The sequence below is a fragment of the Lathyrus oleraceus genome, chromosome 7, assembly GCF_024323335.1.
Source record: "Lathyrus oleraceus cultivar Zhongwan6 chromosome 7, CAAS_Psat_ZW6_1.0, whole genome shotgun sequence".
Taxonomy (NCBI): domain Eukaryota; kingdom Viridiplantae; phylum Streptophyta; class Magnoliopsida; order Fabales; family Fabaceae; genus Lathyrus; species Lathyrus oleraceus.
In genome coordinates, this window is record NC_066585.1 from 497,276,163 (window position 1) to 497,348,251 (window position 72,089).

At 37.7% G+C, this 72,089-nt stretch overlaps 1 protein-coding gene across 1 annotated transcript; it reads right to left on the bottom strand.

Annotated features, from left to right (window-relative positions):
* Positions 1-18,147: 18,147 nt before the first annotated feature.
* Positions 18,148-19,062, bottom strand: LOC127104558 (uncharacterized). Its single transcript, XM_051041740.1, has one exon. The coding sequence runs from the start codon at positions 19,060-19,062 to the stop codon at positions 18,148-18,150; it is 915 nt and encodes a 304-aa protein (XP_050897697.1).
* Between the last annotated feature and the right edge of the window lie 53,027 nt (positions 19,063-72,089).

A 72,089-nucleotide genomic window follows, 5' to 3' on the forward strand; every position in this document is an offset into this window, starting at 1 on the left:
AATTTTGGATTTGTGAGTGTGACGACCGTCACAAGGCACGTGACGACCGTCACGTCCAGCTTGTTACGATCGTTACAAGCTTGTCACGAGCGTCACGGCCAAAATAACAGAACTTTGAAATAGTCTACAAACCTGTTCCAAAAAGCCCTAAATTCACAACTCCTTGACGGCACAACCCTTGCGCCGTCACCAACCCTAACGCGCCAATTTCAGACCGTCAAACACACCTCGATTGTTGATTCAGTATGATTGATCAACAGGTCATAGCTTCACCATACTAATGTCAGATTCCGAAGCAAATGACCATTGATCGCTCAAAGGAAAACAATCATTTAGTGTTTGAATGAACGAAACAGAAACAATATATCACATATACCGTACTTTGCATTAGGATTACTTATATCATATATAAGTTGATCGGTATCAATTGCGTAACCTATGGACGATCGATGTATCGCTGCTTCACCATACTTATGTCGGTTCCGAAGCATAGTCAACATCAATCATCCAACTCGTACACTCATGATGCCAAATTTAATTACTCGTTTAATTAATTGATTCATTCTGTCTTTTAATCATATTAATACAGAAAATAAACAGCTATTCGAGTCATGGTTTCGTAAGTGGCTCTGATACCACTGAAGGAGAATTGCGATCCAAAACGCAGCGGAAATTAAAATTTTCTCCTTTAGAGATCCTTACGAATGATCATGATCAGTGATAGAATATTTACCTCTTGTGACGATTGAAACCTTTGGTGCAGATCTCTTGTGACAATCAAAGCCTTTGATGCAGATCCACGGAGCGATCACGAATGTTGAACGATGACAACGTCTCTACTCAGTCCACACAAACGGATTCCTTCAATCTCAGTGCTAGCTGGTACGAATGAAGGCTTTGAGTGTGAGAGAGAGAGAGAGAGAGAGAGAGAGAGAGAGAGAGAGAAAACGAAAATAATGCAACCGCGCTCAATGCTTCTGCACAAGGGTTCTATTTATAGAACCACTTGTGTGGGCTTCAAACTAAAAGCCCACTTAAGTGTATTTTGACCCATATCTTATAATATGCCCAAAATCACTTAAGCCCATGGTACCTTACCATATTTCTTATTCTACTCAAGTACACCGTACCTTACGATGTTCTATAATTCACTTAAGGGCACCGTACCTTACGGTATTCCTTAGTTACTCTATCTCTCATCAATCCGTCCTTTGTGTGTGACCCTGTAGGTTTTCGTGACGTTGGCAATTATATTAAATCACGCATTTAACATAATAAACAGTAAGCGGTATCTAGCAACACATCACTGCTACCCAAGACACGAAAATGTCATGTGATCTGACAAAATCTTATGTGATAATACTTATGTGTATAATTACCCTTTTGCCCTTATGTCTATATTGAACACAAGGCATAGACCGTGTCATCCTTGTCCAGTTCAATATTGGGCCCATAGACATTTATCCTGTTATGCAGAATGGGCAAATTCCATCTAGGTCACTCATGTCCCTCAGCATGCTTCGTGGAGTACCCATCAACTGTCTTTATGGTTATCCAGTTACGGACAACGTTGGATCAATAATAAAGCACTCGACTCTACATCTAGGATCCATAGTGGTTTCAGGTCGAAGAGTGGAATACACTATTATCACCATGAGAATAACTTATGACACTTTGCATAACTTTCTATATAGTATTCTCATAGCGGGTCAATCCGGTATAAATATTACTCCTAATATTCATACCTATGTTTAAGACTTGATAACTCTTTATCCATGATCCATGAGATGTGATCATCAGTCTACAAACATAATAGTCTTAATGCTTTAATGTTATCCCACTTCATACTAAAGCTCGACTACGGATACTTTAAGAATAGTGTCCTTATGTTTAATGTGTTCTCATGATTAAGTCACACTTAATACATTAAACGGACTATCTATTCCAGGGAATTTATTAATCAACCATAATAAAGAAAATGCCTTTGATTATTGATAAATAATTCGATACAAGTACCAAAAGTATTGGCCTCTAGGGCTTACACCAACAAAAATCTGTGGAGAATGTCAGATTGGAAAACAAACAAGGATGTCACACCAGAAGCTCAGGCATGACACAACTACCAAAGTCCTAGAACTACTTCATATGGACTTAATGGGACCCATGCAGGTATAAAGCCTTGGTGGTAAGAAATATGCATATGTGGTGGTGGATGATTTCTCCAGATACACCTGGATCAATTTTATAAGAGAAAAATCTGATGTGTTTGAAGTCTTTAAGGAGCTGTGTCTGAAACTTCAAAGGGAAAAAGAAAGCCCTGTTATCAAAATTAGAAGTGATCATGGAAAGGAGTTTGAAAACAGCAAATTTGCTGAATTTTGCTCTTCAGAAGGAATTCATCATGAATTCTCATCTCCCATCACTCCCCAGCAAAATGGTGTGGTGGAAAGAAAAAATAGGACTCTGCAAGAATCAACCAGAGCTATGATTCATGCTAAGAAGTTACCCTATCATTTTTGGGCCGAAGCCATGAACACAGCCTGCTATATCCACAACAGAGTGACATTAAAGAAAGGGATTCCCACAACTCTCTATGAAGTCTGGAAAGGAAGAAAACCTACAGTAAAATACTTCCATGTTTTTGGTAGCAAATGCTATATCTTAGCTGACCGTGAGCAAAGAAGGAAGATGGATCCCTAAAGTGATGAAGGAATATTTTTGGGCTATTCGACAAACAGCAGAGCCTACAGGGTCTTCAACTCCAGAACTAATGTGTTGATGGAATCCATTAATGTAGTGGTTGATGATCAACAGACTGATGTCACAGACGATGTCGAGACATCTCTGAATGATTCTCCAGCTGACTCCTCAGATAAGAATAAGGAAGAAGAACCACCACAAGCTGAACCTGAAGATGACAAAATCAACAAGGGACCCTCTATCAGAATTCAGAAGGATCATCCTAAAGACCTTATCATAGGAGACCCAGATAAAGGAGTCACTACTAGATCAAGAGAAGTTATCTCACATGGCTGCTTTGTGTCAAAGATTGAACCCAGAAATATCAAGGAAGCCTTGACTGATGAGTTCTGGATCAGTGCCATGCAAGAAGAACTAGGTCAATTCAAAAGGAATGAAGTATGGGAATTGGTTCCTAGACCTGAAGGAGTAAATGTCATAGGTACAAAGTGGGTATACAAGAATAAATCTGATGAACAAGGGGTTGTTACTAAAAACAAAGCTAGATTGGTAGCCCAAGGATATACTCAAGTTGAAGGAGTTGACTTTGATGAAACTTTTGCTCCTGTAGCTCGCCTTGAGTCCATTAGATTACTGCTTGGAGTGGCATGTATTCTAAAATTCAAACTGTTTCAGATGGATGTGAAAAGTGCCTTTCTAAATGGCTACCTAAATGAAGAAGTATATGTTGAACAACCTAAAGGCTTCACAGATCCTAACCTTCCTAAACATGTGTACAGATTGAAGAAAGCCCTCTATGGGTTAAGACAAGCTCCCAGGGCTTGGTATGAGAGGCTCACAGTGTTCCTCACTAACAATGGATACAGGAAAGAAGGTATTGACAAAACTCTGTTTATGAAGAATGAAGGAGGGAAGCTCATGGTGGCACAAATATATGTATATGACATAGTATTTGTTGGAGTTTCAGAACATATGGTTGAACACTTTGTTAGACAAATGCAATCTGAGTTTGAAATGAGCCTTGTTGGAGAACTAGCTTACTTTCTTAGGCTACAAGTCAAACAGATGGAAGACTCTATCTTTTTTTATCTCAAATCAAGTATGCCAAGAACATTGTGAAGAAGTTTGGCATGGAGAATGCAAGCCATAAAAGAACTCCTGCTCCTACACATGTAAAAATCTCCAAAGATGAAAATGGTGTCAGTGTAGATCAAAGTCTATACAGAAGCATGATAGGAAGTCTGCTATATCTCACAGCAAGCAGACCTGACATTGCATTTGCTGTTGGTGTGTGTGCTAGATATCAAGCTGAACCAAAAGTCAGTCACATAAACCAAGTGAAGAGAATACTTAAATATGTCAATGGCACCAGTGACTATGGGATGTTATATACTCATGGATCTGGATCTATGTTTACTGGATACTGTGATGCAGACTGGGCTGGAAGTGCTGATGATAGGAAGAGCACATCAGGAGGATGCTTTTTCTTAGGGAACAATCTGATTATATGGTTCAATAAGAAACAGAACTGTGTATCTCTATCCACTGCTGAAGCTGAGTACATAGCAGCGGGAAGTAGTTGTTCTCAACTGGTCTAGATGAAACAAATATTGTCTGAATACAATGTCACACAAGAAGTCATGACATTATACTGTGATAACCTGAGTGCTATAAATATTTCTAAGAATCCTATTCAGCACAGCAGGACAAAGCATATTGACATCAGGCATCACTTCATCAGAGAACTTGTGGAAGAGAAGATCATAGCACTGGAGCATGTTCCTACAGAAGGGAAATTAGCTGACATATTCACAAAAGCTTTGGATGCCAATCAATTTGAATGCTTAAGAGGAAAATTGGGGATTTGTGTGTATGAGAATTTATAGCAATCAAAGGGGTGTGTGGTTAGTTCTCACAAAAAGAGTTTGAAGATTTGTGAGGAATGGTATGGTGAAAGAGGTAAGGAGTGTAAAGATGCTATGAGATTTTCTCACCTTTGGTCAATTTTGACTAAAAAGGGGGAGAAGAGCTTGATGTGGAAGTTGGATGTGGCTGATCAGAAGGGCAGCTATTATTGACTGGTGCACAGGTGTTGATGTTGAAGCAGATGTCAGTATGACATTCTGGCTGGTGCACAGGTGTTGATGTTGAAGCAGATGTCAGTATGACATTCTGGCTGGTACAGGTACTGGTGTTCAGTAGCTGTTATGGTTATGCACAGATTTAGGGGGAGAAAAGTACCCTTGTGCATTTGTGTGTCTTACTAGTTGCATCCATAACTAGTCATTCTGTTGATTGTTGCACAGATTTAGGGGGAGGAGAAGTACCCTTGTGCATGTGTGTATTACTAGTAGCCATAGCTAGTAATTGTTTTGCTTTTGCTGTTGGTTAAACTACTGTTATGTGGTTTAACTGCTGATAGTTTACCTTGTGAACAAAAAGGACAGATATATATTTTAGCCAAAATTTGCCAAATGGGGAGTTTGTTGATTCTAAGAGTTGGCAGCAATTTTGGTAAAACAAAGAGTGTTCACAAGATGTCATGTGTGATGTCTTAACATGAGATATCCTATGTACCTGCTGGAGTTGAAGAACATATGCAAGCAGGATTGTTTCAGAATGCCACATACATTGACAAGGCTTCTGATATTGGCTGTACCTGCTGGAGCTTATATGGAAGACATATGCTGCAGGATTGTTTCAGTTGACATACTCATTGTCATGGTAACTGATATGGTTGTACCTGCTATAAAAGGAAACTAGATTATGCAGGATTTTTTCAGATGTCAGACCCGATGTCATGACATCCTGTACACATAACATTCAGTATGAACGTCTGGTGTTTTGTGATTGCACAATTAGTGGCAATCATTGGTTGATTGAAGATATGGCTAGCTGGCGCATTCTATCAAGAATATCAACCAGATTTGTTTATTTTCAAGGGGATCTTTACAGCTGATATGAAAAGATTTGATTGGAAAATATATCTAGGGTTTTCAAGGTGTCCAATACTTCTATAAAAAGGGACTTAGAAAACCTGATTGAACACACAACCAAGACTGAGCGAAATTTAGAGAGAGAGCTAGGGTTTGTGTCTGTAGGTCATTCAAGTCATCCATTGATGATTGAATTGGACTGATTTGTCTTCTTGATCAAAGCTTTAAAGCAAGATCAAGAGTGTGTCTTCTTGATTGAAACTGTGAAGTAAAATCAAGAATATTGTAATTGAAAAGTATTTTCTTTTCACAAGGGATTGTTGTTTAAAATCACGGGTGTGTGATTGTAAGGGAAGTGAGTGCGTTCTCATATCTAAGAGTGCTTAGGTAGAAATTGCACGGGTGGAGATTAGGTGAGAAAGACTGTAACTTGGTGAAGTGTACGGATATTCTTTGAACTAATTCTATTTTAGTGGATTTTCTTCCTGGCTTGGTAACCCCCAAACGTAGGTGAGTTGCCCCGAACTGGGTTAACAATTGCTCGTGTTATTTGCTTTACCATTCTGTTTTTGTTTATCCATTGTTTATAACCAGATATCAATGTCGTAACATTATCTTCGACATCTTATATCTGATACCAGAATTTCAAATAAGAATCCCTAACTTTAAATAAAACCATGAACTACCCTAAAATCATGAACAAAAAGGATAGAAATCAGCGCCCCGGTAACAAGTAAGGGCAAATGTGTAATTTCTATTTCAACAACTTTAAAGCTTCTCATGATCACGGGACTGCTAAATAAAACGCACAACAAACCCTCGCCTCTAAATGTAACCCTATTAATCCTAAACACACAACAATCGCAACGCAACCTGTGATTTCAGAGTCTTTTCATTTTCTCTATGAATATTGATTTTCTTTGAGATCGTTCTTTTCTAAGGTTCTCGTCTCGTTTTATCTGCGCTTTCCCTTCGCAGTTCGCCTCGTAATATGTAAGCCTTTTTTTCTTATTCTTTTGATTTTTTCTCTCAGATCGTTGCCCTAAACCCTAAACCCTAATTTTTTTTGAAAAGATGGTTATTTTCGTATTTTTTTTTAAAAACCTGGTTATTTAAAAAAAATCGAATAAAAAAGAATTAAAAGTAATCAATTTTAATAGTGTTACTTTTTGAATAGAGAAAATAGAATGATAATGACAAAATCATCCCTGCAGGAATTGTATTGTGATTTCAGAGTCTTTTCGTTTTCTCTATGAATATTGATTTTCTTTGAGATCGTTCTTTTCTAAGGTTCTCGTCTCGTTTTATATGCTCTTTCCCTTCGCAGTTCGCCTCGTAATATGTAAGCCTTTTTTTCTTATTCTTTTGATTTTTTCTCTCAGATCGTTGCCCTAAACCCTAAACCGTAAACCCTAAACCCTAAATTTTTTTGAAAAGATGGTTATTTTCGTATTTTTTATTGAAAAACCTAGTTATTTAAAAAAAATCGAATAAAAAAGAATTAAAAGTAATCAATTTTAATAGTGTTACTTTTTGAATAAAGAAAATAGAATGATAATGACAAAATCATCCCTGCAGGAATTGTATATGAATTTGATTTTGTGTTATCAACGACACAAATCGTGAGAAGCTAACACATATTAGTGAATAAATAAGAATCCATAACTTTAAATAAAACCATGACCCACCCTAAAATCATGAACAAAAAGGATAGAAATCAGCGTCCCGGTAACAAGTAAGGGCAAAGTCGTAATTTCAATTTCAACAACTTTAAAGCTTCTCATGATCACGGGACTGCTAAATAAAACGCACAACAAACCCTCGCCTCTCAATGTAACCCTATTAATCCTAAACACACAACAATCGAAGCGCAACCTGTGATTTCAGAGTCTTTTCATTTTCTCTATGAATATTGATTTTCTTTAGATCGTTCTTTTCTAAGGTTCTTGTCTCATTTTATCTGCGCTTTCCCTTCGCAGTTCGCCTCGTAATATGTAAGCCTTTTTTTCTTATTCTTTTGATTTTTTCTCTCAGATCGTTGCCCTAAACCCTAAACCGTAAACCCTAAACCCTAAATTTTTTTGAAAAGATGGTTATTTTCGTATTTTTTTTGAAAAACCTAGTTATTTAAAAAAAATCGAATTAAAAAGAATTAAAAGTAATCAATTTTAATAGTGTTACTTTTTGAATAGAGAAAATAGAATGATAATGACAAAATCATCCCTGCAGGAATTGTATATGAATTTGATTTTGTGTTATCAACGGCGCAACCTGTGATTTCAGAGTCTTTTCATTTTCTCTATGAATATTGATTTTCTTTGAGATCGTTCTTTTCTAAGGTTCTCGTCTCGTTTTACCTGCGCTTTCCCTTCGCAGTTCGCCTCGTAATATGTAAGCCTTTTTTTTTTCTTATTCTTTTGATTTTTTCTCTCAGATCGTTGCCCTAAACCCTAAACCCTAAATTTTTTTGAAAAGATGGTTATTTTCGTATTTTTTTTGAAAAACCTGGTTATTTTAAAAAAAAAATCGAATAAAAAAGAATTAAAAGTAATCAATTTTAATAGTGTTACTTTTTGAATAGAGAAAATAGAATGATAATGACAAAATCATCCCTGCAGGAATTGTATATGAATTTGATTTTGTGTTATCAACGACATAAATCGTGAGAAGCTAACACATATTAGTGAATAAATAAGAATCCCTAACTTTAAAGAAAACCATGACCCACCCTAAAATCATGAACAAAAAGGATAGAAATCAGCGTCCCGATAACAAGTAAGGATATTGAACCAGTTTTGATTTTTTCTCTCAGATCGTTGCCGACGGTCATTTGGATTTGAGATATGTTTTTGATTTTACTCTAATAAAGTTGATTTTAAACTGGTTCTCAAAACCCGATTAACTAGTTTGGTTCTCAAAACCAGTTATCCGATCTGATCTAGTTTTCAAATCCAATTAAAAGAACTGTTCTTTAGGTGTTTAAACTGGTTCTCAAATCCAGTTAACTGATCGAAACTTCATTTTAAACTAGTTCTCAAATCCAGTTAACTGGTCTAAACTGTTTCTTAAACTGGTTCTCAAATCCACTTAACTGAACTGTTTTTTAACTGGTTCTCAAATCCAATTATCTAAACTGTTTTTTAAACTGGTTCTCAAATCCAGTTATCTAAACTGTTTTACTAAATCCAGTTAACTGAATTGTTTCTTAAACTGGTTCTCAAATCCAGTTAACTGAACTGTTTTTTAATCTGGTTCTCAAATCCGGTTGACTGAACTGTTTATTAAACTGGCTCTCAAATCCGGTTGACTGAACTGTTTATTAAACTGGTTCATAAATCCAGTTATCTGAACTGTTTTTTTCAATTGTATAACTGAACTATTTTTTCAACTGGTTCTCAAATCTGGTTATCTGAACTGGTTTTTAAACTAGTTCTCAAATCTGGTTATTTTAAACTGGTTCTCAAATCCAGTTATCTGAACTGTTTTCTAAACTGGTTCTCAAATCCGGTTAACTTAAACTGGTTAGAAAATCCAGTTATCTGAACTGTTTTTTAATTGGTACTCAAATCCGGTTATGTTAAACTGGTTAATAAATCCAGTTATCTGAACTGTTTTTTAACTGGTTCTTAATTCCAAGTATCTGAACTATTTATTAAACTGGTTCTCAAATCCAGTTAATTGAACAGTTTTTTAAACTGGTTCTCAAATTCAGTTATCTGAACTGTTTTTAAATAGGTTCACAAATTTGGCTAATTGAGTTGGTTCTCTAATCCGGTTATCTGAACTTTTTTTAAGCAGGTTCTTAAATCTGGTTATTTGAACTGTTCTTTAAACTGGTTCTCAAATCCGGTTATTTAAATTGGTTACTGAATCCAGTTACCTGAACTGGTTTTTAACTGGTTCTCAAATCAAGTTATCTGAACTGTTTTTTAACTGGTTCTCAAATCCAGTTATTTAAATTGGTTACTGAATCCAGTTACCTGAACTGTTTTTTAACTGGTTCTCAAATCAAGTTATTTGAACTGTTTTTAAAATTGGTTCTCAAATCCAGTCAATTGAACTGTTTTTAAAACTGGTTTCCTTTATAAACCAAGATAACTGAACTATTTTTTTAACTGGTTAGCTTTTTAAATTCAGTTATCTGAACTCCAATTTTGTTTTCTTTATTGGTTATCTGAATTGCAATTGTACTAACGATCTACGTGAAATCCATTTCCTGAACGTTTTTAAAACTAGTCATCTTGAATTACAAATCCTTAAACCAGTTGATCTTAAAATTCAGATATGTAAACTGTACCCGGACTGCAATTCCCCAAACCCCTTAAATCCAGTTATTTAAATTGTTTTCTAATCAGTTTTGTTTTTAAAACTAGGTAACTGAACTGCAATATAAAACTAATATTATAGAAAAATTATGTTAATATAAAAATAATAAATAATAAAATTGGTCCATTGCAAATTTAGTAACAAGTGATTTTATTATTATACAATTTTTTAAATAAACACCTCACAAAAATGATTTTCACGAGAAATAATAAAAAAACAATTTTAAATTTTAATAGATTTTTAATATTAAAAATTTAACAATAACATATTTTAAACTTGAAAACAATATCTAATTAGTGCAATAATACTATATTTGTTTCTGTAATGTTGTATTTTAATAACCAATAAAAAATACTCCAATAAACCATAAGAATTAATTTTAGGAAAATAATCAAAGTTAATATTAAATTAAATGATTTATCTTTACATTTTTAAAATGATTTTAAAATGATTTTAGCCAAGCCACTTTAGCAAGAGCATTTGTATAGATGAATGAAATCATTCCATCCTTAATCATTTTTCTCACAAAGGAATGTCTAAATCCTATATGCATAGACTTTCCATTGTACACTTCGTTGATTCTATGATACTCTCAAATGGATTTATTCATAATTCTTGTGACAAGTGTTTATACACAAAAGTATTTATTTGCCTCTATGTTGATGACATGTTAATAATTAGCAATAATTTGAATGGAATTTTAGAGACAAAGAGGTTTCTAACTTCCATTTTAAAATGAAAAATCTTGGACTTGTACACAATTCTAGGGATCAAAGTTAAGCGAAACAGTGGGGTTCAAACACATATTGAGAAAATGCTTGATAAGTTCAAACACCTAAAATTTAAGGAAGTAACCATTCCATTTGATCATGTCGTCAAACTTCAAAAGAACAATGGAAGTGCAATAGGGTGTCTTATGTACTTAATGCAATGTACCAGACCTGATATATCATTTGTAGTTAGTAAAATGAGTAAATTTACTAGTAATCCAAGTAATGAACACTAGAAGGCAATCATGAGGATTTTTGGCTATCTACTGAAAACCCAAAACCTTGGCCTTCATTATGGTAGGTTTCCTACCATACTAGAAGGATATACCGATGCGAGTTGGATATCTAACGTTGGAGATCATAAATCTACAACTAGATGGATATTTACACTAGCTGGAGGAGCAATTTCTTGGAAGAGCAAGAAGCAAACATGTATTACTCTTTCGACCATGGAATCAGAGTTCGTGGCTCTCGCTTCCACTGGTCAAGAAGCAGAATGGTTGAGGGATCTTCAATTGAAAATTATAATTTTGTCGATCTATTTACTAAGCCACTTGCCCGAGACTTAGTAAAAACAACCTCGAGAGGCATGGGGTTGAAACTCCTTGAATAAGAGTTCCAACAGCGGCGACAACCCAATCTTATGTTAACAAAACATTAACTTCAAGATTCAATGGGTAACAAAAAGTTATTGATTTGGGTGTAAGTCAGACATTGGGTAATAATGTTGACTATTTTAAATAGAGGGTTGAGATTTTCAAAACATCTTAATGAAGTTCATAACCTAGGAAAAGCATCTCATGGGAAAATATACAAAATGAACTTCACCTATGTGAATTCCGAGATGGTGTCGCCTCAAAGTGAGAGTTGGAGTTTCTCTCATGAAAAATTCATGAAACAGGATGACACATAACTATAAATAAGTGCTAAGTGAGATATGTAGAGGAAGAACCTTTAAAGAGTGTGTGTAAGGTCACGTCGGTCTAATAATATGGATTAATGGTTTAAAAGCATTACTACCTAATATTCCGACTAAACTTTGCGTTATCCTCACTAAGGTTAAATTTTAAATCGAAAGATACCTAATTGTATTAACACTCTTTATATCTCATTTTCAGGAATTAGTTTTGTCATTCTTAGAACAAGTGGGGGATTGTTGGAAATTATGAACAATAATTGCCATGAGTATGTTCCAATATGACAAAAATTGGCAATTGAGTTAATTGCAATAAATGCATGGCAAGTAATCCCATAAAGAAAGTGGATCTAACATTAAAAATATTTATAAAGACCTTGAAACATTAAACTCACCAAAGGAGTCAAAGAGGATAAGGTGCCACATGGAGAAATGTGATGGTCCCAAGCATTATGTCACATAACAACCAATCGTCGGTGTAGTCACCGACGACACCGGCTGCGGCTCTGGGACCAGGTCCGAGGGCGTGTGCGTAGAGGCGTTAGTGGTGCCTTATAGGCGGCACTTGAGCACTTAGGCACGATGCATTGGAGCAAGCAGGCTATTCGCGACGTTAATGAGGTGGCGCTCCGGCGGTCGGCCTTTGGTCGGCCTACTGCAAATTAATTTTAAGTATTGCTCCATGATTTTGGTCGTTGCTTACAGTTTGAATTTTGAATTCAAAATATACAACACTTCATGAAGTGGTACATTGTATTATCATAGGTGAACCATTGCAAAATATGGTGAAAAAGTGTTGTTTCATCAAGACTTGCAAACTTATGAAACAACACATGCATGACCTATATATACATGATTCTGAATTCGAAAACATTAACTCAAAATTGTACATCCTCTTCCATATTCCATATTGTTAGCTCACAATTTCGAATCCCATTTTAGAATTACCAAAATGGAAATCCCAATGAAGATGTTTTCGATCGAATTTGGTATTAGGGAGATCCAGTCGAAAGTCCCTGGGTGAGAAGGGCCAACGTGCAGTTAGGACTTAGAAATATTTCTTCAAATGTTTTAAAGATGGTTTCGATTGAAGATTCAAATTCAAATAAAGAAGAGAACTTTGTTCTCATCTGAAACTGATGAAAGTACACGTGAAGAATAATGGACAGCTACATCCATGCAAAGGGCCATGTGTCTCGACATGATTGAATGGACGTTAGAAACAGTTAATTCGATTAAGTATAAAGAGAGGGTCTTAGTGTTAGGATCAGTGGTGTCAAAGTGTGTACAGAGTCTGTAAAATTTACAAGTACCCGTGTGAAGAGGAACCGTAAATTAAGAGATGTACGTTTGTTTACACCATTGTCAGTTATTTTGAAGCAACACAATTTATCTTTACTTTTCCAGAAATACTTCTTCATTTCAAACATTCTTAATACTTCTTTATTTCAAAAATTCTTCTTTGCTGGTAGTTATCATCATTTCTTTTACAATCTTTCTCTTTAATTCGTATTAGTTTTTTACTGTATGAGTTTTTAATCATCATTACCACAGACACTATCGAAGTGTTCATATTTACTAGAATTTACTTTAAAACAATTAACACATGTTCTAGGATCAATCTGATCGATCCTGTGAGTAACCGAATTTAGCAATTTGGAAGATCAACGGTTGTTTACCATTTCTCACGGTAAACAAATTGGCAGACCCAATGGGACAGTGTTGAAAAGTATATTTCCGGCAAATAATTTTTTATCATATCCACAGAGATTGGGTGATATTACCGCCGTTCAATAATCTCAATTGTTGTAAGTTTGAAAAGTAACCAAGTTGTTTTTGAATGAATTGTTATCTCTTAATTAAAATGACACTAAGACAATGAAATTAGTTTTAAATCAAATATAAAAGGCTTGCCAAGATTGGAGTTCACTATCCCAATTTCTTATGTTTCCCTAGTGACAACTATATGGACTCAAAATTATTGATAATATTCAACTATCCTCTCAATAACATTTATTTCTAAATGATATTCTGATAATCACTATATTAATCTTTAAACGATTTCTCCATCTAACTATTAATATAACAATCTTTAATGTTTGATACAAAAGAAAAGTAGTGTATAAATCTATTTCTACAATTTATTCACTACTTGAAAGCATACTTTAGGTCAAGATTTGAACAACCTTTATCAACAATAACTCAAATCTGAATATTTAAAATAGGGTGAAAGTATCAATCCATACATCAATAATCAATTGTCACATACAAGAGTTAATAAGAATACATAATCAATAAGGGATAGCTACTACCTCCAATCTTGCCAAAGTGGGGTTTAGCTCCTCATCACCTTGTTTGACAACAATGGAATGGATACAAAAAATGGCCTCTAGATTGCTCTTACAAAACTTGTGATAATCTCTCCTTTTCTCCCCATGTGTGGTTAAAAAGTTCATTGTTTCTCTAATAATCTCCTTTTGGTCTAAAACAGAAAAGTGGTCTCAAAAGGTTCTAAAAATGCCACACTTAAGTTGGGCTCCAAACATAACAAGTGGCCCAAACTAATTAAAAGGCTTGCTATCTTCGCAGGGTTCACGGTGCCAACATGGGTCGCGACACGAACTGAAGAAAATGCAACTTCTTTGCCTTGCAAGCTTCCTCAACACTTTTTCTTCCAAACTTTATTCTTCAAGTGTGTTTCCAAAATGCCCATCAAGCTCCTTCCAAATTTTTCTCATACAATCCAATGCTCTCTTGTCCACAATTTCTACAAAACTAACAAATAAGTGAAATATCTACTCAAAACATAATTAAAATAAACTTAATTGCATATTTACTAAATTGTGAGAATAAAAGTGTGTAAATTCGATAAGAAAATGGTAAAAGGGACCAATAATAATATATGAAAAGTAGTGATAATTGGTCCCTAACAACTCTCCCTAACTTATTATTTTGTTTGTCCCTAAACAAAAGTTTTTCACCAAAGTAACAAAAGTAATGAAACAAGAGAATGAAACAAGGATTAACCAAAGACACTTAAATGGTTCAAAAGTGTACAGCCCTTTCACAATCCACTTGCCTCAATGCTAGACAAAACATGAACAAGAATAATGGTTGGGTGCAAATACCAAGAAATTCAAAGCAATACATGTCGAAATTGAATCAAACTTATACACACATCATAGTAATGATGAATAAACATGATGGTTTTCTTTCACTCATCCGAACAATTAAATCAACATCAACTCGAATCATGCGGTCATCAAAGCAAACACTAAATCATGTGAAAAAAATGAGAATCAAGAGGTCTTTCAAAGGTTGTACTGTGGCTTGGGTTACAAAGAAAGGGTATGATTAAGGGAATTCAAACAAAAATGCCTATCCCAAGGGAGCATTCCCATAAATTCAAACTCAACAACAAATTCTATTTTTGATCCCAATTTTTCTTCTTTTCTTATTTTTCAACAACAACACAACCATGAACTCTCTTTTTATTTTTTCTTCTTCTTTTTACTAGCTCCATAATTTCAAAGGTGACTTATTGTTCTTGTTTCTTTTCACACTTTCACCTTTTCTAAAACACCACTTTTTCAAGTTTTTATCAACTCTTCTAAGTTACTCTCCCCAACTTTAGACTTCAAGACAAAATTTATGCAGTAATGCTCCCTACTTAGACATAGGCAAAAGACAAAAATTGCAAACAAAATCGGTTGAAGGTTCAATTGAAACAAAAGAAATTAGGATTCATTTATTCGCAATATTTTTAATGGAATTTGCACTTATCAATCAAATGAATCCTAATACAAGCTCAAAGGGGTTAAACTAAGGATCACTCCTCACAAGGTTAGTTGATTCAAAACTTTTTTTTTGGCCAAGTGGTTTTTCTCAATAACAAACAATGTCTCTATCACTTTCACAATTTTCACAAAAATAGACTAATGCATGATTTAGCATGATAAGAATGAATTGAAATAATATTCGGTCTCCCGCATTTAGTGCACAATGGAAGGCTACCTCACAATTGGTTAAGTTCTACTTTGATTCAAAATTGACATGTATCTCAAGGAATTTATGATAGGAAATTTGCAACACACCATCAAACTATTCATGTTAAGTCTAGAAAGCGGTAAAGTGTACCTTGAAATGCCGACAACCAATTCTTATCATCACCACTCAATGTGTCATACGCTTCCTTCCTTGCAAGCATTACTTGGTTCATTCAAGCTTAACTCAAGAACGAGAATAATTAAACAAAAAAGTGGGGCATACCAAAGTTCATAGAAACACACAATTAAACTTCACAATAAATATACATGCAATTAACAAAATAAAAGTTCACGGTGAAACGAGAGCCACCAAAAGTACAAAAAAAACGGGAAACACCAACATGTGATGCTTCCTAAAGTACAACCATAATTAAAAACACAAAAACAATAATAATAATAATAAAAACTAACAAATAAAAAAAATCTAATACTACCCAAACCAAGGTCTTCAATCCTCCTCATCAACACCACCGCCCACGGACCCAATGACATCTTCCATGTCTTCATCGTGACCCGCACCACTAGCTTGACCACTATCTCCTGCATCCCCCATGAATGTTGGCCTGCCCTCAGGCCAATTAGAATAAGATACGTACTCCACCTGAGTCGGAAAAGTGCGGGCTTCGGGTGCTAAGAATGTGTTCTGGAACTGCTGCTGCATGGCATCAAATAAGAATAATTGAGACCTCCTAGAAGCCTCAAAGTTTTCACAACAGTAAGTGGCAAACGCCATCTGATCAAAAACTGGTGCACAACGGGCGCGAGGCCTAGATGAAGAAGTGTCTGCTTCCTTAACTCTATCCATCTGACTTTGGCAGAACCTGTTCAAAAACGCATCATTAATCACACTGGTTATAGAAAGGTGCATCTCATCCGGAATAGGCACATTTGCACTTCGGTAAAGCCCCATAATCAGCCCTGGATACATGAGCACACCGGCTTTCCCTCCGAACTTTGTCCCGCTAGTTTCCACTTTTCTCATCTCCCCCGTGATGATAGACGCATCCACTGATTTCCCAATCATAATGTAATACAAAAGGAAACCGGCATCGAGTGGAATTGTGGTACTATGGCTCCGCGGCCGAATGTTGTTCAACAAAAGAACCAAATAAGCTCGGGCTTCCAAATTAAGGGTTTCCCTCTTCCAAGATTTTTCAAATCCTTGATCGTTCAAGTCATACGTCCTTCCCTCAAGGCAAAGGTGAGCACTAACAGCATCAAGATCCCTATCATTTGCGATCTCTTTAGCACAGTATTCACACCGCATGTTACCCGCCAAGGTGAGAGGATGACCCAAATAAGTATTGATTGCATCCCTATTGAAAGCGATGATCTTCCCCCTCACCCTAGTTTGATAGTGGTATGCTACACCTTCTTCCAATTGAAGAGCATTGGCGTAAAATTCACGCACAATGTCATAATTGATTTCCGCTTCCGGCTCACAAATTTTCCCCCAAAAATTCTCCACAATCTTCCTATAGTTGCCACCTGGTGACAAACGAATTAACCTCTCTGGCTGGATGGTTCTTTTGATCAGCTTTTCAAACCTCTCCTCATGCTCATTACTAATGAATTTCCACATGGACCTTGAGGGACCAGAGCTTACTATTTTTGTGCGCTTAGACATCTGCAAGAAAACCACAAAGCAGCCACACAACAGCCAAGAATTAAGTCAGCACACGTAACAAGAAAAAAATAAAGTGCTGAAATTCTTCCAGTTCGTGGCGCGAAAACCAGATCACGACGCGATCTCTGTGAAACCCAGAAAAACCAATAGCCATAGGGTTTTTCCTACTGCTCAAATCCTTTCAAAATTTATACCACAAACTCTTAACCTGTCCTAATTTGAAGAATCTCTACACATGCAAAGTGAATTTCAACAAACAAAAATTATCTTCTAACAATTACCCTAATTCACCTTGATGAGAGAGCAAAGAAGGAAAAAGGAAAAAGAGTAAGCATACCTTGATGAGAGAAAGAGATTGAAATGATTCTTGCAAAAAATGGGATTATTGAGATTGAGAGGGTTAAGATTGTTAGGTTTGAGTTTGGGAGTGAGAGAGTGTGTTGTGAAAGTGGTGAAGAGAGAGGGATAAAGTTATAAAATATAATAAGGAAACAAAAGTAAAACAAAAAACAGAAAATAAAAGGGGCCTGTTCCGCTCAGTTCGCGGGGTCAACTTGGTTTGCGGCGTGAACTGAAGGTTTCCTAACTTCCAGAATATCACACAAAAATAGGGGAATTAAATTTCCACTCAGTTCGCGGGGCGAACTGAAGGAATTTTCTAAAAATGTTGGAAATTGGACTGACCTCCATTATAATCTCGAAAACAAAGCAAAATACATTACACAAATGAAGTAACAAAAAAATGAAATGCATGCTTACAAAATTGGGTTGCCACCCAACAAGCGCTTTGTTTAACGTCGTTTGAGCTCGACGGTTCGGCGGTACTTCACGATTTGACGAGCGAAACTACATAGACGTCTCTGTTTACTTCTCCACCATGGTAGACTTTTAATCTCCGCCCATTCACAGTCCATCTCTCTTTTGACTTTGGGTCCTCAACCACAATGGCTCCATAATCTCGCACCTCTTTCATTACAAACGGTCCCGACCATTTGGACTTCAACTTACCCGGAAGCAACTTGAGTCTTGAATTAAAAAGGAGCACCATTTGTCCAACTCTGAACTCCTTGTGATGGACATTTCCATGATGGTATGCTTTCACCTTCTCCTTGTAAAGCTTGTTTGAGTGGTAAGCATTGTTCCTTAATTCCTCCAATTCATGGAGTTGTTCTTTTCTTTCCTCACCGGCTAGAGTGGAGTCAAAGTTCAAGAATTTAAGAGCCCAAAGTGCTCTATGTTCCATCTCTACCGGGAGATGAAAAGTCTTCCCATAAACCAACTGAAATGGGGTTAGTCCAATAGGAGCTTTGTAGGCGGTACGATATGCCCATAAAGCTTCATCCAATTTTGAAGACCACTCTTTTCTTGAGCTCGAAACAGTTTTTTCAAGTATCCTTTTTACTTCTCTATTTGACACTTCCGTTTGACCATTTTCTTGTGGATGGTAAGGAGTAGTCACTTTATGCTTTACACCATAATGTTCCAAGACTTTTTCCAAGGGTGTTCTGCAAAAATGTGATCCCTCATCGCTTACTAACACCATAGGCACACCAAAACGTGAAAATATGTTTTTCTTTAGAAATCTTATCACGGTTTTGGAGCCGGCCTTAGGTGAAGCAATTGCTTCCACCCACTTTGACACATAGTCAACGGCTACAAGAATATACTCATTATAGAAAGAAGAGGGAAATGGGTCAACAAAATCAGTGCCCCAACAATCAAAGACTTCCACTTCCAACATGTTGGTTAGGGGCATTTCATCTCGTTTGCCTATCCCTCCGCTTCTTTGGCATGTGTCACAATTCTTTGCATGTTCATGTGCGTCTTTAAACACGGGCGACCAATAAAATCCCGCTTGGAGGACTTTAGTGGTTGTTCGCAAACCGCTATAATGACCTCCATACGGAGAGTTATGACAATGCCAAAGGATATCTTTTGACTCTTCAAGTGTCACACACCTTCTTAAAATGTTGTCCACACCCGCTTTGAACAAATACGGGTCATCCCACACATAGTACTTTGCATCCGCTAAAAATTTCTTTCTTTGATTACTAGTGAGGTCTTTCGGTGTCAAACTGGTTGCCTTATAATTAGCAAAATCGGCAAACCAAGGCCTCACTTGAATCGCATAAAGCTTTTTGTCCGGAAATTCTTCCCTCACTTCTTCTTTATTTGTAATTTCCACATTAACCAATCAGGACAAATGATCCGCTACCAAGTTTTCGGAACCCTTTTTATCCCGGATTTCCAAATCAAGTTCTTGTAATAACAAAATCCAACGAATTAGTCTTTGTTTGGAATCTGGCTTGGTTAGAAGATACTTGATTGCCGAATGGTCGGTGTAAACTACAACTTTGGACCCGATCAAATAAGCTCTAAATTTTTCCAATGCATACACTATAGCTAGTAACTCCTTTTTGGTTGTCGCATAATTGACTTGCTTCTCATTTAAAACTTTACTAGCATAATGGATGGAATGAAATTTTTAGCTCTTCTTTGACCCAAAACCGCACCAACCGCATAATCGCTTGCATCACACATAAGTTCAAAATCAAGTGTCCAATCAGGTGCAACGATTATGGGTGCGGTGACTAACTTTTCTTTTAACTCATGGAATGCTTTTAGACACGACTCATCAAAAAGAAATTGCGTACCTTTGTTGAGCAAATTACTCAAGGGCTTTGCTATCTTTGAGAAGTCCTTGATAAATCTTCTATTGGTGTAAGCCCTATAGGCCAATACTTTTGGTACTTGTATCGAATTATTTAAAAGACATTTTCTTTATTATGGTTGATTAATAAAGTCCTTGGAATAGATAGTCCGTTTAATGTATTAAGTGTGACTTAATCATGAGAACACATTAAACATAAGGACACTATTCTTAAAGTATCCGTAGTCGAGCTTTAGTGTGAAGTGGGATAACATTAAAGCATTAAGACTATTATGTTTGTAGACTGATGATCACATCTCATGGATCATGGATAAAGAGTTATCAAGTCTTAAACATAGGTATGAATATTAGGAGTAATATTTATACCGGATTGACCCACTATGAGAATACTATATAGAAAGTTATGCAAAGTGTCATAAGTTATTCTCATGGTGATAATAGTGTATACCACTCTTCGACCTGAAACCACTATGGATCCTAGATATAGAGTCGAGTGCTTTGTTGCTGATCCAACGTTGTCCGTAACTGGATAACCATAAAGACAGTTGATGGGTACTCCACAAAGCATGCTGAGGGACATGAGTGTCCTAGATGGAATTTGCCAATCCTGCGTAACAGGATACATGTCTATGGGCCCGATATTGAACTGGACAAGGGTGACACGGTCTATACCTTGTGTTCAATATAGACATAAGGGCAAAGGGGTAATTATACACATAATTATTATCACAGGAGGTTTTGTCAGATCACATGACATTTTCGTAACTTGGGTAGCAGTGATGTGTTGCTAGATACCGCTCACTGTTTATTATGTTAAATGCGTGATTTAATATAATTGCCAACGTCGCGAAAACCTATAGGGTCACACACAAAGGACGGATTGATGAGAGATAGAATAATTAAGGAACATCGTAAGGTACGGTGTACTTAAGTAGAATACGAAATATGGTAATGTACCAAATACTTAAGTGATTTTGGCATATTATGAGATATGGGCCAAAATGCACTTAAGTGGGCTTTTTGGCTTGAAGCCCACACAAGTGGTTCTATAAATAGAACCCATTGGGTAGAAGCATTGTAACTCACTGAGACAGAAAACACAACTGAAGAGTTGGAATTTCGTATCTCTCTCTCACTCAAAGCCTTCATTCATAACAGCTAGCACTGCGATTGAAGGAATCCGTTCGTGTGGACTGAGTAGAGACGTTGTCATCGTTCAACATTCGTGATCGCCCCGTGGATCTGTAACAAAGGTTTTGATCATTATCAGAGATCTGCACCAAAGGTTCGAATCGCCACAAGAGGTAACGATTCTATCACTGATCATGCCCATTCGTAAGGATCACTAAATAGAGAAAATTTTAATTCCGCTGCGCCTTGGATGGCTATTCTCCTTCAGTGGTTTCAGAGCCACTTACGAAACCATGAATCTGATATTTGTTTTTGTTCTGTAATAATATGATTAAAGACAGGATGAATCAAAGGTTAAATTGAGATCGATCAAGTTACATATATGTGATATATGCAATCCGGATGCAAAATACATTATATATGATATAGTGTTCTCGTTTCGTTCATTCAAACCCTCAACGATTGTTTTCCTTTGAGCGATCAATGGTCGTTTGCTTCTTGATCTGACATTAGTATGGTGAAGCAATGACGTGTTGATCAATCATACTGAATTAACAATCGAGATGTGTTTGACGGTCTGAAATTGGTGCATCAGGGTTAGTGACGACACAAGGGTTGTGTTGTCAGAGAGTTATGCGATTGGGGTTTGACTGCATAAGAGTTGTGCGTTCTAAACACTTTTCCGAACAGTGTTAACCGGTTAACGCGTATGGTTAACCGGTTAACGCAATACGAAATAAAAATTTTTGAGTTTTCAAACAGTGTTAACCGGTTAGCGCAAAACGAAATTCAGTTTTCTGAGTTTTTCAAACAGTGTTAACCGGTTAACGCATATGGTTAACCGGTTAACGCAAGGCAGAAAAGAATTTTCTAAAAGTTTTCAAACAGTGTTAACCGGTTAACGCAAGAAAAAATTCACCCGTTCGGCTAGAAAAAGTGCTTTGAAGTATCAAGTGTTGATACGAAAAACGACGTCAATTTTAAATGAATTGTTCATTAAAATTTTTGAGCAGGGGCGCTGCCCCTTCGACCCCGCAAGGGGCGCTTCCCCCTTGACCCCTGTCCGCTGACCGGACAGCGGAACACCCGTTCCCGCTGTCCGGGCAGCGGACCCCCGGCTAACTCTGCGTAGTGTGATCGGTCGTCGAAATTTAATTTGATTTTAATTAATTAAAGGAATTAATAATAATAATAATAAGTGTTTATTATTGTCTTGTGGTGATCGGTTATGGCCTTAGTTTTCCTTTGTTTTGTTTTGGGTTTTAAAATACGACCTGCGTGTCGTGCCTCTCTCTTAATCTCCCAAATGTAACTTCTTTTCTCATCTCACTCCCTCGTATGTAAAACGAGTTCCTTTTTATATAATGTAATGATATGAAGAAAGCAAAGAAGTCAGTGCCAAAGGAGGACAACCTTGAAGATCTTGCTTGGAGAAGCTTAGATCGTTGTAGGTTAGCTTAGGTTCTCTCATTGGCTTGGGAGAACAATTGCGCTAGGGGCCATAACTGTTTCATTATGTATGTATGTATGTATGTTGATGCATGTGAATGTATGTTGATGCATGTGAGAGACGGTTTATATGATAAACAAGCCGGTGAGATCAAAAAAATTGCAATTCCCTCAAAATAAATATTAAGTTTAAGCTTTCCAAGTTTTAACACTCATCAAGACTAGTATCGAATAATGTAGGTTTCGCCTACGTGAGGTGCATGTTCTATATTAGTAAGGTGTGATGGGATAATTGTAATATCCAACTGTTAAAACAATGGGTCAAACTTAACTAAACAAATTATAATAAGATTATATATATGTTTAGAAGCAAGAGTTGGGAATGATCCATATGATGGATTGGAATAAGGAGTTATTCACCCAACTAAAATTTTCGAGAGTTGTATGAGATACAATTGGAAGGAGTTCCTACCTAAATAACCTAGTTTTGTGTAATCCGCCTACGCGGACTTAGAACAAAGTGAAATATGGATCTCGACCCACTAGAAAATCTTCCAACGGGATTTTCCGAATCAAATGATGAGGGTCATTTGTTTTGAATAAAATAGTGGGAGCATGTTTAATTAAAGGCCTAATTAAATATGTCAATGATACTTATATTTTCATTAATCCTTGTGTAGATTACCATGACAACAAACACCTCTAACAACATATTACGATCAAACCCTGAGAAAGAAAAATTGTCTGGGACAAATTTTCTGGATTGGTACCGAGACATGAGGACCGTCCTCAAACATGATAAAGGGAAAGGCAAGGAAGTTGCCAAACCCAAACCCACTAGTGCTGCTTTGAAGCCTAGTGGAAGCATAGAAAAGGAAGGCACCTGCTTCCATTGCGGTAAGACCGCACACTGGAAGAGGAACTGCCCAAAGTACCTGGAAGATAGGAAGAATGGAGTAGAGACACCAACTTCAGGTATTTTTGTTATTGAAATTAATTTATCTACTTCTGCATCATGGGTATTAGATACTGGATGCGGTTCTCACATTTGTACAAATGTGGATGGACTGAAAAGGAGTAGAGATTTGGCAAAAGATGAAGTCGACCTACGAGTTGGCAATGGAGCAAAGGTTGCTGCCTTAGCCGTAGGAACTTATGAATTGACTTTACCTAGTGGTTTAATAATTCAGTTAGAGAACTGTTATTATGTACCAGCAATTAGCAGGAATATTATTTCCTTTCTTGTTTGGACAAGTTCGGTTTTTCATTCACAATAAAGAACAATTGTTGTTCAGTTTATTTGAATGATATATTCTATGCTACTGCTCAAATGAACAATGGATTATATGTCCTTGATCTTGAAGTGCCAATTTATAACATTAATACTAAAAGGATGAAGCCTAATGAGTTAAATCCAACTTACCTTTGGCATTGTCGATTAGGCCACATAAATGAGAAACACATTTCCAAACTCCATAAAGATGGACTGTTGGACTCTTCTGATTATGAATCATATGAGACATGCATATCTTATTTAATTGGAAAGATGACAAAGTCTCCATTCACAGGAAAAGGTGAAAGAGCTAATGATCTTTTGGCCCTCATACATACTGATGTATGTGGTCCACTGAACATATCAGCCAGAGGAGGTTTTCAGTACTTCATCACATTCACTGATGATTTCAGTAGATATGGTTATGTGTATTTAATGAAACACAAATCAGAGTCCTTTGAAAATTTCAAAGAATTCAAGAATGAAGTACAAAACCAACTAGGTAAGAATATTAAAGCTCTTCGATCAGATCGAGGTGGTGAATATTTAAGCCTAGAGTTTGATGACCATCTGAAAGAGTGTGGGATCCTATCCCAACTCACTCCTCCTGGAACACCCCAATGGAATGGTGTGTCTGAGAGAAGAAATTGAACCCTGTTGGACATGGTCCGATCCATGATGAGTCAAGCCGATCTTCCAAAACTCCTTTTGGGGACATGCGCTGTTGACCGCAATTTACACACTTAACCGTGTTCCATCCAAAAAGGTTGAAAAGACACCATATGAGATATGGAGTGGTAAGAGACCACATATGTCTTACATGAAGATTTGGGGTTGCGAAGTTTATGTGAAACGACAAATTTCAACTAAGCTTGAGCCCAAATCTGACAAATGCTTATTTGTGGGGTATCCTAAAGAAACAAGAGGATATTATTTCTACAATCCTTCTGAGGGAAAAATGTTTGTCGCTCGAACTTGAGTTTTCCTAGAAAGGGATTTTATTTCCAAAGGAATCAGTGGGAGGAAAGTAGAACTTGAAGAAATTCAAGAATCACAAAGTATTGATACACCTATGGAGGAATTAGAGCAGGAAACACAAGTAGTTGTGTAAGAGCAACCTGCTCAAGTAGAACAAGACCAGCGTAGGTCAGGCAGGATACGTCACCTACCTGAGATATATGGATATCTGATCAAGGTGATGTATTACTCATGGATCAAGATGAGCCTGTGACCTACTCATGGAATCTTCGTTTTGATGAAACAGTGAAACTGTATGGATTCATTAAGAACGAAGATGAGCCTTGTGTCTACAAGAAGGTTAGTGGGAGCATGATCGTATTCCTGGTATTATATGTAGATGACATATTACTCATTGGAATCGATATCCCTACCCCGCAACAAGTAAAGACTTGGTTGGGGAAATGCTTTTCTATGAAGGACCTAGGTGAAGCAGCCTATATATTAGGAATCAGAATCTATAGAGATAGATCACGAAAACTGCTTGGCCTAAGTCAGAGTACATATATAGACAAAGTGTTGAGACGCTTTAATATGCATGATTCCAAGAAAGGATTCATACCTATGCAACATGGCTTGTGTCTATCAAAAACACAATCCCCTTCAACTAAGGTAGAAAGGGATCGCATGAATAAGATTCCATATGCATCTGCAATAGGATCTATCATGTATGCCATGTTATGTACTCGACCAGATGTCTCGTATGCTTTAAATGCAACGAGTAGGTACCAATCTGATCCTGGTGATGCCCATTGGGTAGCTGTCAAGAATATCCTTAAGTACGTGAGAAGGACTAAGGACTCATTCTTGATATATGGAGGTCAGGAAGAATTGGCTGTAATTGGTTACACCGATGCTAGCTTCCAGACAGATAAGGATGACTTTAGATCGCAATCTGGTTATGTGTTTTGCTTAAATGGTGGCACTGTGAGCTTGAAAAGTTCAACGCAAGATGCAGTTGTTGATTCTACAACTGGGGCCGAGTATATTGCTGCCTTAAGTGCAGCAAAGGAAGCTGTTTGGATAAATAAACTTGGCATACTCCCTAGCATTGTGGATCCCATTGGTCTCTATTATGATAACAATGGTGTTATCGCACAAGCTAAGGAGCCTAGATCTCACCAACGATCCAAACACATACTTAGGCGTTGTGCGAAAATATGTAGAGTACCTACACTTGACAATAGGATTGACCCACTGACAAAGCCTCTTACACAGCAGAAGCATGATGGCCATATTAGATCAATGGGCATAAGGGTTATGCCTGATTGGCTCTAGTGCTAGTGGGAGATTGTTGATGTAAGCCCTAGAGGCCAATACTTTTGGTACTTGTATCGAATTATTTAAAAGGCATTTTCTTTATTATGGTTGATTAATAAAGTCCCTGGAATAGATAGTCCGTTTAATGTATTAAGTGTGACTTAATCATGAGAACAAATTAAACATAAGGACACTATTCTTAAAGTATCCGTAGTCGAGCTTTAGTGTGAAGTGGGATAACATTAAAGCATTAAGACTATTATGTTTGTAGACTGATGATCACATCTCATGGATCATGGATAAAGAGTTATCAAGTCTTAAACATAGGTATGAATATTAGGAGTAATATTTATACCGGATTGACCCGCTATGAGAATACTATATAGAAAGTTATGCAAAGTGTCATAAGTTATTCTCATGGTGATAATAGTGTATACCACTCTTCGACTTGAAACCACTATGGATCCTAGATGTAGAGTCGAGTGCTTTGTTGCTGATCCAACATTGTCCGTAACTGGATAACCATAAAGACAGTTGATGGGTATTCCACAAAGCATGCTGAGGGACATGAGTGTCCTAGATGGAATTTGCCAATCCTGCGTAACATGATAAATGTCTATGGGCCCGATATTGAACTGGACAAGGGTGACACGGTCTATACCTTGTGTTCAATATAGACATAAGGGCAAAGGGGTAATTATACACATAATTATTATCACAGGAGGTTTTGTCAGATCACATGACATTTTCGTAACTTGGGTAGCAGTGATGTGTTGCTAGATACCGCTCACTGTTTATTATGTTAAATGCGTGATTTAATATATTTGCCAACATCGCGAAAACCTATAAGGTCACACACAAAGGACGGATTGATGAGAGATAGAATAATTAAGGAACATCGTAAGGTACGGTGTACTTAAGTAGAATATGAAATATGGTAATGTACCAAATACTTAAGTGATTTTGGCATATTATGAGATATGGGCCAAAATGCACTTAAGTGGGCTTTTTGGCTTGAAGCCCACACAAGTGGTTCTATAAATAGAACCCCTTGGGTAGAAGCATTGTAACTCACTGAGACAGAAAACACAACTGAAGAGTTGGAATTTCGTATCTCTCTCTCACTTAAAGCCTTCATTCATAACAGCTAGCACTGCGATTGAAGGAATCCGTTCGTGTGGACTGAGTAGAGACGTTGTCATCGTTCAACGTTCGTGATCGTCCCGTGGATTTGTATCAAAGGTTTTGATCATTATCAGAGATCTTCACCAAAGGTTCGAATCGCCACAAGAGGTAACGATTCTATCACTGATCATGCCCATTCGTAAGGATCACTAAATGGAGAAAATTTTAATTCCGCTGCGCCTTGGATGGCTATTCTCCTTCATCTTCGATAGAATCCGGCATGTCCAAGAAAGCTTCTTACTCCTTTGATGTTTGTCGGAGGTGGTAGTTTTTCAATGACTTCCACCTTTGCTCTATCAACTTCCAGCCCTTTGGAAGAGATTTTGTGACCAAGAACAACACCTTCGGCGACCATAAAATTGTATTTCTCCCAATTGAGCACTAAATTTGTTTCCACACATATTTCCAAAACCACAACAAAGATTTTGCAAGCATAAGTCAAAGGACGACCCATAAACGTAAAAGTCATCCATAAACACCTCAATGCACTCTTCGATCAAATCCGAGAATATTGCTTGCATACACCGTTGAAATGTTACCGGTGCATTACATAATCCAAAAGGAATTCTTCGGTAAGCAAAAATGCCGAAAGGACATGTAAAAGCTGTTTTCTCATGATCCGCCGGATTGACCGAAATTTGGTTGTAACCCGAATAACCATCTAAGAAACAATAGAAATTCTTTCCGGCTAACCTTTCCAACATTTGGTCCATGAAAGGTAGCGGGAAGTGATCTTTCCTTGTAGCTTGATTTAGCCTTCTATAGTCAATGCACATCCTCCATCCGGTTACGTTCTAGTTGGAATCAACTCATTTTTATCATTTTTAACAACCGTCATACCACCCTTCTTTGGGACTACTTGCACCAGACTCACCCATTCACTATCGGAGATAGGATAAATCATTTCGGCCTCCAATAGTTTGACAACTTCTTTTCTCACCACTTCCTTCATTGATGGATTTAAGCGCTTTTGCGGTTGTGCAACGGGCTTGTAATTTTCTTCCATCATGATCTTATGCATGCAATAAGCCAGACTAATACCCTTTAAATCAGATAATACCCACCCTATTGCACCTTCATTCTTTTTCAGCACTTGTATCAACTTATGGTCCTCTTTTGTGGACAAGGCATTGCTAATGATCACTGGTTTAGTGAAATCATCACCAAGGAACACATATTTCAATTGTGGAGGTAGCATCTTTAACTCTAACTTTGGCTCTTCCACTTTCTTTTTCACACCCAAGTCCTCATTTTTCTCCTCATGATAAGCAATCTCTCCGCAAGACTCCAATTCTTCCAAAAATGCTTCAATTTATTTTTCTTTATTTTTGGTTAAAACATTGTAAGCTCCTATAAGAGATCTCTCTAACTGATTAGAAAGATGAACTTGATTTGCAACCACCACGATTTCCTCCTCGGTGGAATCGATTCGGAAAGAGTCATGCTTGTCGTTAGGGTGCTTCATGGCTTCAAAAAGATTGAAAGTTACCTCTTCGTCTTGCACTCTTACTTGCACGAGTCCATTATCAATGTCGATCATCATTCGGGCTGTTTTCATAAATGGTCTTCCAAGAATTAGAGGAACATCACGATCCTCATCCATGTTCACTACCACAAAATCTACTGGAAACAAGAATTTGTCCACCTTTACTAGCATATCTTGAGCAACTCCATATGGTGAAGTGGTAGACTTATCGTCTAGTTGCAAAGTCATCCTCATAGATTTCATCTCAACATTCCCCAATCTTTTAACAATGGATAACGGAATTAAATTGATGCTAGATCCAAAATCGACCAAACCATTGCCAATGTAAGTGCCTCCAATGGTCACCGGTAAAACGACTCGGCCCAGATTGGATTCCTTCCATGGGAGAGTTTTTTGGATTATGGCGCTACAACGTGCATCAAGCAAGTGTCTCGTCTTCCACATATCTCTTCTTCTTTGTGAGAACATCCTTCATGAACTTCGCATACTTTGGCATTTGCTCTAATGCTTCGGCAAATGGAATATTTATTTGAAGTTGCTTAAATATATCCATAAACTGTGCATAGTGTCTAGCATTCTCCTTCTTTGATGGTGTGTGCGGGTAAGGTAGATGTTGAGCTGGAATAGCACTCACTCCTTTATCTCTTTTTTTCTTCTTTCTTGCCTTTAATTCTTCCTTCTCACATGCTTCACCCTCCTGTTCAGCTGAACCATTCTGAACCTATTCAGTTCGCAGCGCCAAAGGGGGTCGCGGTGCGAACTGAGAAGTTTTTTCCTCTTTTTTATTTTCATATTCCAACACCACTTTGTTCTCTTCATTTTCAGTTACGACATTCATATCATCCTCTACTTCAACCTCCTCACTTCTTCCACTCGTCAACTCTTTACCGTTGCTAGTAACAATTTCTTTACAATGCTCCTTCAGATTGGTTTGAGTGTTGGCGGAGAAAGAAGAAATCGCTTGTTGTTCTGACAATTGCTTCGTAAGTTGGCCTACTTGATTCTCCAAATTTTTGGTAGCTTCCTCATTGCTCTTTTGGTTTGCCATGGAGGCTTGCATGAATTGTGTGATAGTATCTTCTAGCTTTGAACTTCCGCCTTGCGATTGTTGGACTTGAGAATTTGGACTTTGATATGGACTTTGTTGCTGAAAATTTTGGTTGTTAAATCTTGATTGTTGATAGCCTTGGTTGTTCCGTTGATATGAGTTGTTGTGTTGTGGAGGTTTCCTTTGATAACCTTGATTTTGGTTTTTCACATAACTCACTTCTTCTAATGGAGGGCAATAACCGGTGGGATGATCTCCTTGACATAGTTCACAACATGCCACTTGATGTCTAGCTTGAGATCCTTGAATTTCCTTTATTTGTTGTGGAAGTTTGGACATTTGTTGAGTGAGTAACTCCACTTGTTGAGTGAGTAACTCCACTTGTTGAGAAAGTAACTTGTTTTGGGCAAGAATAGCATCATTGGTACTTAATTCAAGAACTCTCGGTTTCCTTTGTGAAGGACTACGATCATGTTGACTTTGACGATCATTGAGTGCCATCCGGTCAATAATGACTTTCGCCTCTTCCGCGTTCTTTGACATAAGAGAGCCACCTGCGGTAGCATCCAAAAGTGTCTTGTGATGCGGTTGGAGACCATTTAGAAAAATGTGGATTTGAGTGAGTTCATCAAAACCATGGCCTTTGCATTTTCTCAACATTGACTTGAATATTTCCCAAGCCTCGTTTAAAGACTCGTTGCTCCCTTGATTGAATACCGCAATAGCCGTTTTGGCTTCCATGAATCGGGATTGAGGAAAATATCTTTCTAGAAACTTTTCTTCTAATAAATTCCAATCCGTCATCACTCTTGGTGATTGATCAAGATACCATTCTTTTGCCTTCCCCACTAAGGAATGTGGGAACATTCTCTTGAATAATGCTTCTTCACCCGCTTCCTCTATTCCCGTAGAACCCGCAATCTCATAGAATTTGGTGAGATGGATATACGGATCTTCATGGTCCATTCCGGTGAATGGATTTGCATAAAGGAGTTGGAGGATTCCGATTTTCATCTCCGTGTTCCTTCCACCACGAGCAAATTGGGAATTCCGCCTTGGACTATTGGCGGACATTTCGGTAGGAACTTCACCAGCCATGTTTCCTTCAAAAGTTTCTACACCCACTTCTTCAATTTGAACAAGTGAAGAAGTAGATGCTTCTTCTCTCCATTTCCTCTCTTCAGCTAGTTTCCTTCTTCTTCGTGTTTTGCTATTGAGCTTTCGAAGTGTTCTTTCAATTTCGGGATCGAATTGAAATTGCTCCTCGGAAGCCTTTCCTCGCATGCACTAGAATCTACAAAACTAACAAACCAAGTGAAACACAAGAGTGATAGTAGTAAAATAAAAAAAAACTTAGAACAATGAATTATTGCAATGCTTGCAATATGGAACACCAATCCCCGACAACGGCGCCAATTTGTTGAAAAGTATATTTCCGACAAATATTTTTTTATCGTATCCACAGAGATTGGGTGATATTATTGCCGTTCAATAATCTCAATTGTTGTAAGTTTGAAAAGTAACCAAGTTGTTTTTGAATGAATTGTTATCTCTTAATTAAAATGACACTAAGATAATGAAATTAATTTTAAATCAAATATAAAAGGCTTGCCAAGATTGGAGTTCACTATCCCAATTTCTTATGTTTCCCTAGTGACAACTATATGGACTCAAAATTATTGATAATATTCAAGTATCCTTTCAATAACATTTATTTCTAAATGAGATTGTGATAATCACTATATTAATCTTTAGACGATTTCTCCATCTAACTATTAATATAACAATCTTTAATGTTTGATACAAAAGAAAAGTAGTGTATACATCTATTTCTACAATTTATTAACTACTTGAAAGCATACTTTAAGTCAAGATTTGAACAACCTTTCTCAATAATAACTCAAATCTGAATATTTAAAATAGGGTGAAAGTATCAATCCATACATCAATAATCAATTGTCACATACAAGAGTTAATTGGAATACATAATCAATAAGGGATAGCTACTACCTCCAATCTTGCTAAAGTGGGGTTTAGCTCCTCATCACCATGTTTGACAGCAATAGAATGGATACAAAAAATGGCCTCTAGACTGCTCTTACAAAACTTGTGATAACCTCTCCTTTTCTCCCCATGTGTGGTTAAAAAGTTCATTGTTTCTCTAATAATCTCCTTTTGGTCTAAAACAGAAAAGTGGTCTCAAAAGGTTCTACAAATGTCACACTTAAGTTGGGCTCCAAGCATAACAAGTGGCCCAAACTAATTAAAAGGCTTGTTGTCTTCGCAGGGTTCGCGGCGCGAACTGAAGGAAATGCAGCTTCTTTGCCTTGCAAGCTTCCTCAACACTTTTCCTTCCAAACTTTATTCTTCAAGTGTGTTTCCAAAATGCCCATCAAGCTCCTTCCAAATTTTGCTCATGCAATCCAATGCTCTCTTGTCCACAATTTCTACAAAACTAACAAATAAGTGAAATATCTACTCAAAACATAATTAAAATAAACTTAATTGCATATTTACTAAATTGTGAGAATAAAAGTGTGTAAATTCGATAAGAAAATGGTAAAAGGGACCAATAATAATATATGAAAAGTAGTGATAATTGGTCCCTAACAGACAGTGCTAACATTTTTAATTGAAACTCTTTTTATTTCTGGTTGTTCATACATTTTCTCTTTTTTCGGGAAAAATACGTTGTTTGTTATTAAGGAGTGGTAAAGTAGCCATAACCAACGAACACATACCAAGTAGGAAATCCACTACGAGAATGGCGAATTTAAGTGCGCCAGATAACCAAAATTCTTAAAATCCACCAACCAACAATATACCACCCCCTCTTCTTCGATAGGGGCGAAGACGACCACAATGCACGTGTCTGAAACAGTTCCATCTATGGCGAGTTCGATGCCAACGCATTCGATCTCCCATACTGAATCGATTTTAACTTACATTGGGCCTAGGGGGCCTCCACATACCCCTCACCAATTGGAAATGTTTCAAACAGGCCTTTAGTACCCCCTGGTTTCTCTATACCATTTTGTGGTCGAGAACAACCATATGGAATGCCAACTTCCGTGATGGCAAGTTTACACAACGTTGGTTCGACTTTCTCAGAACTAGTGGTTAACATAAACTCTCCAGTACAAGGGTATGGGGTAAACCTGGGTCAAAATAACCAATCTTCAAGTTTGAGACACCAGACACAAATACCTAGCCGTACCAATAACTCCGCAGCAGTGTGGAGACAACAGATGGAGGAAAGCAACCATGATATGGTCCAAATGCTGACCCAAAAGTTGACCACCGTATTAAATCTTCTGATTCAGAATACGACTCAATCGAATCAACAGATGACAACGCAGGTGGCGCGAATGTCTGAATTCCTGGGTGTACCACAGCCTCATCGACACCCTCCGAGGGATTGGGTAAGGGAAAACCAGGGGGCAACCTTCGAAGAAGACCTTACTATCAACCAGATACCACAAAATCAACCACAACCAGAGATGGTGAATCAGGAAGTAGGAGTCAGACCCCCTAGGATCGAACCACAAATCCCCAGAGAAAGGGAGCCAAGAGTAGTAATGGTAAATATAAACCAAAATGATGATAATGTCATACGACAGATTCGACATGACGACATGGAAGCAGATAATAATCTAGTAGCCATGGTCGAGAGGATTATGGTTTGAAATGGGGTAAACTTTGGCCTTCGAAGGCAAATTATACACCACCTTTGTCAGAATATATATTACAAGCGGAAGCACCCCCTAGAACAAAAATCCCCAAGTTCACTATGTTTTTTAGGGATACTACTGAATCATAAGTTTTCATTGAGATGTTTTATGACCTAGAAAGCCATGGTATTTGTAAAACCCTCTTTTCTTTCTTTTGACGTAAAAACCTCCTTTAGAAGAAAGAAAGAAAAGAGGGTTTTACAAATACCATGGTTTTCTGGGTCATAAAACATCTCAATGTTTTCTTTTCAGGGATCTTGTGCAGAATGTCATTCAAGAAGGGAGACTCAAATTTGGAGACAAAACTTAGAGCCATATGAAGATAGACTCTGATCCTCTGTAAGTGGATGGTGCCCACTATACGGAGCCAGAGGAAGTGAACCTAGTCAAAGTCATTGACGATTTTGACATGACTGAAATCATTGAAGACTTTATCAATGAACCTGTCATGGCTAAGATTTCTTAACATCTTGATCATGAATCTTTTAATGACTCCATTCAAAAATCTGTGGGAGATTCCACCAATAAGAGCGAATCATTGAAGATTCCAATCTGATGATAGTCACCAAGGAAACCGCTGATGGTTTCGTGCAGATAGATAAGGCCACTAAGGGCCTTCAATTATAATTCCAAAAGTTGGACATCACTAAAGATATCAACATGGAGGTTAATATGGTCGAAATATACCAGGAGACCTCCACGGAAGTTGACAATGAATGTCGACAAGAAGAATATAACAAAGTTGCCTTCCCCAAAGAGGACGAAACGCTTTTTGACTTCCTCCGAAGGTGTCAGAAGAAGAAATCGAAAGTCATGTTGTGCCCCTAGTGCAGTGTTGTGTTCGACAAGAAGGCGACCCCAAATTTTGAGGGAGTAAGGAGGGAGAAACACCAAGGGGTCATCAAGCTTTTCAAGATCAACAGGTTGTTCAGCCCATAAGGGCTTTCGACCCAAGGAGATACTATGATCCAAGACGGCCGACGGTGAAACTTGGTGAAGCAAAGAGAAAAGGTCTTGATACTAAACCCATTTCTTTTAAACCTAGTGATGAAGCTTCAAATGGGAAGTGGGTAAAGCCAGTAGATAGCGGGAAACACGGCCAATGGAAATGGCAGAGCTTTGAAGTCGATAGAGGTTCATCATTAGCTTACCGTAGGGAATTTCAGGCCGACAAGAAAACCTCCCATGTCTCTGGAAATTATAAAGGAAAAAACCCTATGACAAGGTCTTAATGAAGAAGGGAGTAGAGGAGAAGGAAAGCCCAAAGGGATGCTGGTGAAAAAGAGAAAGCTGAGTCTAACACCAACGTGCCCACGAGACAAAAGGAAGACTCAGGCTTTGACAAAAGAAAATTCAATGATCCAGCAGAGGCGGCCAGAGAAAATTCAGGATTTGAGGCTTCTTTGGATATTTTAGTCGGTATGGTGTATGTGATGCCTAGGGAGTTCGACCGAATCACAGAGGTCGAAGATACCGACAACATTACGGAAAGAGAAATGGCTACTTATAAGCCAGTATGCTACTACGTGATGAACAATGGTTGCGTCGAAGAGCAAAATGCCTTCTTCGAGAGACCCAACGATGCTATGAAGAGTCATCTTAAGCCTCTCTTCATTACTGGGAAGGTCGAAGATGTTCCCATTGTAAGACCCCAATTTTGGCCCCAAGATCCCTCATGGCCCATATCATATCATATCATGGCCTCAAGGATCATTGCATGCCCTGTCTCCCCTCCTAGTGGGTAGGTTGCCTTGTGAGTGTGGTTCTTGATCACCAAGCATGTCTTGCATTTGTATATCTTTGCTTTTCATATGTTTACTAACCAAAAAGTAAAAAAATATTGTCAGTCTAACCTTGTTGCTTGCAGTTGAAGCAATCATCAGCAATTAGGTCAAAGTCAGTCACTGGTCAGTCAAAGCAGTGGATGGTGGCCATTCTTGCAGAATTTGGGCACCATGATCAATAATCAAGAGTTCATATGACTTGGGACATCATTTGAAATCAAGGTCTCAAAGAATTAGGGTTTGGAATTCATCAGAAGTGGTTCAATCATGCAAAACCCTAGAAAAGTCAACAGGAAGTCAAACTTGGTCAACTGTGGATTTAATCAGTGATTTGATGGATGGAATTGGTCTGAGAGGTCTCATTCATGCTTATACAAGCCTCATATATCATGTCCAACCTCATCATGGAAGAAAATCAAGTCAAACAGAAAATTTCCCAAAATAGAAAGTGGACCTGTAATTTCAACTGCCAAAAATGGAAACTTCTTGATCCTAAACTTACATCATGATACAAGCTTCAAATGAATTTTTGCCCAACATGAAAGTTGAAGATCTTGTTCTCCCATTTCCAAAAAGTCCAAGAACTCTCAAATCCCATGTATGGTTAGCAAGATATGATCAATTCAATTTCAAAAATTTGTGAACTTCAAAGAGACATATCTCATGAACCACAAGGCCAATTTTAGTGGGGTTTTTTCCTACAAGTCCTATTTAATCCCCTCTTTCCAAAAATGCATTCCTCATTCACCAAAACCTCACCATGCAAAATGCCATTTTTGGACTTGACTTCTTTAAATTCAAGTGTGTGCAAAAGTTGACTTTTTGAATTAAGCAATTTTAACACATTTGGCCATTTGGGATCTGTTTTAAATGATATTTGCAACTTGTCCAAGGCCCAAACTCGGCCAGAACCATACACCCCATGTGCCTATGTTGGAAATTAGCAAAATGGCATTTCACTTCATTTGGGATAAACAAGTTTAGCACATCCATTAGCAATGTTAAACAGTCCATATATAGTTCATTTTCTGCACAAACCAACCCTAGCTGCAGCCTCAATCGAACAGAATACTCTCATTCTCTCATTTTCGCATTTTCACACCTTTGCAATTTTTGAGCAAAAGCTTCAAAACACCACGAGCCATCTTCATTGTTTCTTCATTTGGACAACATTTGGAAGCTTTTTCAAGCAGCAAACCTCATCTGTACTGCAGCACCGAGCTCTGTTTTCTCCATGGACCAACAATGGCAAGTCGAGATTTGAAGGATTCTAAGCCTTGCTGAGCCAAATAGCTTCAAGCATTCATCGTTTCAAAGCATTGTGGACATCTGTTTGTGCTTGTATCATCAAAACAACACCTGTCTCCTCCATTTCTTCCAAATCAAGTAAGATTTCGAGTTCCTCTTTTCTCAAATTTTTGCTATGCCATGTGTAGTCCTTGCCTTGCTGAGTATTGTGAACCTTATATCACTTGAATTGGTTAAATATGCTAGGAGAAATCTGAGTTTAAAGGTTGTTAGTCATTTTTATTTTGCAAGATTCCTTGATGATTAGCTCGATTTAATGTTAATGCTTGCTGGATTTATGATGCTGGATGTTTGTTGTGTTGATTGCCATGCTTAATTTCATGTTCTGGTTAGTTTGATTTTCCACGATTCTTGGAGAAGATGAACATATACTGTAGCTTCCACAAAACCCTAAACACTGTTCAAAACCCTAACCATTTCCAGAACTTGTTTTTCTTTCACGTGTTGCCTGCTTGCTTACTGTTCCATTCCCATAACAACCAATTACAACATTTCATGTGTCCCATTAAAACGATGCGTTTGGTTTAATGAGGTTGTTAATTACCATTGTGCCACTCGGTCAACCTTTGACTTATCTAAACCATGTTACTTTGTTCATGTTATTCCAAATTGATTGCTTAACTTCTAAAAATCATTTCTCACTCGTTTCAATTCCAAAATTCATGAAATTTTTTTCATCATGTTCATGAGAATGCCTACTTTTTTATCATGATTTTTAATATTTTTTTGACTGGCTGGATTTTAAATGGTATTAGGGTTCTTAACATGTATGCACATTTTGTACCTTTTGCCAATCCTTTTGTGAAATTGTGATGATGTATCCAATGCCCCTGAAATTTTTTGTGGTTAATCTACACTCATTCATGTTTGTTTTGATGTAGAGTTCTTGAATTTATCATATGTGGTTTGTGAGATATGAATTTTGGAAGTAGGGTGTGACAATTTGTGTCACACCATTGATATGCAATTTCATGATTTTTGTTGACATGCTTCCTGACCTCCAATTAATGTGAAATTTTTCATGAATCTTCTCTCATGTGTCTAGTTTGTGTGTGAATTTTCTGGGAATTAATTATGCCATTTCCTAATTGTTTGAAATTTTTCTTCCCTGTCTAGTCAAATGTTGACTTTGTGTGACACATCTTGCCAAATCCTTTGTGAAATTCTCATATCTTATTGGATGATCATGAAATCTTACATGTGCATACTAGACATCTTAAGCTTTGCATTGGTGTTGATCCCATTCATTTCTCATCTGTTGTCATTGAGTTATGATTTTTTGAAGTTGACCCATGTTTGTTTGACTTCTTTGTGCATGTTTGAATTTGTTTTGACTTCCTGATTTTAATTGACCATCTTCCCATGATCCAATTGAGCTGAAATTTTATATGTATGCCATGTTATGGATTGTGATTGACCCTGAATTATTTGATAATTTTTGAAATTGACTATGTTTGGTTTTGAGCTAAGTCTTGTTGTTGACTTCATTGAGCATATTCAAATTTTCTTTGACTTCATGATTTTCATTGACTGCCTTCCACTTGTCCAATTGTGATGAAATTTTACATGCTTACCATGCTAGGTGTTAGGATTGATCATGAATTATTTGGTGATTTTTGAAAATGTTTGAGTTGACTTTTGATGCAAGTCTTGCTGTTGACTTCTATGAGCTTTCATTTGCCATGCTTTGACTTCCTTTCCTTATGAAATGATGATGATGCATGATATGAATGTGGGACCAATTGAGTTTGCTTCTTAAATGTTTTAACTTGATTTTGGTTGACTATCCCTTGCTGTTTTGACTTTCTCATCTCGTTTTGACCCTAGGCTTGTCCTAGTGGTCCTGTTGCTTATGTTTGAGCTCATTGTTTCAGGTTAAGCACAAATGCTTCAAAGAGAACAATCTAATGTGATTAAGCTTGATTGTTTATCATGAGCTAATCTTTGTTTTGTAGGTTGCTTGGCTCATAAGCCTTGTGCCTTGTGCTTTGCACATTTGCTTATCTGTTTTGACTGTTTCCATTTGGCTTTAACTATTGAACTGTGCACTTACTTGTTTGACTATTTCAGGTACCATTAGTTGCTTAGTTCTTTGAACTTGCTTTGCTTTGCTTTATAGCAATTTGCATTGAGGTATAATTCCTTTTTCTTCATGTAGTCTGGAAGACCTGGTCTGTTACTTGGCCAGGCAACTGTCTGAAGTCCTCCTTAAGAGGCAATGCTTGTGTGTGTTTACTTTTGTCCCAAGCAGGAAAAGTCCTTCAAATAAGGCAATTGGTAGATCAAAGAGATAAGTAACCTATCTCCTACTATTCTGTGAGTCTTCTCCTTGCTCCCATTACATGGTTGTAGCATTGGGATCCAAACCCAAGATCTATTGAGTCTAATATGTGGAGAGAGTTCCTACTTTCTGAACTCCCACATCTTCTGATATTCAAATGCTCTCCTTGACCAGGGATAAGAGCAATGAGGCACACCCCTCATCTCCTTTCATCTGCTTCACCTTAGCCCCTCAATGGCAAGGTTAAGAGCACCTGTGACCCTATTCCAGCTGGCTTCAATGCCTAACCCTTTTGTATGAGCCTCCTTGTTTGGTTATAGTGTGTGCTGAATGCCTTCATTGATTGATCACTTGCTTCATATACACATGTTTGCTTGTATGCTCTATGCATTTATCATCATTAATTGCCCATTAGTGCATGATCATCTCATTTGTCTTTGTGATATTGTCATTGTTGTTTGCCCATTGAGGACAATTGTAAGTCCATTTCTTTGGCCATTGCTCCTATGATATGGAAGGATAGAGTGTAAGACCTCATTGGTCACTCATATCTTCTGTTGTTTGGTTTGATTGTATGTGAGGTTGCAATTGTAAGCCCCTGTAAGTTGGCATTTGCTTTCCTATGATCATATGTTGGATATTGGTATAAGTCCAGACAGATTGGCATCCGGTATCCAAATTTCATTTTGTTTTAGGAGATTAGTATAAGTCCATTGAGTGGCCTCTGATATCCCTTTCTGTTTTAGGAGACTGGTGTAAATCCATCTATTGGTATCCGGTATCCACCTTTTGTTTCTTTGCTTGAGGAGATTAGTGTAAGTCCATTGAGTGGCCTCTGATATCCAGTTTTATTTTAGGAGATTGGTATAAGCCCAGTGATTGGCATCCGGTATCCTCCTTTTGGATTTCTTTTGCTTTGTTTGTTTGTTATTATCCATTGCTATTCCAAAGGACACATTTGAATCATCTTCTATATGATTTCAAGAAGTGAACCTTCTAAGAAGTTTTACAATCCATCTTCATCCATTCATCCTCATTATGTCCTAAACCTTTTCACACTTGGATTTCAAACTTGACATAGATATTGTGCAAACATCTTCATGTTTTCTAATTAAAAACCTGGACTCAAGTCCTTGACTTTTTTTTCAAACCCCATTTCATAATACTTCTTTGAATCAATCTTAATCATACTTTGACTCCATTTTCATAATCACAATCAATTAACTTCACTCATTCACTTGTTTTGGCTTTGTCCATTGTTAATCTTTTCATGCATTAGCCATAGGTTTCAATTATCATTGTGGTTGATGTAAATCTTGCCTATCCTTAGTGAGTCGACAGTAAGACTTCCGTACTGAAAACAGGGTTAACCCCTCTAGTACGTCGAAGCTATCCTCGCATGGTGGATGTTGGTCTTGGTCGAGTTTTCTCCCATTGATAATGAAAAGCCTCAGTGCTATTGTTTAAAATTGAATCCACCAACTTTTGGAAATCTTTTAGCCGAACTACGGCGTTTTGATCCTTACCTTTGATGGAAGGTACGTAGGCAACGGGTTCATCCGTTCAAACCCAATAATAAAATTGTATATTCTTTTCTCATCATCCCAATCATGTTTGCACAATGTTTATGTCATAACAAATAACAATTTAGTACAACAAGTGTGAAAAGGGCTCCCTAGGAGTACCTAGGACGTAGTGGGTGCCTAACACCTTCCCATTGCGTAATTTACCCCTTACCCAGACTCTCTGATCTTTTTATTAGTTTTCTACGTGTAAAACTTCTTAGGCTTTTGTTCGCTTTTTAGCCAGTCCTTTGGATAAATAAAAGTGCGGTGGCGACTCGAAATTTCATTGTATACCTTGCTTATGGTTTAATCGATAAATCATATAGCGACGAATACACCGCTACAGAAAAGTGGCGACTCTGCTGGGGATGAGACCTTGGTGGTATTGCCTACTTTTCACCTTTGTGTAATATATTATTATGTGTTATTTGACATATTTTTGTACAATTTGGGATAACTGTATTGATTGTAATGTTTGAATTGCTTGATATACAAATGCTGTTTGCTTTGGTGATCTCTGTGAGATGAGTTCTATACCCGAACTCGAGTGCACTCTAGGATAGGAGAATGGCATAGTCTTGTTGACTGGTGTGGAGTATTCCTTAGCCAGTTGACTTGCGAGTCCATTCACTTGGTGGAGGTCATGTTGAACTAATAATGTCACACAAGTTATTTGTGGATAGGCATTATTCTTTCAATCATGTTCCGCAGAAGCCAAGGACCTTAGTTTACCAAACCCATCTTGGCCTATTTTTAGGACCGTAGTGCGGAGGTCGTTCAGATGTAAGTTCTGATACGATTGTTACGCGATACTACACTCATAAGAGTTTCTCTTGAGAATATTCTTGGAATACGAGTATTCGTTCCTCCGATAATATTCGAGAGATGGAACGATGATTATGGGAACCTCTGATAGAACATGTCTGGCAGGTTTAAACCCTAGTACACTCCTTTTGGGTGGTTCTTAACCGAGACTCCATGCTCGTGACTCTCAACAAACCCATGATTCGTGGTTGAGTCATTCAAACATTGTTAATATCAATGGATCCCGGATCGGGTGTAAAACCTAAAATCCACCAAAGCGGCTGGTTGATATTAAGAATGTCTGAACCGGTTCATGTACCGTTAATATCAATGGAACTTGGGTGTCGATAAGGTGAAAACCTAAATCCACCAAAATGGATGATTGATATTAGGGATACATAGAGCTTTCCCACGACCTTTGTTTGGTGTGCCTTGCTTGATCCTTGAGTGTGTTTGTTGCATTCATACATTCACGCATTCATCCACATTCATGTCATCAGAAAAAGAAAATTTTCAAGGAGCTCAAAGGAGTTTATTTGCAAAAAATTTCAAAAAAATGAAAAAACCGGGAAAAAATTTTCACCTGATGTATCTGATGAGATATTCTCATGTAAGATCAAAATGCTTAAGATTTCAAAGTTTGCAAATAAGACCCTCGGGTTCCTTTGAAATAAAAAACAAGCATATGCACAAACACTTCATGCATCATTTGCATAAGTGGGTGTTTTGTTCCGGTCTCCCGTCCTGTGGTCTGACCCTGTGATCTTCATTTATTTTGAAGACGCACTTCGCCGGTACTATACCAGAGCCATCTCTGCCAGATTGATGGACCGCTTTGAGCAAGAGAGTTATGGACTCAGAGAGATATTTGCTAGACTAAGTGCTGTTGATGGATTTATTCCTGGTTAACCAATCCCGGGCTGGCATTAGCTACTGTTCTGGGGCACTTAAGGAGCAAGGTTTGTTCGCAAGTGGAGGATTCATCCATGCTGATCAACCTGAAGAAGAGGAAGCTGCTGCTATCTTGGAAGAGGATGCAGAGGACTTGAACAATTTTGTTATTCCTGGTGGTGTCTGCCACAATTGGGTCGCTGTAGATGTTCCTACAGTCATCCATAGATCAGAGTAAATTGTTCACTTTGTTTAAAACCCTTCTCCCATGCCAAAAGGAGAAGTGATGATATTGTTGGCAAAGCATATATACAATGATGTTTTCATTCAATTTTCACATTGTTTAACATTTGTTTTCCTTTGTTTTCACTTTTTGCTTTTCTTTATGAAATCAGTGATCACAAAAAACCATAAAAACAAAAATAAAAGCAAACATTTTTCATCTGCATAATGATTTGCTTGTTCAAATTCTGAAGTTTTTCTTAACCAAAATCATTATGCAGGTTGATCCTAAAACCCATTGAACATAATGATCCAACGCCATCTCCCAATCTTGAATTCCTTGTATCTGAGGCAGAGGAAGATGATGTTGAAGGGGATTCCTGATGAGATTACCCACCTTCTCGAGCACCAAAAGAAGCTCATTCAGCTGTATCATGAGAATCAGCAGAACAGTCAAACTGGGGCATTGCAAACGCAATCAAAAGCAAAAAAAAAAGAAGAAAAAAAAGAATAATCAAAAAAAAAAAAAAGAGAAGAAAAAAAAATGAAAAAAGAATAAAAGAGGGTGAAAAAGATGAAAAAATCAAAAACCAGGAAAATTTTTTCAAAATTTTTCCAAAGGAAAAAAAGAAAATTATACCCTCAAGTCCCTAGTTGACTGATGCTGAATGGATTCAGAGTCGTTATGACCAACTGAATTTGATTGAAGAGAAGCGATTGACTGCCATGTGTCATGGTCAGTTATATCAGCAGAGGATGAAGAAAGCATTCGATAAGAAGGTCAAGCCTCGTGTGTTCCGAGAAGGTGACCTCGTGCTCAAGAAAGTTTTGTCTTTCGCGCCCGATTCCAGGGGCAAGTGGACTCCAAACTACGAGGGTCCATATGTTGTTAAGAGAGCCTTTTCAGGCGGTGCTTTGATGCTTACAACAATGGATGGGGAGGATTTCACTCGTCCTGTGAATTCAGATGCAGTTAAGAGATACTTTGCCTAGAAAAAAAAAAGTATATGCAAATGAAAAACAGAATAGCTCGCTAAGTTGAAAACCCGAAAGGGCGGCTTAGGCAAAAATGAGCGTCTCGGTGGAGAACCCGCAAGGGTAATCCAGGCAAAAATTAGAGACTTGAAAAAAAGAGAATATTTGCATCCCGCTAGATTGAGTACCTCACCCTGGGGCAATCTAGGCAAAAATTAGGGATTTTGGCAAGTAACTGCACCCTGACAAGACTTTCTGGTTTATCAGTCGTCATTTCGTCAGAAGATTCTCGATTCGTCGTCAACCGAAGCTTCGGATACATCGAGATTCAAATTGGTAGAGAAAGGATCATTATGTTCAATGTAGCCCTCTTCCAATATATATCACTGATTTCAAATTTGTACAGATCTATGGAGTCTTGCCATTTGCAGGCTACCATTCCATCAAATAAATTTGAGCTTTTTATCCAATTATTTGCACTCTTATTTGTTTCAATTCAACAAATGTTTTGCATGTTTTAAATTGATAAAATATCATTGTTTTAAACAAATCAATTTTTTCAAAATTTTTGTTTTAAACAAAGTGAACATTCACAAGATTGAAAGGATACTCAAGAATATCTCAGTGCTCTCCCGAGGGTGGCATGATTTCCAATAGGTAAGACATTGGTTCATATTCCTGGTTTGGTTGTATCTTCTTTCTTCAGATCTTTGTTGGGGTTGTTCCTCAAACAGAGTTGTTGTTGGGGTTGTTCCCCAGTATAGTCGCAAGCAGAGTGTTGTTGAAGGCTTCGTTTTCTCCAGCAGCAGTTTTTCCCAGCATGGGTGTTTCCTTGTAGAAGTTTCGGCGGTTGTTGGTTTGTCATCTTGGTGCCTCGTCACTTTCTCCAGTGGGTCGTCTGCCCCAGACTTTATTTTGTCTCCTCAGCGCAGTCGTGAGTATAGCTGTTAATTGATATTCCCCTCGGAGTCGCGAGCAGAGTTGTTGTCACTCTTCCCGGTGCAGTTGCCAGCGGAATTGTCTGTTTCCTCAGCACGATCGCTTTCTTTTTGAAGACTCGGTAAGTCAGTGGTTTGATACCCGGTACTTTACCCTTTCCCCGACGAAGTCGTCTGCGGAATTGTTGCTATCTCTCCATCAGAGTTATTCTCTTTAGCAGAGCAGGATTTATTTTCCTGCAGTGGTTGATTGGGTTGATATCCCAGTTTTTCAACCATCTTTTCCTCAGCGTAGTCTGCAGAGTGTTTGTTGTGGCAGCTTCGCCCGTTGATCACTCCTTCAATCCCGACGTGGTCGGATGATGGCTCTAGCATCCAGAGAACAGATTGATTTTCTGACTGTTTGTGATCCCCAGTAGAGTGGCTTATATTGCAGAATCTATCTGTTGCGATCGGTTTGATATGTATATTCTCCCCAAGTGGAGTGGTTCGTTGTAGAATCTATTTGTTTTGTCTGTCATCCCTCAGTGGGTTGTTCCCCAAGAGAGTAGCCGACAGTTTTCCCCAGTAAAGTTGCTTATGCAGTTCGACTCTATTTGGATGATATCATTCTCCCTCAGTGGGTTGTCCCCCAGCGGAGTTATTTGGACTTTTGCTTCTACAGCAGTTCGTGCTAATGCACCTTTTGTTTCTCAGTTGACACTGGGATCCCTTGCAGATACTTTGGGACTTCTCTTGTTCCCCTACAGATTCGTCTTGGTGGCTGTTTTGCCCGTTGTGACCTTCTGTATACCCGGATTGGGTTGTTTCCTGATATCTCCGATTCCCTGCTTCTTCAGCAGTACTCGCAGATCTTTGCTTCTCAGCATGTAGATCTCCGCAGATTGGCTCTCCAGCTGGTTTTTTCCCTGGAAGTATAATACCGGACGTTTGGTTCCTGAACCTGTTGTGTTAGAATTGTCTGTTTTGTCAGCATTCATCAAACATAAATCACGCATATTCATGCATATTCATAAACATTCAGATATTCATGTTGCATTTCTTGCCATATATCTTTTGTTTGTCGTGTCTCCTGCTATGGTGATACAGATCTCTTTACAGATCTCCCCAAGCAGATGTCGGGTGTTTTAAATCTCTCCATATAGAGTCAACCCCATAAGCAGAAAATGTTGTCTTTCCTTCTGCAGTTCCCCACTGAGATATACCCTCGTGGATGACGGTTTCTTCCGTTTCCTCCCAACATATATATTGGGATGGACTTTCCTATTTGAGTTACATCCTCATTAGGACGTGTCTTGATTCAGTCCGTCTTTTCGGATCATTCCCGAATTGGCTATTTGTCAGATATCTTGTGCTTCCCAGTGGGTTGTTCCCCAGCGGAATGTTTTTGGGCCTCTACCCTCATAACCGGTAGCTATAAGTCCTATGTTTCCTGGCTTCCTTAACAGAATTTGTGGTTATACACCTTTTATTCTCCAGCCAGAGTTTGTTGGTTTTCTACCTACAGTCGGTAGTTGTAAATCCTATTTTCCTGCTCTTCAGCAGTTTGTGGTTTGTTATAAACCCTATCTTGTTTCCCGTGCGGATTTGTGATTTGTTCTATCCCCACGCGGAGTTGTTGGTCTTCTGCCCCGTATTCGGTAGATGTAAACCCTAATTTTGTGGTCACCTCCACCCTTTTGGCCCTCTGCCTAACCGACAGTCGTAAGTCCTATCTTTGCGGTTTTTCTACAAATCGGTAGTTATAAACCCCATTCTCTCCCCTTTGCAGAGTTAACTTCGTTGTTCATCCTAACCGATGACAATTGCCCTTGTGGTTATCTTCATCTAGTTCTTGATGTTGATTTTCCTTTGCTTGGATAAGTTGCTCAGATCAACACTTATATCCCTAGCAAGTCTTTTGTTGGATAATTGCCGTATGCTAGCAATTTTATCCCCAGTGGGTCCTTTCACCGTTTGCTAGTGATTTGTTCCCCGGATCATTGGTTGTATACCAATGCATCCCCAGCTAGTCCCTGTGGATAATTGTCGGATGCTTGCAATTTATCCTCAGCAGATCGCCTTTCATTTACCCTTTTGTTGGTAATGTCTGTTGCTCCCTTTTGATTGGTTATCATTATATACCTATTCTGGTACCCCGATGCCTTTCTTTTCGGATTTTTATCCTATAAACAACCTACAACCCGGTTCAGGATAATTTTCCTTTTGAGTATATTATTCACGGTCTGCCGGTAATGAATAATATGTCTCATGCGCTCTTTGGTCGGAGTCTTTTGTTGATCTTCCCCAGTTGAGTAAGATTCGTATTCCTTGTGGAATCGAATGTCCATCCTATAAACAAGTCTGTTGTTCTAGCTTTCTTCAGGGTGATGAGTGTTTTGGAACACAAACCAATTCACGACGTCGGATTTTATCCTATAAACAACCCAGTAACCGGTTCAGGATAACTTTCCTTGCGAGTGTATTATTCACGGTCTGCCGGTAATGAATAATATGTCTCATGCGCTCTTTGGTTGGAGTCCTTTGTTGATCTTCCCCAGTCGAGTAAGATTCGCATTCCTTGTGGAATCGAATGTCCATCCTATAAACAAGTCTGCTGTTCTAGCTTTCTTCAGGGTGATGAGTGTTTTGGAACACAAACCAATTCACGTCTTCGGATTTTATCCTATAAACAACCTACAACCCGGTTTAGGATAATTTTCCTTTTGAGTATACTATCCACGGTATGCCGGTAATGGATATTATATCTCGTTCACTCTTGGGTCAATCTTTTGATTATTTTCTCCGCAGAGTAAGATTCGTATTCCTTGTGGAATCGAATGTCCATCCTATAAACAAGTCTGCTGTTCTAGCTTTCTTCAGGGTGATGAGTGTTTTGGAACACAAACCAATGCATGATTTCGGATTTTTATCCTATAAACAACCCAGTAACCGGTTCAGGATAATTTTCCATGCGAGTAGATTATCTACGTTTTGACGGCTATAGATATTATATCTCATGCACTCTTTTGTCGAACACTTTGTTTGTTTCCCCAACTGAGTAAGATTTGCATTCTTTACAGAATCAAATATCCATCCTATAAACAAGTTTGCTTTCGCCCTCTTCAGGATGATGAGTGTTTTGGAACACACACCAATTCACGTCTTTGGTCGGTCACCTGTTACATACTACAACCCGGTATCCTTGGTGTTCCTTCCTGTTTTTTTGTTACCCTTATACCGGTAATATCTCATTTGTTTGGTGCTTCCTCAGTGAAGTTTTCCCGTTGCTTCTCCCCAGGAGTCAGCTTGTGTTTCTCCAATAGATTTATTTTCCTTTGGAATTCTTTTCCCCAGTATGAGTCCTTCACTCCCCAGTGAGGTCTCCAGTCTGTTTTCTGTTTGTTTCCCTAACCAGAGTCGTGTATTGTTCACGCTGTGTCAGTTTATCCCCAACTAGAGTCTTGTTAGAGTCTCTGTTCCTGGTGAGTGTACTACTCCGATGGATCGTCTTTTCTTCTGTGTGAATCATTTTCCCCACAGAATTTGTGTCTTTTGCATGCATACATTTGCATCATGAGGTCTCTTAGGGACCAAAATTTGTCTCATTATTGTTATTTAAGCCCATTCTACCGCGTCGAGTTGAAGATTTCTAAACTTCACTTCTCCGTCTAGAATGACCTTAAATAGGGGCATCTGTAAGACCCCAATTTTGGCCCCAAGATCCCTCATGGCCCATATCATATCATATCATGGCCTCAAGGATCATTGCATGCCCTGTCTCCCCTCCTAGTGGGTAGGTTGCCTTGTGAGTGTGGTTCTTGATCACCAAGCATGTCTTGCATTTGTATATCTTTGCTTTTCATATGTTTACTAACCAAAAAGTAAAAAAATATTGTCAGTCTAACCTTGTTGCTTGCAGTTGAAGCAATCATCAGCAATTAGGTCAAAGTCAGTCACTGGTCAGTCAAAGCAGTGGATGGTGGCCATTCTTGCAGAATTTGGGCACCATGATCAATAATCAAGAGTTCATATGACTTGGGACATCATTTGAAATCAAGGTCTCAAAGAATTAGGGTTTGGAATTCATCAGAAGTGGTTCAATCATGCAAAACCCTAGAAAAGTCAACAGGAAGTCAAACTTGGTCAACTGTGGATTTAATCAGTGATTTGATGGATGGAATTGGTCTGAGAGGTCTCATTCATGCTTATACAAGCCTCATATATCATGTCCAACCTCATCATGGAAGAAAATCAAGTCAAACAGAAAATTTCCCAAAATAGAAAGTGGACCTGTAATTTCAACTGCCAAAAATGGAAACTTCTTGATCCTAAACTTACATCATGATACAAGCTTCAAATGAATTTTTGCCCAACATGAAAGTTGAAGATCTTGTTCTCCCATTTCCAAAAAGTCCAAGAACTCTCAAATCCCATGTATGGTTAGCAAGATATGATCAATTCAATTTCAAAAATTTGTGAACTTCAAAGAGCCATATCTCATGAACCACAAGGCCAATTTTAGTGGGGTTTTTTCCTACAAGTCCTATTTAATCCCCTCTTTCCAAAAATGCATTCCTCATTCACCAAAACCTCACCATGCAAAATGCCATTTTTGGACTTGACTTCTTTAAATTCAAGTGTGTGCAAAAGTTGACTTTTTGAATTAAGCAATTTTAACACATTTGGCCATTTGGGATCTGTTTTAAATGATATTTGCAACTTGTCCAAGGCCCAAACTCGGCCAGAACCATACACCCCATGTGCCTATGTTGGAAATTAGCAAAATGGCATTTCACTTCATTTGGGATAAACAAGTTTAGCACATCCATTAGCAATGTTAAACAGTCCATATATAGTTCATTTTCTGCACAAACCAACCCTAGCTGCAGCCTCAATCGAACAGAATACTCTCATTCTCTCATTTTCGCATTTTCACACCTTTGCAATTTTTGAGCAAAAGCTTCAAAACACCACGAGCCATCTTCATTGTTTCTTCATTTGGACAACATTTGGAAGCTTTTTCAAGCAGCAAACCTCATCTGTACTGCAGCACCGAGCTCTGTTTTCTCCATGGACCAACAATGGCAAGTCGAGATTTGAAGGATTCTAAGCCTTGCTGAGCCAAATAGCTTCAAGCATTCATCGTTTCAAAGCATTGTGGACATCTGTTTGTGCTTGTATCATCAAAACAACACCTGTCTCCTCCATTTCTTCCAAATCAAGTAAGATTTCGAGTTCCTCTTTTCTCAAATTTTTGCTATGCCATGTGTAGTCCTTGCCTTGCTGAGTATTGTGAACCTTATATCACTTGAATTGGTTAAATATGCTAGGAGAAATCTGAGTTTAAAGGTTGTTAGTCATTTTTATTTTGCAAGATTCCTTGATGATTAGCTCGATTTAATGTTAATGCTTGCTGGATTTATGATGCTGGATGTTTGTTGTGTTGATTGCCATGCTTAATTTCATGTTCTGGTTAGTTTGATTTTCCACGATTCTTGGAGAAGATGAACATATACTGTAGCTTCCACAAAACCCTAAACACTGTTCAAAACCCTAACCATTTCCAGAACTTGTTTTTCTTTCACGTGTTGCCTGCTTGCTTACTGTTCCATTCCCATAACAACCAATTACAACATTTCATGTGTCCCATTAAAACGATGCGTTTGGTTTAATGAGGTTGTTAATTACCATTGTGCCACTCGGTCAACCTTTGACTTATCTAAACCATGTTACTTTGTTCATGTTATTCCAAATTGATTGCTTAACTTCTAAAAATCATTTCTCACTCGTTTCAATTCCAAAATTCATGAAATTTTTTTCATCATGTTCATGAGAATGCCTACTTTTTTATCATGATTTTTAATATTTTTTTGACTGGCTGGATTTTAAATGGTATTAGGGTTCTTAACATGTATGCACATTTTGTACCTTTTGCCAATCCTTTTGTGAAATTGTGATGATGTATCCAATGCCCCTGAAATTTTTTGTGGTTAATCTACACTCATTCATGTTTGTTTTGATGTAGAGTTCTTGAATTTATCATATGTGGTTTGTGAGATATGAATTTTGGAAGTAGGGTGTGACAATTTGTGTCACACCATTGATATGCAATTTCATGATTTTTGTTGACATGCTTCCTGACCTCCAATTAATGTGAAATTTTTCATGAATCTTCTCTCATGTGTCTAGTTTGTGTGTGAATTTTCTGGGAATTAATTATGCCATTTCCTAATTGTTTGAAATTTTTCTTCCCTGTCTAGTCAAATGTTGACTTTGTGTGACACATCTTGCCAAATCCTTTGTGAAATTCTCATATCTTATTGGATGATCATGAAATCTTACATGTGCATACTAGACATCTTAAGCTTTGCATTGGTGTTGATCCCATTCATTTCTCATCTGTTGTCATTGAGTTATGATTTTTTGAAGTTGACCCATGTTTGTTTGACTTCTTTGTGCATGTTTGAATTTGTTTTGACTTCCTGATTTTAATTGACCATCTTCCCATGATCCAATTGAGCTGAAATTTTATATGTATGCCATGTTATGGATTGTGATTGACCCTGAATTATTTGATAATTTTTGAAATTGACTATGTTTGGTTTTGAGCTAAGTCTTGTTGTTGACTTCATTGAGCATATTCAAATTTGCTTTGACTTCATGATTTTCATTGACTGCCTTCCACTTGTCCAATTGTGATGAAATTTTACATGCTTACCATGCTAGGTGTTAGGATTGATCATGAATTATTTGGTGATTTTTGAAAATGTTTGAGTTGACTTTTGATGCAAGTCTTGCTGTTGACTTCTATGAGCTTTCATTTGCCATGCTTTGACTTCCTTTCCTTATGAAATGATGATGATGCATGATATGAATGTGGGACCAATTGAGTTTGCTTCTTAAATGTTTTAACTTGATTTTGGTTGACTATCCCTTGCTGTTTTGACTTTCTCATCTCGTTTTGACCCTAGGCTTGTCCTAGTGGTCCTGTTGCTTATGTTTGAGCTCATTGTTTCAGGTTAAGCACAAATGCTTCAAAGAGAACAATCTAATGTGATTAAGCTTGATTGTTTATCATGAGCTAATCTTTGTTTTGTAGGTTGCTTGGCTCATAAGCCTTGTGCCTTGTGCTTTGCACATTTGCTTATCTGTTTTGACTGTTTCCATTTGGCTTTAACTATTGAACTGTGCACTTACTTGTTTGACTATTTCAGGTACCATTAGTTGCTTAGTTCTTTGAACTTGCTTTGCTTTGCTTTATAGCAATTTGCATTGAGGTATAATTCCTTTTTCTTCATGTAGTCTGGAAGACCTGGTCTGTTACTTGGCCAGGCAACTGTCTGAAGTCCTCCTTAAGAGGCAATGCTTGTGTGTGTTTACTTTTGTCCCAAGCAGGAAAAGTCCTTCAAATAAGGCAATTGGTAGATCAAAGAGATAAGTAACCTATCTCCTACTATTCTGTGAGTCTTCTCCTTGCTCCCATTACATGGTTGTAGCATTGGGATCCAAACCCAAGATCTATTGAGTCTAATATGTGGAGAGAGTTCCTACTTTCTGAACTCCCACATCTTCTGATATTCAAATGCTCTCCTTGACCAGGGATAAGAGCAATGAGGCACACCCCTCATCTCCTTTCATCTGCTTCACCTTAGCCCCTCAATGGCAAGGTTAAGAGCACCTGTGACCCTATTCCAGCTGGCTTCAATGCCTAACCCTTTTGTATGAGCCTCCTTGTTTGGTTATAGTGTGTGCTGAATGCCTTCATTGATTGATCACTTGCTTCATATACACATGTTTGCTTGTATGCTCTATGCATTTATCATCATTAATTGCCCATTAGTGCATGATCATCTCATTTGTCTTTGTGATATTGTCATTGTTGTTTGCCCATTGAGGACAATTGTAAGTCCATTTCTTTGGCCATTGCTCCTATGATATGGAAGGATAGAGTGTAAGACCTCATTGGTCACTCATATCTTCTGTTGTTTGGTTTGATTGTATGTGAGGTTGCAATTGTAAGCCCCTGTAAGTTGGCATTTGCTTTCCTATGATCATATGTTGGATATTGGTATAAGTCCAGACAGATTGGCATCCGGTATCCAAATTTCATTTTGTTTTAGGAGATTAGTATAAGTCCATTGAGTGGCCTCTGATATCCCTTTCTGTTTTAGGAGACTGGTGTAAATCCATCTATTGGTATCCGGTATCCACCTTTTGTTTCTTTGCTTGAGGAGATTAGTGTAAGTCCATTGAGTGGCCTCTGATATCCAGTTTTATTTTAGGAGATTGGTATAAGCCCAGTGATTGGCATCCGGTATCCTCCTTTTGGATTTCTTTTGCTTTGTTTGTTTGTTATTATCCATTGCTATTCCAAAGGACACATTTGAATCATCTTCTATATGATTTCAAGAAGTGAACCTTCTAAGAAGTTTTACAATCCATCTTCATCCATTCATCCTCATTATGTCCTAAACCTTTTCACACTTGGATTTCAAACTTGACATAGATATTGTGCAAACATCTTCATGTTTTCTAATTAAAAACCTGGACTCAAGTCCTTGACTTTTTTTTCAAACCCCATTTCATAATACTTCTTTGAATCAATCTTAATCATACTTTGACTCCATTTTCATAATCACAATCAATTAACTTCACTCATTCACTTGTTTTGGCTTTGTCTATTGTTAATCTTTTCATGCATTAGCCATAGGTTTCAATTATCATTGTGGTTGATGTAAATCTTGCCTATCCTTAGTGAGTCGACAGTAAGACTTCCGTACTGAAAACAGGGTTAACCCCTCTAGTACGTCGAAGCTATCCTCGCATGGTGGATGTTGGTCTTGGTCGAGTTTTCTCCCATTGATAATGAAAAGCCTCAGTGCTATTGTTTAAAATTGAATCCACCAACTTTTGGAAATCTTTTAGCCGAACTACGGCGTTTTGATCCTTACCTTTGATGGAAGGTACGTAGGCAACGGGTTCATCCGTTCAAACCCAATAATAAAATTGTATATTCTTTTCTCATCATCCCAATCATGTTTGCACAATGTTTATGTCATAACAAATAACAATTTAGTACAACAAGTGTGAAAAGGGCTCCCTAGGAGTACCTAGGACGTAGTGGGTGCCTAACACCTTCCCATTGCGTAATTTACCCCTTACCCAGACTCTCTGATCTTTTTATTAGTTTTCTACGTGTAAAACTTCTTAGGCTTTTGTTCGCTTTTTAGCCAGTCCTTTGGATAAATAAAAGTGCGGTGGCGACTCAAAATTTCATTGTATACCTTGCTTATGGTTTAATCGATAAATCATATAGCGACGAATACACCGCTACACCCATTAATAAAATATTGGTGGATCGTGGCGCGACCATGAATTTGATTCCTCATCACTTGCTGAGGAAAATTGGAAAGTACGACGCTGATGCCAAACCTCACAATATGATGCTTACCAACTACGAGGGTAAAGTGGGCTTCACCCTTGGTGTCATCCAGGTCAAGTTAACCGTAGGAACGGTCACAAGATCCATAATGTTTATGATTATGGAAATGAAGGCCAACTATAATCTGTTACTTGGAAGAGAGTGGATACATGGGGTCGGGGTTGTCCCATCCTCAATGCACCAACGAATAATTATATAGAGTCCAGATGGTATCATGGAAAATATAGAGGCAGATCAAGGGTACTTCAAAACCCCTATAAACCATACCGACAAATGCCAGTTCGACAAGCATTTGGCCAATATCACTCCATGTGATTCGGCCGATTTTGTATTCACCCCTAATGACAACGCTTACTATTCCCTGTCGTTGCACCCTTACAATGGCTTTCGGTGGGACAAAGAAGTAGTGGGCGAAGACGACTTTGGATACTTAGGAGCGTCTAGAACTGAACCCACAGGTTGGGGAAACGAATTCAATGCCGATGACTGAGTTCACAACACTAAAAAGGATTTCGGCTTACATAGCTGAAAACAAGCACCAATTGGCCTTAGAGGCCAAAGTAAAAAACATGGTTGTCGAAGCTAGTAAAGTTTCTCATCAAATAGGTCCTGGGAAGGACTTTGATCCAATGCCACCTGACAAGGGTCAAAACGAAGAGCAAGGCCAGAGGCTCGACGCTATCTATGATGATAAGCCTTTGGGTTTCGAGAAGGATCTGCTGGCAACAAATTCTTAAATGCTAGATCAAGATCCACTTGAGGAAATAGACTTGGGAGAGGGATTGATAAAGCGGCCAACTTACATTAGCGCCAATATCAACCCTCAACTAAAAGTCGAAGTAGTCCAATTGTTGAAAGAGTTGAAAGACAGTTTCATGTGAGACTATGATGAGATGGCTGGTTTAAATAGAGATTTGGTCGAGTTGAAGCTTCCAATCAAGCCTAGAAAGAAGCCCATCAAGCAAAACCCGAGGTGATTTGCACCAGCAATACTCTTGAAGATCAAAGAAGAGGTCGAAAGGCTTCTTCGCTGTAACTTCATTCGCACAGCCAGGTATGTCGAATGGTTAGCTAATATTGTGCATGTAATTAAAAAGAATGGTACTTTGAGGGTTTGCATAGACTTTAGAGATTTAAATACTGCAACCCCAAAGGAGAATATTCAATTCCAGTGGCAAAAACGCTAGCCGATTCTACTGCAGGCTATGAATATCTTAGCATGCTCGATGGATATTCTGGATATAATCAAATATTTATTGCAGAAGAGGATGTCCCAAAAATAACATTTCGATGTCCTGGATCCTTAGGCACCTACGAATGGGTGGTGATGCCTTTTGGTTTGAAAAATGATGGGGTAACCTACCAAAGAGCAATGAATTCTATCTTCCATGATTTTATAGAGACTTTTATGCAAATTTACATAGATGATATTGTCATTAACTCTGTTTCAGGGAAGAGCCATATAGACCATCTTCGACGATCCTTCCAAAGGATGAGAAAACATGGTCTGAAAATGAATCCTCTTAAATGCACTTTTTGTGTGCAGGATGGGAACTTCTTAGGCTTTGTGGTCCATAAAAAGGGAATTGAAATAAACCAGAATAAGACCAAGGCCATAATGGATGCGAAAGTGCCATCAACAAAGAAAGAATTGCAGTCACTACTAGGGAAGATCAATTTCCTAAGGAGATTCATATCAAACCTTAGTGGGAAGACACAAGCTTTTTCGCCATTACTTCGACTACACAAGGAAGGGTTCGAATGGGGGCAAGCTCAACAAGAAGCATTCGATAAAATTAAAGAATACTTGAGTCATCCACCAATCTTGACACCACCTTGTAGAAATAAGAGTATGAGATTGTACATATCTACATCTGACAAGACTTTAGGGAGCATGTTTGCTAAAGAGGATGATAATGGCGTCAAAAAAGCCATCTACTACTTCAGTAGGGTCTTAAATGATGCATAAACTAGGTATTGCATAGTTGAAAATTTGTGTTTATGCTTGTATTTATCTTGTACAAAGTTGAAGCATTATATAAAACCTGTTGATGTTTATGTTTCATCTCATTTCAACATCATTAAACATATGTTATCCAAACCAATTTTGCACAGTCGAATTGGGAAGTGCGCATTAGCATTAACTGAATATTATTTAACGTATATGCCATTAAAGGCTGTTAAAGGACAAGTGGTAGAAGATATTATAGCCGACCACTCCATAGATGCGAATGCACTTGACTATCTCGAATTAGAACCTTGGAAGTTGTACTTCGATGTGTCTAGTCACAAGGATGGAACAAACATATGCGTGCTAATTATTTCTCCTAATAAAATTCCAATAAGACTCAAGTACAAAGTGGAGGGTCTCTGCTCGAACAATGAGGTTGAATATGAGGCCCTCATAGTCGAACTTGAAATATTGTTGGAATTGGGGGCAACTCGAGTCAAAATAATGGGTGAGTCAGAGTTAGCCATAAAATAGATCACAAAAGAATATAGATGTATTAAGGAGAATTTAATTATGTACTTCATAATAGCCAGTCGATTGCTAAAAAGATTCGAGATGGCTAAAATTCAACATATACCTAGATTGGAAAATCAAGTGGCTAATGATTTGGCTAAAATTGCATCTGGGTATAAAATTTCAAAAGAAAAATTGCAAAAAGTCATCGAAGTCAGAGGAAAAGTTGTATCAACTAGATTAACCCCACCAGACTTAGAAAAGACAAAGTCGGGATACGCTGATGAAGGAAACTTTGAAATATTGGCAATAGACAATCTGACAGACGGAGATTGGAGGAAACCAATATTAGAATATCTACAAAATCCAATGATGTCTTCTGATCGAAAAACCAGGTATCGAGCGTTAAGTTATTTTCTTTTGGGATTGGAGTTGTTTAAGAAGTCTCCTGAGGGAGTTTTGCTTAAGTGCCTCAGTGAGTCAGAGGCATATTTAGCCCTTTCGACTGTTCATAGTGGGGCATGTGGGGCACACCAAGTTGGCCATAAGATGAAATGGCTCTTATTTTTCCAAGGGACGTATTGGCCTACCATGTTGAAAGATTGCATCTAATTTGCAAAAGGATGCCAAGAATGTTAGGTACACCCATGCATACAACATGTTCCTGCGAGCGAATTGCACTCTATAATCAAGCCTTGGCCATTCAGAGGTTGGGCTTTGGATTTAATTGGGGAAATTCGACCACCATCATCTAAGAATCAGAGGTATATCCTGGTGGGCGTTGATTATTTTACGAAATGGATCGAAGTTATACCTTTACCAAACGTAAATCAGGAAGATGTGATCGATTTTATCCAGAAGCATATTATTTACAGATTTAGAATCCCAGAGACTGTCACGACAGATCAAGGGTCAATATTCATTGGTCAAAAGATGCAAAAATTTGCTAAAGAAATGGGTTTCAAATTGTTAACTTCGATGCCATATTATGCTCAGGCTAATGGACAGATCGAAGCTGCTAATAAAGTGATTATTGGTTTGATTAAGAAGCATGTGGGGAAGAAGCCTAGAAAGTGGCACAAAACTTTAGATAAGATTTTATTGGCATGTCAGACCTCCCCCAAAGAAGCCACTAATTCGACCCCTTTTCGGCTGACATTTGGTCATGATGTTGTTCTACCAGTAGAGATTCATCTACAATCCACAAGAATTCAAAGGCATCATGAAATTACATCAGAGTCATATTGGAACATGATGCTGGATGAATTAGTTGATCTAGATGAAGAAAGACTAAATGCCTTGGAGTTATTAAAACGGAAGAAGAAGAGAGTAGAGAACTCTTATAACAAGAAGGTAAAAATCAAAAGTTTTTTGCCTGAAGACTTGGTCTGGAAAGTAATCCTTCCAATGGATTGAAAGGATAAGACCTTAGGGAAGTGGTCTCCAAAGTGGGAAGGCCATTTTCATATTTTGCAAGTATTTTCTAATGGTGCCTCGGAGATTGATGAACTTAATAAAGACATGAGGATCTTGAGAGTAAATGGGAAATATTTAAAAAAATATAGGCCAGTACTCCAAGAGATAAAAATAAGAAACGAGTAATTATCTATAAGTGAATCAGAGCCAATATGGTGAAAGTGCCAAAATGGTTTGCATTTGATTTGAAGGCCCAAAGGGATAATATTCATTACAATAAAAACTTATATTTCATTACATAAAAATAGGAAAAATGGAAAGAAGACTAAAACTAGAAAAGAAGATTGGCCTTGATTTGAAGGTACTTTGCTTTAAGAAGTTCCAGACGTTTCTCACATAAAGACCTTTTCGATCGGAGAAGTTTGATTTCAGATTCCAATTTTCGAGCTTTTTGACGAATTCCATGCCAAATTCTAGTTCTTTAGCCATCAAAGCATCATAGGACTCCAAGAGTTCACTTTTTCTTTTTTCAGCTACAAATATTTTGGACTGTAGTTCTTCTATTTGTTTTCTCCACGAAGCAATATCACGATCATGGCCTTCGATCTTCTCTTTATTCTAGGCAGCTGCTTCAGAACCAGTCTTCTTTTTTATCTCTCCTGTTAGTTGAGGTAGTAGCTTATGATCTTTGATAGCTTGGTCGATCATAATGGCTACCTCCAAGATAACATTGGCCACTTCAGGAAAGGCTTCTAGCAGATTGACTTGATTAAGAAGAGCCCTCAAGGTAAAAGGGGCAGAAGGATCAGCCAACAGCACCAGGAACAAGTCACCCTTAAAGATTTTATCTTTAATCTTGGAAAGCACTTCATCTGCGGGCGTGCTCGAAGGCTGATCGTCAGACATCGAAGTAGTGCTAAGGCTTTTCTTAGAAGAACTTTTCCTACAACTTAACATAACCTTCATATATTCAAGGGGTTGGCTTCATTTCAGAATAGCTAGTTCTTCTGCAGAGAGACCCCTAGTACTACCTTTCGAAACTCTGCCGGTCGGAATAGATGTAATAGTTGGAGTGGCAAGAGTTTGGCTCTGAGCCTGTCCTTCGCCTATGTCATCCTCCCTCTCTTCAGAGCCTTCATCATCGTCAGCAATAAGGATTTGGGTCTGGTTACCTTTGTTCTCTTCCTCAATCACCGTATCTTCACCGTTGCGACCTTCTTCCCGGGGATTGACTATTCCTTCGATGTTGTGTGAATCGTCTCCAAGATTGTCTCCAGCTTGAAATCCTTCATCCACCACCATGGGATCTTGGTTCACTCTAGCATCATCCTCTTTGTTAGAATCAATTTCATAATCGGAGCCGCTGGTGTGGGTGTTGGGTGTAGGGTTAGAGTGTCGGGTTATTGTTATCGTCTCCACAGGGATTGTGAGATATCGCCGCCGTTCGACAGTTGTTTAGTTCTTAACTCGTAGTAACAAGGGGGGTTTTGGTTTTAGTCACGGTAGCTTGCATAAAAGTGTAAGAAATTATGGTAAAAGATTTGGTTTTAAGATTTGAGAAAGGTTGTCAAAGTTAGGGTTCGACGATCACTTTGCATGCATATGTTCGACCAACAAAACTCATAAACTCCTTTAGATGATAAACTATTTCACAAAGTCCTCCCAATGTGTTTATCTCTAACACACATTGTGGGTTTTCCCATTTTGATCCATTGTTTATCTCTAACATAATCTATCAAAATGACAACTTTTTGATTCAACTTTATCGTGAGCAAAATCATTCATTACTATCTCTAGCTAACAAACAAGATTGAATGAAAACCTAGGTAAAGAGTTGGAAAACATCTCTCGATCATAAACCAACACAAAGAGTTATCAATAAAAGAAAGTTTTCACCATATATTCATCATCAAAGAGTTTACAAATGAAGATCATCCCATTTACACACAAAGCTAATGATCCTCTACATCTAACCTTGACAAAATGAAGGACTTAGCTACTCATTTTCATGGTAGCTTGGTCAACAAGTTTCGGTTGAAGGTTGATCAACATCCGAGTCGAAGAATCGAGATTGGATGGGAATCCACCTACTTTTTGTAAAATATGGCTAAGAGATGAAGAAAAATGGAGAAAATGTGTTTCTAGGTTACAAAGTATCTCTAGAACAATGCTGGAAAATATCTAAGTCTAATAATAATCTCTTTCCAAAAAGTAGCCCCTGCTACTTATAGTACTACTGTCTGAGCTGTCATGCTCGCTAGGCGAGCAGAATGGTTCTCCTAGCGAGCCCCAAAATAGGCCACCAGAAGTGCCTGCGCCCAGAAGAATCATCCAAGTCCAGAATGCATACGTTCGCTAGGTGAAGAATCCTTTGCTAGGCGAAGCCCACGCTTCCTCATTCGCTCCAGCGAGTTTTGATGTTTTTCTACTGGAATTGCTCGCTGGAAGCTCGCTAGAGGCTTACCTAGCGAGTAAGTGCTAGCTATGGTTTTGTCCATGGTCTGGGAGTGTTCGTTGGCAGCTCGTTGGGTGCTCGCCTAGCGAGCACTTCGCTACATCACTCGCCTAGCGAGCATGCTGATGAATGCTTCCTTTCTTGGTTCCTTTGCCAACTTTCTTGTGTCTTTGTTTTCTATTCTTTCATACCTAATTCCTACACAATAACACACAAATTAAGGGTACTAAGATCATTTCACATTGTATTGCAAATCATCAAAAGCAAAGGCGTTTTCGAACACTTTAACGACAAAAAGGAGTGAAAGATGCCCATATTTGATAGCTCAAATAAGCACTTTGGGCATCTAACAACTCTCCCCAACTAGATTCTTGCTTGCCCTCAAGCAAAGTATGCCTCTTGAAGGAAAAGAGGATTTGCTTAAAGAAAAAGATTTCTCCGATATTGGATAAAACGGCTCAAACACAAGAGAATCAACTAGACACAAGTTACCAATGGTTAGAATAACATAATACACAAGAACTAAAACTATATAGCAATGTAACATGTAACAATCCACAACAATATTATCTTGAATGAATCACCCTATCTCTCCTTTTCGAATAAGGATTGAAGAAATTACGCGTTTGCAACCGCGGGGACAATCTCTCTCTCCAACAAACAATGCAAAAGACAATTCAATTCATACAATGTCTAATAATTATAAATGAAAATGCGGAAGCACGAAGATCACTAAGGTCTTTTCCGGTTGTAGTTTGGTTAGGTTTACAAACAAGGGTCATATCTAAGGCCATTGAAAACGAAATTGCTGATGCAAAAGAGACATTCACTGTATACTATTCACACATCTCAACTTCGTTCCGTTTGTTTCTCATTTGAAACCTTCACAACTCTTATTTCACAACTCAATTTTTGTTTTTCACTATTTTTCTTCCAAGCAAGCATTCATTTTCATTTTCTCCATTTTTTTCTTTTCTTTTCACATCGTATTCACAAAACAGATGTTTCTCTTTTCTAATTTTTTTTCAATGCTTGCTCGGTTTTTCAAGAGTTGTGGCACTTACCGATTCTCATTTTCGTTCTCCCTAACTTATCTCTTACTCACCCTAAGTGAATGCTCTTGACTTTTTACGGCAAAAGAACAATTACCAAAAATTTTAGGGTTTGAAGAAAAAAGATTTTTGACATCTCGCCTTATTTCAAGCTGAGATTCAACTGTTTAAGCTCAAAGGGGTTAACGAATACTCTCTCTGCTCACGGGTAAGTTGTATTTGGAACTGGTTGTGCTCATAAGAAAACAAACGCCTTGATCATTTCTAATTGCTTCCACAAATTCACAATAATAAAAGACCAAACATGAATCAAATGAACCAACAAAGTTTATTAGAATCCAACATTTAAGTGTACAGTGGAGGTTTCCTCACAATTTGTGGTTCTAAGTCCTCGATGAAACATTCATTCAATTATGTTGCAAAAAGAACAATATTCCATTACGAAAAGAGTAAAGTTCTTAATGCATTCTAAAATTCTAACCAGAGGTAACCATGTACCTTAACATTATTCGCTTGTTTATTTTTATCATTGCCATCCAAGCTCGGATGCACCTTCATTGGATACTTCTTTGAGGAGCAACCAATCTAGAAGGTTTGACACTCAACAACCAAAAATTTATTAAACAAAAGAAATTTAAACCAAACACAATAATTTAAAACATAAATAATAACCATTACTTCAAAATTTAAAAATGTGCGTGGGGGACAAAACACCCCAAAAGTATATAACCAAAACCAAAATACTACAAATCTGAAAATACAATAAAATAAAACATAACATGAAAAATAACACAAACTTAGCCCTCAAAGGACTCAAAACCCTCATCACTACCGACTTCAGAACCGGTACCATCATCACTATCATCATCGTCATCACCATCCTCAGCACCACCAGAAGTATCAGCACCAGAAGCACCGGCACCTGCCCCCTCTCCGAAAATAGGCCTGTCCACAGGCCAGCTAGCGTGCTGCAGAAACTGCTCACGCGTCATCATCGAATGCTCTCTGGAAGAGTCACGCACCTGCAACTGTAACAACTGCATAGAATCGTGAATATCAAGCATGGAGCACTGAGTTGCCGCCATCCAATCCCAATTATAGTTGTAGACAGCCTGCTGGAAAGGATCGGATCCCTGAGCAAAAGTACAAGGACCATTAGAAGCCCTGGTAACATCAGCATCTCAACTACTCCTGAAGTTCTTTGGCTTGCAATACTTGGCCACATATCTGTCGTTGATGGCTGACGGAATCCTCACTTGGCTGCGGGAGGGTAGCTTTACCCTCTACTGTTGGCACAAAGCCATGATGAGGCAAGGGAAAGAAAGGGGGCAGTTAACTCGTGCCCCCGACTTTAGCCCGCTCTCAACCACGGAGTTCATCTCCAAATCAATGATTCTGGCCACATCGATCTGAATATTAGTGAGAATGCAATGGACCAAGTGTGCCACTGGGATCGGCATGGTTGAGGTGTGAGACTTAGGTTTAATATTGGTCAGAACCAGCATGAGTATCAGCTGAGCCAAGGGAATCATGTCCTCCCTATGGTACCTCATAGGAACCCCAGATGGGTTCAACTCAACTGATTTCCCTTCAAATAATAGGGCTGCAGAAATAGAATCGGTATCCCGGTGAAGCCTCAAATCACGGTGGTAAGCGTCCCTCTCATTAGCTCCCAGATGGAGCGGTTCACCCAGTACACGGTTAATTGCATCCCGATCGAAAGCAACCTGACGGCCGGACACTCTAGTCGTCCATGTCCCCGGCAACGGCACCATTTTGTTGGGTGTAGGGTTAGAGTGTCGGGTTATTGTTATTGTCTCCACAGGGATTGTGAGATATCGCCGCCGTTCGACAGTTGTTTAGTTCTTAACTCGTAGTAACAAGGGGGGTTTTGGTTTTAGTCACGGTAGCTTGCATAAAAGTGTAAGAAATTATGGTAAAAGATTTGGTTTTAAGATTTGAGAAAGGTTGTCAAAGTTAGGGTTCGACGATCACTTTGCATGCATATGTTCGACCAACAAAACTCATAAACTCCTTTAGATGATAAACTATTTCACAAAGTCCTCCCAATGTGTTTATCTCTAACACACATTGTGGGTTTTCCCATTTTGATCCATTGTTTATCTCTAACATAATCTATCAAAATGACAACTTTTTGGTTCAACTTTATCGTGAGCAAAGTCATTCATTACTATCTCTAGCTAACAAACAAGATTGGATGAAAACCTAGGTAAAGAGTTGGAAAACATCTCTCGATCATAAACCAAAACAAAGAGTTATCAATAAAACAAAGTTTTCACCATATATTCATCATCAAAGAGTTTAAAAATGAAGATCATCCCATTTACACACAAAGCTAATGATCCTCTACATCTAACCTTGACAAAATGAAGGACTTAGCTACTCATTTTCATGGTAGCTTGGTCAATAAGTTTCGATTGAAGGTTTATCAACATCCGAGTCGAAGAATCGAGATTGGATGGGAATTCACCTACTTTTTGTAAAATATGGCTAAGAGATGAAGAAGAATGAAGAAAATGTGTTTCTAGGTTACAAAGTATCTCTAGAACAATGCTGGAAAATATCTAAGTCTAATAATAATCTCTTTCCAAAAAGTAGCCCCTGCTACTTATAGTACTGATGTCTGAGCTGTCATGCTCGCTAGGCGAGCAGAATGGTTCGCCTAGCGAGCCCCAAAATAGGCCACCAGAAGTGCCTGCGCCCAGAAGAATCATCCAAGTCCAGAATGCATACGTTCGCTAGGTGAAGAATCCTTCGCTAGGCGAAGCCCACGCTTCCTCCTTCGCTCCAGCGAGTTTTGATGTTTTGCTACTGGAATTGCTCACTGGAAGCTCGCTAGATGCTCGCCTAGCGAGTAAGTGCTAGCTATGGTTTTGTCCATGGTCTGGGAGTGTTCGCTGGCAGCTCGTTGGGTGCTCGCTTAGCGAGCACTTCGCTACATCACTCGCCTAGCGAGCATGCTGATGAATGCTTCCTTTCTTGGTTCCTTTGCCAACTTTCTTGTGTCTTTGTTTTCTATTCTTTCATGCCTAATTCCTGCACAATAACACACAAATTAAGGGTACCAAGATCATTTCACATTGTATTGTAAATCATCAAAAGCAAAGGCGTTTTCGAACATTTTAACAACAAAAAGGAGTGAAAGATGTCCACATTTGATAGCTCAAATAAGCACTTTTGGACATCTAACAGTGGGAGTGTTGAGTAATGGTCTTTGGTGGAGAAGTATCAAGCCCACCAGAAAGGGGTTGATTGATCTCACTCATGGAGCTTTTTTTAGATGACGGTCGATAGGTTGGTTCGCCAGCGCTATTTAAGACATCTGCTATAGAAGCTTGCATGGAGGAAGTTATGGCTTTGGTTCGAACGACGGTACTTTCCCCACTCTGAAAACAACACAATTGAAAAAATGAGTGGTGAAAGACAGTAAATAAACTAAGATAGAGTGAAGCTTGTTTTACCTTGTCACCTTCGACCCTAGGGCTGGAGTTATCACTTTCACTTTGAGCCACCGCTATCTTCGCCATGTCTTCAAGAGTAGGATCTTGGATGGTAAGTGTAGAAGGCCTTTTCTTAGAAAGTTTTATTGGAGGCTATCTCAAAGAGTCAATGATCTTAGTTTGATGTTTTCTCTTCCTAGAGGTTAGGTCGAGCACGGGTGACAGACCCTCTTCGTCAAAATCTATTATGACAGGGTTTTCTGTGGGTTTGTTTTTAATTTTTATGGGGGTTAGAGGAGGTTTTCGAGCAGCCTGAGTTAAACATTGGAATGTCAGTATCATTAAACATACCAAAGATTAAAAAAGGGCAAGACAAAGATATACCTTTGTACCTCCCTCAGTCTTCGATTCGAATGGCCTTCTGATTGTTGTTTTCTTGGGTGGAATCCTGGTGGCTAAAAGAAAATAACATAAAATAATTAGTGTAAGCTAAGGGTAAATAGCCTAAAAGAGAGGTATGCTTTGAGGAAAACCTCCTTTGTCACACCTTCATATCTGTTCGATTCGATGCGAACATCTTCGATCCCTATATGAAGATGCCCTTTAAAACTATATAGAGTATGCTTAGTCGTAACCACCCGCTGGGCTTTTTTATGGGATTGCTATCGAAGTATCTTAATGGAGCCCCCACAGATAAACCAGTCTGGAAATGGAGGGGCAAGGGCCACTCCAAAGTCAACATTAGGCAGTGGAGGAAATTTTGGGGGAAACAATTCGAAAGCCATTTCGTAGCGTTTCTCATGAGGAACGTACGAAGGAATTTTTAGAGTTTCCATTTTCTTTGAAAAAATTCTTTGAGCGTGACAGTTGCTTCGCGGATGGTTCAACTAAGATCACCAGGCCTATAGGCAGTTTCAAAGTAATTTTGAAAAGCTTGGATTTCTTTGATAAATGTGTAAGTACCTTTACTGGTATTTTCCTGCACAAGAAGAAAAACTTTGTCAAAATGTTGGATAAAGGAAGAGATATCACATAACTCTTCAATATAGTATTTGTTCCACCATCTCCCAAATTCTCGAGTGCAGAGGAAGTTAAGCTCGAAGTTGAGAGGAGTGAGTTGGCTCCTGCCAGTATATCTGGCTATCTGCTTAAGGGTGATGGTTTCATTATGGACTGCATTGTAGAGAAGGAGGCTACCCTCTTTTATCATACAAACACTTTGGGAGAGCCTGAATTAATCCAAAATGTCAAGCAACAAGGTTAGGTTGATAGGAAATCAAAGTAACCTGAACCTTCGAGGGGTTAAATCGAAGGGTTAAGATCCTAGGGGTCAAAAAGGCTTCCCAAATCAGTAAAGATTTTGTCTCTCGTTTTTTGGAGGGAGATGGGAAAGTCCTTGTAAACCATTTTGGACCATACTTTCTGGAAGCAAATAGGGCCATGCATGAAGTAAAACATGGCGCTTGGCGAACATCATTATGTAGCCCATGAAAGTTGGTTGAAGGGCTTGTCCTTCGTCATTGGGAGTCAGCTGGGCCAGTCGAATGCCTTTGATCCTTCTGTTTTTAACTTCCTTAGCTTCTTCATCAACGAGGCCTTTATTTAGTAGACTCACCTCGAATGTGGCATTAAGCCAGAGATGTAATAGCCAAAAGGGACCAGAGAGGAGGAGATTCCCTTTTTTACTTAAATTCTTCATTTGAGCGACTCCATCACTCAATGACTCATAGAGGCTTGCCAATATCATCTCACTTAGGAAAATATCATGTCCAACATGTAGTTGATTCGCCAGGGTGAGGTATTTTTTGGCAACATGCAGAGACTTCGAGCAGAATATAGAATGAGACAACTACAGGGATAAGAAAGCTATGTGCACCACGTCAGAGACGGTGTCGGTGTCTTTGTCATGATAATGTGCGATGTGAGTCGAATATGCTGCTCGAGAGGTCAAAAAGGCTATGGTATCTTTAGAATCAATCTCAGGGTCGTACGTGTGTCCAGTGGGTTTTAGCCCTATGATATCGGCTAAGTCGAAAAGTGTTGGTGTAGCCATGTCACATGGGAGGTGGAAAGTATAATGTGTACTATCCCAAAAGTACAATGAAGAAACCAACATGGAGGCACTATACTCCAATCATATCTTCGATAACATGACCAGGTCGTAAATTCCCATGTCTTTCCAGTTTTGGGATTTAGTTTTCTCTATTTTGTTTAACCATTCCAAGTAATTTGTTGGGTCTTTGAATGAAGGGGTAGTGCAAAAAACCCTAAACCCGTTGTTCATGAACCTTAAATCTATGGTTCCACTAGTGTTTGGGTTTTTAGCAGCGGTTAGTTCAACCCTAGGTTTTTTTGCTTGCCCTATGGGTTTGCATTTATGGTAAGAGGGAAAATATTCTTTGAGTTTGCTAAAATCAGTGTCTAAATCAGTTAAAGGCCCAGATAATGCATGAGTTTTTCCAGAAACAGAAACAAGGATAAGTACTTGGGAAGCGTAGATCCTGCGTTGTTCCTCCGTTTTGGGTTATGGGATATATTGCTGATTACCCACCGTTACTGGATTAGGAAATATAGTGAAAGGATGAAGCTCCGAAATCTTCTTAGGAGCTTTTGATTTGACAGTTGTGGTCTTGATAGTTATGCTCACTTCTTTAGGGGCTTCGCTTAAGGTTTCCATTTCAGTTGAAAGTTGAAAGAGGGAAAGATAATATGGGTTTTGGTTGAAGATTGTTTGAGGATGAATAGCTAGAGCATTTGAAAGTTCAGGAAGCATAAAATGTGAAATTGGTAAGTTTGTGGCTTTTAGAAGCAGAAGTGGGAGAAAAAACGCTTCAAATCAACATTGATGGTTGACAAGTTAGTGGGACACGTGTCTCCCTTGGATAGTGTGATGGAGAGGTGGTAATTAATGTCTTAACCCACGATTTCCTAGAGTCTAGGAAACATGATGATTGAAAAGATTCGATTGTGGGATGAAGAGACGTGGTTAGGAAAAAGGTAATGATGACTCTGACGTCACCAGACAGCTGGAAGAAACTGAAAAGTTTTGCAACATTGGAAAATTTGGCAATATGTCAAAGTTGTTCAAGGCGTCGAAGCATGTTCTCAAAAAATGTCTTTTTCTTCTACAAGTCGAAAATAACATTTTTGGGGGGCAATTTGTTAGCTCATAATTTCGACGCCCGTTTTAGAATTACCAAAATGGAAATCCCAATGAAGATGTTTTCGACTGAATTTGGTATTAGGGAGAGCTAGTTGAAAGTCCCTGGGTGAGAAGGGCCATCGTTCAGTTAGGACTTAGAAATATTTCTTCAAATGTTTTGAAGACGGTTTCGATTGGAGATTCAAATTCAAATAAAGGAGGGAACTTTGTTCTCATCTAAAACTGCTGAAGGTACACGTGGAGCATAATGGACAACCACATCCATGCAAAGGGCCATGTGTCTCGACGTGATTGAAAGGGCGTTAGAAACGATTAATTCGATTAAGTATAAATAGAGGGTCTTAGTGTTAGGATCAGTGTGTGTCAAAGTGTGTACATAGTCTGTAAAATTTACCAAGTACATGTGTGAAGAGGAACCGTAAATTAAGAAATGTACGTTTGTTTACACCATTGTCAGTTATTTTGAAGCAATACAATTTATCTTTATTTTTTCAGAAATACTTCTTCATTTCAAACATTCTTAATACTTCTTTATTTCAAACATTCTTCTTCGCTTCTAGTTATCATCATTTCTTTTACAATCTTTCTCTTTAATTCGTATTAGTCTTTTACTGTCTCAACTTTTAATCATCATTACCACAGACACTGTCGAAGTGTTCATATTTACTAGAATTTACTTTAAAACAATTAACACATATCCTAGGATCAATCTGATCAATCCTGTAAGTAACCAAATTTAGTAATTTGGGAGATCAGTGGTTGTTTACCAATTCTCACGGTAAACATATACATACTTCCTTGCATTCGAGTTCTTCACCAGTCTTGTGCATACTCGATTAAGAGGATGAATTATTCTGGATTCTCTTGCTTTCCAACTCTAAGACAACAAAGAGAGCGCTTGAAATACTTTTAAGGAAAATGACTCCATTCACGATTCAGACCTGGATTCGTTCAATCTTTCTGAAATATCTAACATATGTTAATAGAAGGAATTGAATAAATTTTTGTCTTGAAACTGACTCAATATTGATCATTTCTACTTTTTCAAATGTGAATATTGTTCATTGCCGTGTTTTAATTAAATTAAAGAATATTTTTACACACTATATTTGGACTCAATATATCTCATATTTTTATAGAGAGAAATGTATGTGCAAATAGATTAGACAATGTATTTTTTTTTTTTGTTGATTATGATATTTTGTGGGATTCACGTCCTATTTATGTGTTTGAAATTTTTTTGAAAGATATATTAGACATGTCTAACTATCGTTTTTCTAGATGTTTGATGAGTTGGAGTTTATGGCTCCATCCTTTTGTTTTTTCTTTTTTATTCAATAATTTATCTCTATTAAAGAAATTATCATTTTTAAAATCACACACATGATAAATTAAAATATACTCATAGTACAAAAATATTTACAGTGAGAATATATAAAAGTTAAACCCAATAGATAAATTTGTAAATTTTTTTTTAGATAAATATATCATATTTTAAAATTTGAGGGTAGTGCATATTATTTCTACATTTAGTTTATTAATAACTTTGATAAAATTTTATTAACAAAAAAAGCTATCCTATTTTTGGTACTCTTAATTTAAAATAAATATAATGTCACCTCTTCAATGTGCCATTTCTAGAACTAATTTTTATCTTTCTCTTTTGAAAATTTTATCTATTACCAAAGGCTAAAGCATAAATAAAATATACTTTCATTATCATCAAATCTTTTTATTGGAGATTTTTATTGAAGATTTTCATTACCAATTGAATAACTTAATTAGATAAATAATATATATTGATTAGATACATTTAATATTATTATTTTTTAAATTAATGTCAACTTTTTAATCAATGGCTTCTCACATCTCCTAAGTGCTAAAATAAATTTAGTTTAATAAAACATGAATTTTTTACTTATAAAGAGATACAAAACCTCTGTGTATATTTCATGCAATTGCAAATAAGAGAATATATAGCTCAAATTCTCATGTCTTTTTTTGCTTTCATCATCTTCTTTTTTCTATTTTTTGTTGTAACCAATAGTGGTATACGAATTTTCACACCACTTTTTAATTTATATTTTACATATTTTATCACCTTTTAGTAATATTTATTTCTCTTATTTAACATTGCAGATCCCAAAATTCCTTGCATTAAAGACGATGATTGTCCAAAGGTGGAATTTCCTCGGTATATATTGTGCATTAATAAATTTTGTGAGGTGCTTTCTCAAGGAAAAATATAATACAATCTAATGTTTATATTTTTTTTATCTTCATTAAATCATAGAATATATATTAAAAACAAAATTGTCCTTGTATACTTATATCTACTTTAATAAATAAAGATAATATAGGATTAATATATAGATTTTTAGGGTATCCAGATGAAGTGAAAAACACTATCTAAAATTTACGTATACGATTATAAGATACATATATCACTATCTAATTATATCAATGTTTTAAGATAAGCTTTACGTACAATTAGTTATTTCTTCTACTTCTATATTTAGTACTTTTTCATTGAACATGTAGTATTTATGTTAAAATGAGTTAAACTTAAAATTGTATGCCTTAAGTTTTACAAATAATTAGTTATAATCATTAAATAAAAAAATGCATATAATTTAAGCCTCGTATTCTTTAAAAAAATGTTTGGGGAAGTTCAATTTTTTATTAATTAAAATGTTACATATAAATATTTACAACAATTATTACAATATTTTTTTACTTTAAACACCAAACAAATTTAGTGACGTGGATTACTTTCACACAAAATAATTTATCTACTATTTTCTTGTTGGCTTGACGATGGTTACTTTCATTCGCAAAACAATTTATCTACTATTTTCTTGTTGGTTTGCTGGATCATTTTGTTTAAGGTATTGATCACATTTACTATTAAGAAAAACACGTTTAACCTCACTTAGATATGGGGTGTTATTTCGGTTTCAAAGGCGATATAACGAATGATGTCATAGAAAGTACGTCACTTTATCTCTTGGTTGAAACTCCACTGAAAAGAAAGATTGAACTTGTCGTGGATTCAATCCTAACAATTGCTTTTTTTTTTAAAGGCGATACTTTAGCTTTTTTCGTTAAATGATAGTGTTTAAAACTACTATTCTTTCCAGAATATGCCCCTCGCCCCGGTAATGACCCCCTTGGTTGAGAACGACGTCGTTGGACGGTGACACTTCCACCATAGGCGAGTAATAGTAGACAAGATCCTCAGCCGAGGGCGTGTGAGGCAACATGCGGGATCTTTGGTTATAATTCATGCCCGATGAGTCAATGTCTAGATTTCCTTTGTTTAACTAAGGTGTGTTAACTCGAGATGTCAATCAATCATCCTACAAATATATTTTTATTCATTTAATGTAATCAATGATTTGCTCTTCGAAATTGTAAATGTTACGACACATGTACGTAACTGTAGCGGGGTATTCGTTACCTTTAGATTTATTGACTAAATCAAAAGTAAATCATACAATTCGAGTCGACACCACACTTCTATTTATCCAAAGGAAAGGTTAGAAAGCGAACAAAAACCGGGAAGTTTTATCAAATAAAAAACTAATAAAAATGTCAGAGATCTGGGTAAGGGGGTTGGTTATGCAATGAGAAGGTTTTAAGCACCCAAAATATCCTTAGTACTCTAAGGGAGCCCTTTTTGCCAATGTTGTATGGTAGGTTGGTATTTGTGAAAATATTTGTGCAAACATGATTGGGAAGATGAGAAAAGAATATACAAATTATTTACAATTTTGTTGTTTGAATGGATAAACTCATTGCCTACGTACCATCACAAAGGGTAGGATCAAAACCTCGTAGTTCGGGGTAAAAATCTCAAAATAAGTTGGTGAATTGATTGGTCAAAAGCCTTAAGGTCTTTTGTTATCAAAGGGAGAAAACTCAACCTAAACCACAAATCCACCATGTGAGGAAAGCTTCAACATACTAGTGAGGGATCCACCCTATAATAAGTATGGAAGACTTATAGTTCAATCACTAAGGATACAAGTGAGGTTTACATCAACCACTATGATAACTCAAACCTAATAGCTAATGTTTATGAAAAGCTTTAACACCAAATGGTCATTGGAACCACAAAACATTTGAATGAGTTGTATTTACAAATGAAAAGTATTCACAAAATAAGGTCAAAGTTGACTTAAAGTTCAATTCAAAATAAGTATTATGAAAAGAGTTTGAAAAATCAAAGGCATAGTGCCTAGGTTTCTAATTTTGAAAAAAATATTAATATTTGCACAAAAAGTTTGGCTTGGGTTAGAGTGGAGAGAAGAA

Coding starts and splice junctions, on each gene's coding strand:
- LOC127104558 (XM_051041740.1), bottom strand. CDS start 19,062: ATGTTGGAAGTGGAAGTCTTTGATTGTTGGGGCACTGATTTTGTTGAC.